At 39.0% G+C, this 69653-nt stretch overlaps 1 protein-coding gene across 2 annotated transcripts; it reads right to left on the bottom strand.

Moving 5' to 3' along the window:
- Positions 1–52336: 52336 nt before the first annotated feature.
- On the bottom strand, positions 52337–55918 carry LOC107803338 (APETALA2-like protein 3). Of its 2 annotated transcripts, XM_016627031.2 has the most exons (10): positions 55133–55918; positions 54751–54776; positions 54594–54624; positions 54397–54484; positions 54147–54292; positions 53955–53999; positions 53760–53860; positions 53513–53652; positions 53292–53402; positions 52337–52840 (listed from the first exon to the last, which is right to left on the bottom strand). In XM_016627031.2, the coding sequence occupies exons 1-10, from the start codon at positions 55627–55629 to the stop codon at positions 52601–52603; spliced, it is 1425 nt and encodes a 474-aa protein (XP_016482517.1). In that variant the 5' UTR covers positions 55630–55918; the 3' UTR covers positions 52337–52600. The 2 variants fall into 2 exon arrangements, with proteins under 2 accessions (XP_016482517.1, XP_016482518.1); XM_016627032.2 differs by lacking the exon at positions 53955–53999 and having other exon boundaries at positions 52424–52840.
- Positions 55919–69653: the final 13735 nt, after the last annotated feature.

The raw sequence follows: 69653 nt of genomic DNA on the forward strand, positions 1-69653 counted from the left end.
GATAATTAAAGTAATAATTGTTGCTAATTGTGGGGGTTATGTATGCACGAGGTGACGAGAGTCCGTGGGTAGCTACTATTAATGCTAAAGTTCGGGTTGTTTAGGACTCAAAGCATGAATTACTTATGCAAATTATATTCTTTGTTTAATATATATATATATATATATATATATATATATATTGCGAATTGTTAGGTAAAAATATTAAAAGATTAAAATCTCATATGTTTAATTTTTTGTTAAATTAATTAATTGATAAAAGAAATTGTTCATCCTCCCGAATTTATCTTATAATAAATACACTCTCCCTCCGGAGGTACATAAGAAAAATGTCCTCCTTTCTTGTAGAGCGGGCCAAACGCCTCGGCAGGATAGATGCATCTATGGATCGCGCCGCACGTCCCTCGACAGTGTACACGACACTGTGGATCGGGTCGTACGACCTCGGCAGAAATCGTGCCTAATAATAATAATTACACGATACTTTGATAGTTTATTGTAGCTTGTGAAGCTAATTGATAAATTAAAAATCTTTGAAATTTAAAGAATTAATTATCTCTGTTTGTTAAGGAATTTATGTTATTCTTGTAAATGAGGCTAATTGATAAATTGAAAATTTATTGAAATTGATGGAATTTAATTAATATATTGAGAATTGTTGCATTTGAAAGAATTTAATTATTTCTGCTGGTTAAAGAAAATCATTATAAATTCTATAAATCATGTTGATCTAGATATTGCTATTTTTATTTTATTTATTATTATTGACTCTTAGTGACTGTCAAAGTTGGCCATCTCGTCTCTACCACTTCGAGATTAGGCTTGATACTTACTGGGTACACGTTGTTTACTTACTCATGCTACACTTGCTGCACTTTTAGTGCAAGATCTGAGGCAGGTACTAGTGGAGGACCTATCATCGTACATCCACGTTATCCAGAGGCGTAGTTGTCACGACCCGAAATTCCCACCTTCAGGACCGTGATGGCGCCTAACATTTCACTTGCTAGGCAAGCCAACGTTAGAATAATATAATTCATTTTAAAATAATTTTTAAATTTATTAATAACAAAGAAATAATTTGCGGAAGTAAAGTCTGAAATGTAGTGAATAATCCATAAAAATAATGAAGTCTAAATACTATCCCAGAATTGGTGTCACAAGTGCACGAGCTTCTAGAATAATACAAATAAAGGTGTGAATAAATTAAAGCTGTCTGGAAGCAAACGCATAACTAAAGTAAAGTAGACGGGGACTTCAGAACTGCGGACGTCGTGCAGTTATACCTTTAGTCTACTCTGAGTAGCTGCAATCCGAGCAAGTCTATGGTACGTCACTCTGACCAACTCCGAAAGCTGCACAAGAAGTGCAGAGTGTAGTATCAGTACAACCGACCCCATGTACTGGTAAGTGCTGAGCCTAACCTCGACGAAGTAGTGACAAGGCTAAGGTGGATCACTTACATTAACCTGTACACAATTATTAGTAACAACAACAAATAATAGAAATAAATCAGGTAACTCATTTATAATAATTGAAGCCAACTCAGTAGTCATAACCCATTATTATTTCAACCATTTTCCGTTGCAGCGTGCAAACCGCTCTCACAATATATTCATTTTCAATCCTCTCATATAATGATTTTAATCAAATATATATATAGACTTTTAAATAAGTCTGATGCGGCATGCAATCCGATCCCCCAATATTGACTTTTAAATAAGTCTATTGTGGCGTGCAATCCGATCCCCCAATATTGACTTTTAAATAAGTCTATTGCGGCGTGCAATCCGATCCCCCAATATTAATATATACTTTCTTTTACGTATCACTCTCGGGGTACTCGGGACCCCATACGAATATACCAACAAGTCCAATAATATAATACGGACTTACGGCGTGCAACCCGATCCCCCAATATTCATTTCAATCAATTCTGTTGTGGCGTGCAACCCGCTCCTCCACTATATCCATTTGCCAATTCTCATAGAAGAAATTGCCCCAATAAATGCAACAATTAAAATAAAATCTTTAAGACAACAAGCATACAATAATTATGATTTAATTATGAAACAGACAATGACAAATAGCAATTTATTATGGAAATCAGGGAGAAATTAGGCAGTTTAATGTTTAATATGCTAAATGTTAAGTAACAGTTAAGACACTTAAATCAAATAGCATGTAACGATTATTGCAGAAATTTAAGAAATAATATTTGACAAAGAATAGGAGAGAAACAATTATTATAACAATTAATTCGTGTCTTAGAACAATTTATGATTTTCAACTAATTATGCAAACAATTAATTTGATGACGTACAGATGCTCGTCACCTCGCCTATACGTCTTTCACATGCATTTCACATAACAAATAATTTAAGGGTTCTATTCCCTCAAGTCAAGGTTAACCACGACACTTACCTCGCTTTGCAAATTCCAATCAATTACTCGACCAAAACTTTTCCTTTTAAATTTGTCTCCAAAAGCTTCAAATCTATTCACAAATAATTCGATATACTCAATACGAATCATAGGAATTAATTCCATATGAATTTAGTATTTTTCCGGGTAAAAATTCAAAATTCACTTTAAAAATTGATAGTGGGGCCCACGTATCGAATCTCATAAAAACATACGAAATCCGAACACCCGTTCCCATACTAGTTCAACCATACAAAATTTATCCAATTCCAATGTCAAATGGACCTTCAAATCTTAAATTTTTGTTTTTGGAAGATTTTATAAAAATCTAATGTTTCTCCCAATATTTCACGGATTCATGATATAAAGGAGTATGGAATCATGAAATATAATCAATATAGGATAAGGAACACTTACCCCAATATTTTTCCGTGAAAATCGCCCAAGAATCGCCTTACCCGAGCTCAGAAATGAAAAATGGTTGAAAATGGGACGAATCCCATTTTCTAGAACTTAAGTTCTGTTTCTCGGACTTTTACCCTTCGCGAACGCGGTCAGTGCCTCGCGTTCGCGAAGCACAAATTTGTGCTGTCCAATTTTACTCTTCGCGAACGCGAGGGCTACCTCGCGAACGCGATTCTTGCCTGGCTTGGCCTTCGTGAACGCGAGATGCCCTTCGCGAATGCGAAGGAAAATTTTCCTAGACAGCCTCTTTCCCTTCGCGAACGCGAGGCTTCGATTGCAAATGCGAAACTTTGCACCTCGATCCTTCGCGAACGCGTTCCCTCTATCATGAACGAGAAGCACAAAACATGACAGCCCAATTTGCTCTTCGCGTTCGCGAGAGTACCTTCGTGAAAAGCGAAGAAGAACACACCAGAAGCCTGAAGTCTGCAGCAAACTAGATTTTTTTAAGTCTGAAATCATCTTGTAGCCTATCCGAAACTCACCCGAGCCCTCGGGGCTCCAAACCAAACATGCGCCCAAGTCCTAAAACATCATACGAACTTACTCGCGCGATCAAATTGCCAATAAAAACTTTCCATTTTAATCCATTTTTTACATAAAAACTTTTCGGAAAATTTTACGGACTGCGCACGCAAGTCGAGGTATGATAAATAGTGCTTTTCGAGGTCTTAGAATACAGAATTAATTACTAAATTTAAAGATGACATTTTGGGTCATCACATTCTCCACCTCTAAAACAAACGTTCGTCCTCGAACGAAGTTAGATAAAGTACTTGAGCTGGTGAATAAGTGTAGATATTTACTCTGTATGTCCGACTCGGACTCCCATGTAGATGCCTCTACCGGCTGATCTCTCCATTGCACTCAAACAGAAGGATAACTCTTAGACCTTAACTATCGGGCCTGCCGGGCTAGAATAGCCACCGGCTCCTCCTCGTAAGTCAAATCTTTGTCCAATTGGACTGAGCTGAAATCTAAAATATGGGACGGATTACCATGATATTTTCGGAGCATAGACACATGGAATACCGGATGAACCGCTGATAAACTAGGTGGTAATGCAAGCCTGTAGGCTACTTCACCCACCCTTTCAAGAATTTCAAAGGGTCCAATATACCTAGGGCTCAACTTGCCCTTCTTTCCGAACCTCATTACACCTTTCATAGGTAAAACCTGGAGTAATATTCTTTCAATATACATAGGGCCCAACCATGAATGCAATATCACGAACTTTACTGTCGGCATAACTCTTTTTCCTAGACTGAGCTGTGCGAAGTCAATCCTGAATAATCTTGACCTTATCCAAGGCATCTTGTACTAAATCGGTACCCAACAATCGAGCCTCTCCCGATTTAAACCAACCAATTGGTGATCGGCATCACCTTCCATATAATGCCTCATATGGAGCCATATGAATGCTCGACTGTTAGCTATTATTATAAGCAAACTCAACAAGTGGCAAGAATTGATCCCAAGAACCTCCAAAGTCTATAACACGAGCGCGAAGAACATATTCCAATATCTGAATAGTGCGCTCTAACTGTCCGTCTGTCTGTGGATGAAATATTGTACTCAACTCAACTCGCGTGCCTAATTAACGCTGTACAACCCTCCAGAAGTGTGAGGTAAACTGCGTACCTCGATCTGAAATAATAGAAACGAGGACACCGTGACGGCGGACAATTTCACGAATGTAAATTTCAGCTAACCTCTCTGAAGAATAGGTAACTGCCACTGGAATGAAATATTCTGCCTTGGTCAACCTGTCCACAATGACCCAAACTGCGTCAAATTTTCTCTGAGTCCGTGGGAGTCCAACAACAAAATCCATAGTGATACGCTCCAACTTCCACTCAGGAATTTCTAACTTCTGAAGCAAACCACCAGGTCTCTGATGCTCATACTTAACTTGCTGACAGTTCAGATATCGAGCTACGTATGCAACTATATCCTTTTTCATTCTCCTCCACCAATAATGTTGCCGCAAATCTTGATATATTTTGGCGGTACCTAGATGAATAGAATACCGGAAACTATGTGCCTCTTCAAGAATTAATTCACGAAGCCCGTCAACATTAGGCACACAAATACGACCCTGCATTCGCAGAACTCCATCTTCTCCCACAGCAACCTGCTTGGCATCACTGTGCCGCACTGTGTCCTTAAGGACTAGTAAATGAGGATCATCATACTGCCTCTCTCTGATGCACTCATATAAAGAAGATCGAGCGACTGTGCAAGCTAGAACCCGATTGGTTCTAAAACATCTAACCTCAAGAATTGATTAGCCAAAGTCTCAACATCTGCAGCTAATGGCCTCTCACCAATCGGAATATATGCAAGACTGCCCATACTCACAGCCTTTCTACTCAAAGCATCGGCCATGGTGATATCATAGTCTTTCAACAACTCCAACCATCTTCTCTGCCTCAAATTAAGATCTTTTTGTTTGAACAGATACTGAAGGCTACGATGATCGGTAAATACCTCACACGAGACACCATAGAGGTAATGTCTCCAAATCTTCAGTGCGTGAACAATGGCTGCCAATTCTAAGTCATGAACAGGATAATTCTTCTCGTGAACTATCAACTTCCGCGACGCATATGCAATCACCTTGCCATCTTACATTAATACTGCACCAAGCCCAATTTGAGATGCGTCACAATATACCGTATACGATCCTGAACTTGTGGGTAATACCAACACTGGCGTCGTAGTCAAAGCAGTCTTGAGCTTCTGAAAGCTCAACTCACACTCGTTTGATCATCTGAATGGGACACATTTCTGGGTCAGTCTGGTCAATGGGCTTGCTATTGATGAAAAACCTTCCACGAACCGACGATAATAACCTGCCAAACATAGGAAACTCCGAATCTATGTAACTAAAGTAGGTCTAGGCCAATTCTGAACCGCCTCAATCTTCTTAGGATCCACCTTTATGCCTTCTTCCAATACAACATACCCCAAAAAGGCAACTGAGTCTAACCAAAACTCACATTTTGAAAATTTGGCATATAATTGATTATTCTTCAAAGTATGAAGCACACTCCGAAGATGTTGCTCATGCTCCTCTCGACTGCTGGAGTAAATCAAGATATCATCAATGAATACAACTACAAAAGAATCCAAATAGGGCTTGAACACCCGATTCATCAAATCCATAAATGCTGCTGGGGCATTTGTCAACCCAAATGACATCACTAGAATTCGTAATGCCCATACCGAGTACGAAAAGCTGTTTTAGGGACATCAGATGCCCTAATCTTCAACTGATGGTAACCAGACCTCAAATCGATCTTCGAAAATACCTTGGAACCCTGAAGCTGATCAAATAAGCCATCAATTCTTGGCAGCGGATATTTGTTTTTAATAGTAGCTTTGTTCAACTGCTGATAATCTATACACATCTGCATAGAGCCATCTTTCTTCTTTACAAATAATACTGGTGCACCCCAGGGCGAGACATTGGGTCTAATGAATCCCTGATCAAGCAAGTCTTGTAATTGCTCCTTCAATTCCTTCAACTCCGACGGGGCCATACGGTATGGTGGAATAGAAATGGGCTGAGTGCCCGAAGCCAAATCAATACAAAAGTCAATATCTCTGTCGGTTGGCATCCCCAACAAATCTGCAGGAAATACTTCTGGAAATTCACGAACAACTGGTACTGAGTCCATAGAAGGAACATCCGCACTGGGATCGCGAATATAAGCCAAATAGGCTAGACACCCTTTCTCTACCATACACCGAGCTTTCATATAAGAAATAACCCTGCTGGTAGAATTACTCGGAGTTCCTTTCCACTCTAACAGAGGTAATCCCGGTATGGCTAGGGTCACTATCTTGGCATGACAATCCAATATAGCATGATAAGGGGATAGCCAATCCATACCCAAGATGACATCAAAATCTACCATATCAAGAAGTAGAAGATCCACACTAGTCTCAAGACAACCAATAGTAACCACACATGAACGATAGACATGATCTACTACAACAGAGTCTCCCACCGGTGTAGATACACACAGAAGCACACAGAGAATCACAAGGCACAACCAAATATGAAGCAAAATAGGAGGACATATAGGAATAAGTAGATCCTGGATCAAATAGAACTGAAGCATCTCTATGGCAAACTGGAATAATACATGTGATCACAGCATCAGATGACTCGGCCTCAGGCCTAGCTGGAAAAGCATAAAATTGTGGTTGGGCCCCACAACTCTGAACTGCTTCTCTAGGAATGCTTCTAACTGGCTGGCCTCCACCTCTAACGGTCTGACCTTCACTTCTAATGGACTGACCTCCACCTCTAACTGCCTGACCCTTACCTCTAGCTGGCTGAGCAGGCAGTGAAGCAACCAGTGCAGGTAAGATGGCACGAGAATCTTGCCGAGATCTGTTACTCGCCAACCTAGGGCAATACCTCCTGATGTGACTAATGTTCCCACACTCATAACACCCATCCTAATGCCGTGGCTGCTGAAATTGAAGCTGACCCGAATGGGCCGGATAACTATTGTATTAACTCTGGAGTGGTGGTACACTGATAGGAGCTGAATGTGCACTAAATGCTGGCTGCCCAGAGTAAGGCATAATAGGACTGTGACACCCTGAAGTACCGTGAGATACATGAAGTGCTGAATGAAAAGGTCTGGGAGGATGACCCCTACCAAAATTACCCCTGCCTCCAGACGAGGCACCACCGAAACCAACGAACTGACGAGACCTCTTATCAGACCTCTTCCCTCTCTCGTGTGCAAGAACCATCTCGATCCTCCTCGCAACATTAGCAGCTGCGTGAAAAGAAATCTCACTTTCGGTATCCTTGGCCATCTGAAGCCTGATAGGATGAGTGAGTCCTTCAATAAACCTTTTCACTCTCTCTCTCCCTCAGTAGGTAGTAAGAGGAGTGCATGACGAGCCAAATCTACAGAACAGTACTCATACTGAGTAACAGATATACTGCCCAGCTGTAGATGCTCAAATTGCTTGCGGTAATCCTCTCTCCGTGTGATAGGAAGGAACTTCTCCAGAAATAGCTGAGAGAACTGCTCCCAGGTAAGTGCAGGCGATCCAACTGGTCTGGACAATGTATAATCTCTCCACCACCTCTTGTCGGAACCCGTCATCTGAAATACAGCAAAATCAACCCCATTGGTCTCAACTATACCCTTGTTCCATAGCACCTTATGGTAGCGGTGAAGATAATCCTATGGGTCCTCAGTAGGTGTACCACTAAAGTGAAATGGAAAGAGCTTAGTAAACTTATCCAGTCTCAATAAGGCCTCAAAAGACATGGCGGGCCTATCACCGGTCTGTACCGCGACAACTGGCTGAACTACCCCAACTAGCGAGGCTGCTGGAGACTTATTCTGGGGAGCCATCTGTTTTGGAGCGGGAGTAGTTGGAGTTTGTGCTCCTCCCCCAGCCTGTGAGATGGCTGGTGCCACTAGAAATGTACCATTCTGGGCTACGCCCTCCATAAGACTTACCAAACGGACTAGAGCGTCCTGAAGTACTAGAGTGGCTATGAATCCTTCCGGGACCTGAACTGGTCCAACTGGTACATTCTAAGCTGGAACCTCCTCCTGAAGGTCCACCTGAGGTTCTACAACAGGTGCAGTTACTCGAGCTCTGGACTGAGCTCTACCTCGACCTCTAGCACGACCTCGGCCTCGACCTCCCCTGGCCATAGTTGCCACCGGGGTTGCTGGTCCCTGTCCATCGGTAGATGTATTACTTGTTCTCACCATCTGCGAGAGAATAAGAGTAGAATGGTTCAATCATCGATGATAGAATAAAATCGCACGATAGAATAAGAAAGAAGTGATATTGTTCGTAAACTTCATAGCCTATGAGATATAAGTACAGACGTCTCTGTACCGATCCTTCAGACTCTACTAAGCTTGCTCGTGACTCTTGAGACCTATGTAACCTAGATCTCTGATACCAACTGTCACGACCCGAAATTCCCACCTTCGGGACCGTGATGGCGCCTAACATTTCACTTGCTAGGCAAGCCAATGTTAGAATAATATAATTCATTTTAAAATAATTTTTAAATTTATTAATAACAAAGAAATAATTTTCGAAAGTAAAGTCTGAAATGTAGTGAATAATCCATAAAAATAATGAAGTCTAATCACCATCTCAGAATTGATGTCACAAGTGTACGAACTTCTAGAATAATATAAATAAAGGTCTGAATAAATTAAAGTTGTGTGGAAGCAAACGGACAACTAAAGTAAAGTAGACGGGGACTTCAGAACTGCGGAGGCCGTGCAGTTACACCTCAATTCTCCTCTGAGTAGCTGAAATCCGAGCAAGTCTATGGTACGCCGCTGGGACCAACTCCGAAAGCTGCACAAGAAGTGCAGAATGTAGTATTAGTACAACCGACCCCATGTACTGGTAAGTGCTGAGCCTAACCTCGACGAAGTAGTGACGAGGCTAAGGCGGGTCACCTACATTAACATGTACGCAATTATTAGTAACAACAACAAATAATAAAAATAAATCAGGTAACTTATTTATAATAATTAAAACCAACTCAGCAGTCATAACCCATTATTCTTTCAACCAATTTCCGTTGCAGCGTGCAAACCGCTCCCACAATATATTCATTTTCAATCCTCTCATATAATGATTTTAATCAAATATATATATATTTTTAAATAACTCTGTTGCGGCATGCAATACGATCTCCCAATATTGACTTTTAAATAAGTCTATTGCGGCATGCAATCCGATCACCCAATTTTGACTTTTAAATAAGTCTATTTGCGGCGTACAATCCGATCCCCTAATATATATATATATATATATATATATATATATATATATATATCCGTTGCGACGTGCAATCCGATCCCTCAATATTCATTTCAATCAATTCTGTTGCGGCGTGCAATCCGCTCCTCGAATATACTCATAGAAGAAATTACCCCAATAAATACAACAATTAATATAAAATCTTTAAGACAACAAGCATACAATAATTATGAAACAAACAATGACAAATAGCAATTTATTATGGAAATCAGGGAGAAAATAGGCAGTTTAATATTTAATATGCTAAATGTCAAATAACAGTTAAGACACATAAATCAAATAGCATGTAATAATTATTGCAGGAATTTAAGAATTAATATTTGATAAAGAATAGGAGAGAAACAATTATTATAACAATTAATTCGTGTCTTAGAACAATTTATGATTTTCAATTAATTATGCAAACAATTAATTTGACGACGTATAGACGCTCGTCACCTTGCTTATATGTCGTTCACATGCATTTCACATAACAAATAATTTAAGGGTTCTATTCCCTCAAGTCAAGGTTAACCACGACACTTACCTCGCTTTGCAAATTCCAATCAATTACTCGACCACAACTTTTCCTTTTAAATTTATCTCCAAAAGCTTCAAATCTATTTACAAATAATTCGATATACTCAATACGAATCATATGAATTAATTCCATATGAATTTACTATTTTTTCGGATAAAAATCCGAAATACACTTTAAAAATTGACAGTGGAGCCCACGTCTCGAATCTCGAAAAAACTTACGAAATCCAAACACCCGTTCCGATACGAGTTTAATCATACAAAATTTATCCAATTCCGATGTCAAATGGACCTTCAAATCTTAAATTTTCGTTTTTGAAAGATTTTATAAAAATCTGATTTTTCTCCCAAAATTTCACGGATTCAAGATATAAATGAGCATGGAAACATGAAATATAATCAATATAGGATAAGGAACACTTACCCCAATGTTTTTCCGTGAAAATCGCCCAAGAATCGCCTTACCCGAGCTCAAAAATGAAAAATGGTTGAAAATGGGACGAATCCCATTTTCGAGAACTTAAGTTTTGTTTCTTGGACTTTTACCCTTCGCGAACACGGTCAGTGCCTCGCGTTCACGAAGCACAAATTTGTGCTGTCCAATTTTACTCTTCGCGAACGCGAGGGCTACCTCGCAAACGCGATGCTTGCCTGGCTTGGCCTTCGCGAATGCGAGATGCTCTTCACGAACGCGAAGGCAAATTTTCCTGGCCAGCCTCTTTCCCTTCGCGAACGCGAGGCTTCGATCGCGAACGCGAAGCTTTGCACCTCGACCCTTCGCGAACGCATTTCCTCTGTCGCGAATACGAATCATAAAACGTGCCAACCCAATTTGCTCTTCGCGTTCGCGAGAGTACCTTCGCGAACGCGAAGAAGAACACACCAGAAGCCTGAAGTCTGCAGCAAACCAGATTTTTTTAAGTCTAAAATCATCTTGTAGCCTATCCGAAACTCACCCGAGCCCTCGAGGCTCCAAACCAACCATGCACCCAAGTCCTAAAATATCGTACGAACTTGCTCTCGTGATCAAATCGCCAAAAAAAATACCTAGAAATACGAATCAGACACCAAATCAAAGGAGATTTTCAAGAAAACTTCAAAACTTATATTTTCACAACCGGACGTCCGAATCATGTCATATCAACTCCGATTCTCACCAAATTCGGCAGACAAGTCATAAATATTATAGTGGACCTATACTGTATTCCGAAACCAAAATACGAACCCGTTGTCAATAAATCCAACATCAGTAAATTCTTAAAAATCATTAAGCTTTCAAAGTTTTAATGTTTCATAAAAATTCCATATCCCTGGCTAGGGACCTCGGAATTCGATTCCGGGCATACGCCCAAGTCCCAAATTATAATACGGACCTACCAGAATTATTAAAACACTGATCCGAGTCCTTTTGCTCAAAATATTGACCAAAGTCAACTCAGTTGAGTTTTAAAACTCTATTTCATATTTTAATCCATTTTTCACATAAAAAATTTTTGAAAAATTTTACGGACTGTGCACGCAAGTTGAGGAGTGATAAATAGTGCTTTTCGAGGTCTTAGAATACATAATTAATTATTAAATTGAAAGATGACATTTTGGGTCATCACAGTAGTGATGAGTTGCCTTGCTGGGCCGTTCTGTAGCTACCAGTGCCTCTCCTTGTATTTTTATTCTGTCTATGTTTATTTCAGACAATATTTAGGGTTTTGTATAATCTACTAGATATCCATACACTTGTGACACAAGGTCTTGGCACATACATTGGTAGAATTTAGAATTAGTATTATTTTCTTGAATTTAAACTAATCGGTATCTTTTATATTCTCTTTAATATTGCTAGTAAAAGAATAAAATTACTTAGAAAATTATTCTAAAAATAATTGATATATGTTTAATTTAATTGTTGGCTTGCCTAGCTATAGTGCTGGGCGTCATCACGACCTATAACTGAAATTGGGTCGTGACAATAGGAGTATTAACTAATCATAGTGAAGTGATAGAAGTAAATTTACAAAAATATGTTATGCATTTATTGGTTAGACTAGTGAGTTTATCCGCGCTCGCGTTGTCATAAAAATTAGTAGTAAATGTACAAAATATTTCTTTTGTGTTAGTTTAATGAAGATAGAAGCGATTAGAAAATTTATATATATGCATATAAAATTAAATTTATCAATCATTTAAAGCACAAATATAAAACCTTCATTGTAAATGCCTTCTCGCTAAAACATTCAAGCATCGTTTCTTTACTATATTTTTATATATTGTCAAACCCAACTTTTTTATGTACATGTCAAACATAAAATCTTCAATTTCAGGTCGTACACCAATAACTATTATACTTATATCAATAATTATTCTCCCATGTTAAGAAAAATTCTTAGTACCATACAATTCATTTTCCATACTTGACTACTTATTGTACGAATTCATTAAATAGAACACATAGAAAAGCTTCATCTCTTTAGTTTTCTAGTGGGAATGATCTTCTCAATGTATTCTCACGATTGCTATTTTCATCTTCATGTTCATCACCAGCTATCTTTTGAATTTATTGTATGTTATACTCACTGCCATTGCTAACTGAATCATAGCCCCACTATTAAAAATCGGAATTTCTTAAAAGGAGATAAGGGAGACGGAAGGAAGTGAACCTTTATTATTACCAAAAACCAAGCAAACCAAAATAAATACTATGTAATAAATAAGAGAAACGGAAAAGTTTTTAATTCTCTTCACCTGCATAATTAACTTGCCTAAATGAAATAAATAAGAGCATATAAAAGTCATTTACTCACAGAGTACAACGAAGAAAAAAGATAAATGAGTTATTGGCCAAAGAAATTTACTCATGTCTCCTTTAGACGTAAAAATCTCATAAAATTTATGAAGTGATACATTATTCATGGGGACTGTAAGGTTGTGGCCGAAACTAGCCAGATGATAGTATGTGTTATGATTCAGTCATTGTGAATTTTCTGAGGGTTATTTATCTACTGTGGGTGACCAGAGTCGATTTGGGGGTCCATTGGTAGGCCCAATTATGATGTGTATTCTACACCGAGCCAGATTGGTTGGCTCCATACTGCTATTATTGAGGGATGTGCCATTCGGTTGTTGTTGAGCTTATTCGTGTTATGAAATGATCGGTGAGTTACTTTTATATGCTACGAGGAGTTGTGATTCGTTGGTTATATGCACATATGGTTCGGTTCTATTGGGACTTTATGGAGGAATTTGCACGAGATGGGTATTTGGGGGATGCATGATTGATTGCGCATTGGTTATGTTCTTTCGGGTTTGTGTGGCATTGTGTCATTTGCATCTCTATAGTTATGGTAGTGCATTTTGAGTACTTGATGTCGAATTGTGCATGGTTATTGATTTAAGCAGGGTGGCTTGAGGTATTTCGTATGGACCAATATTTGGATAGGGTCACACATTGCAACAGAGTTATATTAAGATCCGATCTTTTGTGTTAGATTCATGTGTTTTGGTTCTACGGCGTGTGATAGTTTTTTAGCATTGCGTTGTGGTGGTACTTGTGGAGCTTGCGGGATAGTTCTCCCGTCTGAATCAGTTTTTCATGATTTGAGTATATTTGGAAGGTTGCTTATTGGTGCACAGATTGCACGGGTTATGGCGTCAGATTGTATTGATGTGGCATGTCACTAGAGTAGTCGTGTTGGATGAGATGACATCATTGGACCTAGGATGGATACTATCGGAATTGATTACAGCATGTTTGGAAGGATAATATCGAAAGTCGGCTTAGAATTTGCTATAGTTATGTCGAATGAGAGGGAATTCCATGACTAGTTGATCTGATGAATAGTTATGAGTTCTGCGTGTTTCTTTCATCATCGGCAGTGTACGAAGGTTTTAGAACGAGGTTTTATTTGATATGAGGTTTATTATCGGCATCGGGTTGATTTGAGCAGCTGTTGTGATTAGAAATCAGTGCTTCGAGCATTTGAGCTATGTGGTATTTGAATTTGAGTATTTGAGTTATGGTTACAGCTTTTGGTACATTTTGTTCAGACTTATACGACATGTAGATGCGAAATTCTGATCTTATAAGAAATTTTGGATGTTGGGAATTTGATTCGAAGGCTTGTGGGCTAGGTTGAATTGAGAAATTTCAGTTATGTTGTGTTATCGGACCTGTATGGGATAGGGTGACGTGGGATCACCCCGGGTATGTGCATGGTAAGGTTATACGGTGGTTTGATGGCTTTGAGAACAACTCTGGACACGTTCGAGGACGGACATATGTTTAAGTGGGGGAGGATGTAACGACCCGACCAGTCGTTTTGCTCATTTGCACTTCGCTCGGTAGTTTACGGGCGTGAGTAGCTCCGTATGATGTATTTTGACTTGTGTGAATCGTCAGTTTTGATTTTCAGGTTATTCGGGACTGATTTGAAAGAATGATTCTCAACTAGGGAGTTTTAAATTCGAAAGAGTTGACTAAGTTTAACTTTTTAGCATTTGACCTCAGATTAGATTTTAATGGTTCTGTTAGCTCCATTGGGTAATTTTGGACTTAGGAGCGCATCCGGATTTCGATTTGGAGGTCCGTGGTTGATTTTAGGCTTGAAATGGTGAAAGTTAAAATTTTGGAAAGTTTGACCGGGAGTGAACTTTTTGATATCGGGTTCGGATTCCGATTCCTGAAGTTGGAGCATGTCTGTAATGTCAAATGTGACTTGTGTGCAAAATTTGAGGTCAATTGGACGTGATTTGATAGGTTTCGGCATCGGTTATGGAAGTTTGAAGTTTCAAAGTTCATAGATTTCGAATTGAGGTGTGATTCGTCGTTTTGATATTGTTTTGTGTGTTTTGGGGCCTCGAGTAGGTCCGTATTATGTTATGGGATTTATTGGTATATTTGGACGGAGTCCCGAGGGGCTCGGGTGAGTTTCGGACGTAGTTCAGATCATTTCAAATGGTTTTTGCATTGCTGGTTTTTCTGCTGTTACCTGTTGCTTCTGACGTTCTTCGCGATCGCGAAGGCTTGGCCGCGATCGCGAAAGGTGTTCGGTCAATGGAGCTATTTGTTCTTCGCATTCGCGCTTCTGAGGTCACGTTCGCATTGGATTGAAGATTGTAGTCTTCGCGTCCGCGTCTATGGCTATGCGTTCACGTAGTGTTGAGCGGGGGTTGGTCAGTCTATATGGATTCTTCATCGCATTCGCAGGGAGTTGTCCGCGATCGCGGAAGTCTGGTAGTATGTTTCATCGCGTTCGCGAGGGTTTTGCAGCGAACGCGTAGTGCAAAGTGAGGCAGTGTGGGTTTGTGCTTCGCGAACGCGAGGCTTCTACCGCGTTCGCGTAAGAGGATGCATGTGCACAAGTATAAAGTACTCTATTTCGAGGGTTTCGGTCATTTTATCATTTTGGGAGCTGTGGAGCTCGGATTGAGGCGATTCTTGAAGCAATTTTCACCATATGAATTCGGTAAGTGTTCTCTACTCGGTTTTGTTTATATTTTATGAATCTATCTTCATTTTTGGTAATTGGATTGTGAATTTTAAGGAGGAAATTTGGGGTTTTGACCTAAAGTTTCATAATATGAATTTTTGGAGTTTTGAACATCGAATTGGAGTCGGGTTTGAATGAAACTAATGTGGTTGGACTCATAATTGAATGGGTTATCGGATTTCATAAATTTTGTCTGGTTCCGAGGTGCGGGCACGGGTTGGGCTTTTGGCCGATTTTGGGCTTTTTGATTCAAGATTTGATATTTTCGATCGGGATTGGTTCCTTTAGCATTGTTTGATGCATTTGCGTTGTTTTTGTTTAGTTTCGAGCCGTTCGGAGGTTGGAACGTGCGGGATGGTATCTTTGGAGCATCGTTTAGCTTGCTCGGCATTGGTATTGGCTTATTCGAGGTAAGTAACTCTTCTAATATTAGTGCTGAGGGTATGAAACTCCGAAATACGTGTTATGTGATTGGAATTGAGGTGACGCACATGCTAGGTGACGGACGTGTGAGCGTGCACCATGTGAATTGGGACTCTGTTGTTTATATGGCACTATATAGTGGTCCTATTTTGTTGATATTTGTGTTTTCACCGTGTCATAAAGTAATTGAGCTGTCAATCATGCAAGAGATCATGTTTAGGCATTATGCCGATACTGTTTGGACTAATAGTGGTCGTTTCTTACTGTCATCGCACTGATTTCATTGATATTTCGTACTCAGTCATATTCATGTATTCATACCATATCCGAGTCTCATATATTATTTATTGATACATCATATCATTGTTGTCGGGCTAGTTTCATGACATTGTGAGTCCGTGAGTGAGACTCGAGAGATTGATGACTAACTGAGGCCGAGGGCCTGAGTGAGAGTGACATTTTGGGATCGGGCTGCACGCCGTAACATATTATATTGATTATATTTTATATGGATCGGGTTGCACGCCGCAACGATCTCTCTCTCTATATATATATATATATATATATATATATATATATATATATATATATATATATATATATATATATATATACACACACACACACACACACACACACACACACACAATAATATTGGATCGGGTTGCACGCCGTAATAATATTGGATCGGCCTGCACGCCGCAGCAATATAGCGCTTGAGCTGAAGGAGCCCCTCCGGAGTCTGCACAACTCCAGTAAGCGCAGTCGACTATAAACAGGGATCGGGCTGCACGCCGCAATAAGTATTGTACATCGCTGAGTGATTGAGTGTGCTGAGCCTTGAGCATAGTGAGAGAGAATGCGAGACAGTGAGATTGAGTACTCTGAGAGTGTGAGTTTATGATTCATCTCTGAGATACATGGCATTGGCATGCACACATGACATACATGCATATAGATGTATTTTTTCTCATGTTGTACGGTATCACGTCAGTCATGACTTTTTACACACATTGATATGTGGGAATAGAGAGGTATTTCATACTTGCTATCTAGAAAGAAAATGAAACATCTTATTTATTATGGAAAGGATATTTTGAAAAATTACAGTTTTCAAACTTACTCGTATTTTGTTTTGAAATTTTCGGTAAAAGATTGGATTTTCACTAAGATACTTGAAAAGCATGACTATTTTCTGGAACTGTGAACTAGCTGAGCATTTTACTCATGAGATACATCTTTTATTACTTGTATTATGCTGTTATGAATTGTTGTGGGATATTAGTATTTGACCCGACCTTGGTACAAGCTCGTCACTACTTTCAACTTGAGGTTAGGTTTGTTACTTATTGAGTACATGGGATCGGTTGTACTCATACTACACTTCTGCACCTTGCGTGCAGATGTTGGCGGCTGATGTTTCTGTGTTCGATGGGAGCTGGATTAAAGATGTACTTGCGTCCCGGCTGTAACTGCCTCTTATTCGTGGTAGTTTTAGATCTGTAAAACTCTGTTTATGTACTATTCAAACAGACTATGTATTTATTTTATTTACGCTTTGTAAACTCTATTCTTAGAAGCTCATGATTTGTACTACCAGTTTCTTGTGGAATGTATTAGATTCAGATATTTCTTTACTTAATTGCTTTATTAATTGTTATTGGAATTGGTTAGTGGTTAATTGACTTACCTAGCGGGTTGGGTTAGGTTCCATCACGAGTAGTCGGATTTTGGGTCGTGACAGTTTCGGTTTGGTATTTTTTAGTTAAAACCAAACCAAACCTATTATGGTCGGGTATTTTTTTTCCAACACCAAACCAAATCAAACCAAACCACAATCGAATTTTTTTTCTCGGTTTGACTCGGATTATCGGGTTGATACGCTTTATCGATTTTCTTTGTATACCCCTAGATGTAAGATAAGGAAAGAATATCCGAAAATGACAGTTGTACCAAAAGTGTTAAAAAGATGCTTTTTCCCACATTCATAGCTGACATATTTTTCCTACGCATTCTCTCATTTTTCTACATTTAACGGACACTCACACTCTCATTTTACAGACTAATTCCTGCATTTTTAGAGATATTCCCTTTGACTCATCTTTACTCACTTTTTCACACAAAAATTCTGGAATTCCAACCTTCAAATTTCAGTAAAAGATCAGAAAACTAAAAAAAAAATATCTTCTCAGTACTGATTTTACTCTCCTTTGATGTAACAGTACTTGAATGCGATAATATCATCAGACTTGCAACTATGGGTTGACTATATGTTTGAAAAATGTTCTTTGAAGTAGTTTAGTCATTTATGTGTTTGACTGAATGTTCTCTCCCATATTTGTTTGTGAGTAGAACTGGATCTGGAATTTCAGCATATAGAATTAGTATAAATCTGAACATAAATGTTCATGTTGTAGTAATCATGGAAGCATTTTAAATTACATTAGTTAACCAGTTAAAATGAAGTTAGAATTGAGATTTTCAGTGAAGCTGAAGAAATGTCCATATCCAGCAGTAATGTATTGACCAGTGCTATATACACTTGGAATTTTGAAGAAGAAATATAGAAGAGTTCATTTGTATAATGATGTGATCTCAATTATGTCTATGATTAGTTTAGGATTTGAACCCTGTTTTTTCTGGATAACTTGTGTAAAACGAGTTTTAAAACAAGTCTGTAATAATTCCCTTCATATCAGATTGCAAATAAGCAGTAGGCCAACAAATGCTGCTCATATTATGATCTTTCTCGATTTGTTTGAACCTCTGTATAATTGAAATACTCGTCTATCGTGTGGGCTCATGAGGGAGCAATTCCCCTCATTTATCATTTGGGCTTTATTCGGAGCCCAGTTCCGCAATAACTGCATTTTTTTTAAAGGAATTTTTGTGAGCCTGGCCTTTGTTAAAGCAAATGCTTATAATTATTTGAAAATTGTATGATTGGATTATTGGGCTGCTGCCCATATTGAGTAAAAATGGCGTGGGATAGCCACTTTTTAATATGGTATCTAGTTTCTATCCAGTATTTTTAATGTTAAAGTAAAAACAGCCATTACTTTATTAAAATTAATATGAATAGACATTTTTACCCTTTCTTCATGAGTGCTGTGTAAATATTAAGGACATGGTGTCCTTAATATTTACACTGCACTAATGAAGTTAAGGACGCCATGTCCTTAATATTTACAGTGCACATATGAAGTTAATGACATGATGTCCTAAAGATTAACAACGGAAGGTGTAAATACAGGATACTTTGTCCTTAATATTTACACAACATTCATAAAGTTAAGGACATCATGTCCTTAATATTTACACAACACTCATAAAGTTAAGGACACCATGTCCTTGACATTTACACTGCACACATGAAGTTAAGGACACCATGTCCTTAACATTTAAATTACACATATAAAGTTAAGGATATGAGGTCCTAAAGTTTAACAACAAAAGGTGCAAATACAAGTCAAGGACATTATGTCCTTAACATTTACACTGCACGAATGAAGTTAAGGACGCCATGTCCTTAACATTTACACTGCACATTTGAAGTTAAGGACATAATATCCTAAAGTTTAACAACGAAAGGTGCAAATACGGGACACTTTATCCTTAATATTTACACAACATTCATAAAGTTAAGGACATCATGTCCTTATTATTTACACAGCACCCATGTCTAGCACATGAGTATTTTCGTCCGGGCGGGTAAAAATTTAATAAGCACTGGCTAAAAATAAATATATTTTAAACAGTGGCTAAAGAGTAAATACATCTCTAATTAGTGGCTAATTGTGCACTTCCCTCGATTAGGCCCATTTGAAGCTATGCTGCTTGTTTGGAGTCTCAAAGACTCTGAATTTAGATACATTTTTGGGCTCAACTTCAGGCCCATGTTACACTTTACAAAGGCCTGCCTCTTTCAGAAGGGCCTAGTTTTTTTGGGGGTCACTTTCAATAGTCTAGTCAATTCAAATACTGATTGAGCATAATTTTACATAATATATGTGTTGTGTTCTATCGTAAGTCTTATTCTCTGGGCATTTGGATGTAATTTGCTTTAATTGAGTGGAAATAATTTGAGAACTTTTCTGAAGCATTAAGAACTTTGTATGCCCGTTGGTACTAATAAAAACCCGCAAAATTATTTTCAAAAGGAGTCATGCGACAAAAAAAGAGGAGTCATGCGCAAACCTGATAATTACATTCTTCTATACCATTTGGCCTCACATCAATCTCATTTCTTAGGAAAAAAATATTTAATTCGTGAATATTGTAGAATGCTTTAGGCGCATTTTAAATTTATCATCGTGATTATGTACACGTTCGCGTGATATAATTATGATTTCAAAAATAAATCAAAGTACGCGTTCGCGCGACTTTGACCAAACAATTTTAATAATTAATAAAGTGTTATTAATCGTGTACATGTACGCGCGACATGATTTTGGTATAATAAACACAACAGATATACACACACGTAGTCCATTTCAATGATAAATTCATAACGCCATAATTAAAAGCGGTAAAAGGTAAAATACACATAGGTTCTAAAATACGTAATTAAAAAATTAATTAAGCCAGGTATGATTAAAGCGACCGTGCGAAAATTACGAAATTCGGGAATGCCTAATACATTCTCCTAAGTTAATAGAATTCCTTACCCGATCTTCTGTGTTTGCAGACCATAAATAGAGTCAAACTTCCTTGAATTGGGATTCCAAATTTGGTGACTCAGAACACCGTTAATTAAATAATTCAGAGTGATGACTTTAAAAAGAATAATAAATAATCTCATTTCAAATAATGTCACTTTAACTGAAAAAAATTCCTTATCTTTGGAAATAGGAGGTATGACAATGGGTTCTGAATTTTAGAACGGCGCCTATAAATATTAATAATTGTATTTTAAATTTAATATTTGTACATGTTTAATGAATTTCTTAATATAAATACACTATTAAGCAAAAACTACTGGTTCTGCCTAACCTACATCTCCACTTGTGTCTCCGCTCCTGCTTAGATGAACGATTCATGAATGTTAAGTCGGTCTTCCACTCCAAATTTCCATCTGTTAGAAAACATAGAGAATTTAAGAGAATCGAAGGATCTCTTTTTGCAGTAAAAAGACATCAGTTTCCCATATACACATATTAAAAACAAAAAAGTTGTCAAAAGACAACAGAACTATCAAGTCAAGATTCAAGAATGAAGACACTGTACCAAACCTAAGAAATGACACTTCAAAAAGATAGTATACTCCATTTATACAAAATACAAATCTCCTAAAAGCAGTTGAGAGAATGTTTCTATATTGATTTCCGTTTTGGACTGGTGGAGAAAAGAGAAGCCCATTTTGTCAGATTTAAGCAGCCCAAAGAAGATAAAAAGCCCAATTACCCAAGCTACAAGGGTAAAACTAACAGATCTTAAACAAGTCTCTTATGGCGTGGGAAAAGAAACAATTCACGTGTACTGTTAACAATTATAGAAAAAAAGACAGAAGAAAAAGAGGAAAATAAAAAGGACTGAAATGACAGGACCTAAATTGATGTTTATACACGGCCCAGCCCATTAAGGTATATTGTGTATTCATGGGCTTTCCATTTACGGGTACTACAAAACCTTACTCTCCACTTCCCTTTATAGTACTTGTCTTTTGCTTTTAACCTTTTACAACCCCACGCGCTTCATTTGAATTCGTGAAATGCCTCAAACTGATTTTAAAAAACAAAAAACTAACTAATTTAAGTACCTCATGTTTTTGCTGTAGTACTTAGGTATATAAACTCACGATCTTAAGTTATATTTCATTTGTTTCAATTTATATGATATACTAGCTCGATCCTGCATCAAGTTTAAGAGAAAAGAATAATTTTTAAAGTTTTATAGTATTAACTATGTTATAATGTTTGTTGGTAGTATCTTTTCCGCACCTAGTATTTAAATATGTTATAATGTTTGTTGGTAGTAGCTTTTTCGCACCTAGTATTTATACGAAACCATATTACTTCACTGTGGTTAAGTTAAAAATTATGGTTAAAATATAATTAACTATGACCTAGTAATAAGAATGTATGTTAAAACATGTGGGAGGTATTCGTTGAATTGATATAAAATCAGGTGCGAATAAGTTTTTATTATATTTAGGTAACTATAAATTTTTGAAACTTGTTACTTTAAATATGTCATAATATTTGTGTGAAAATAATTTTTTTAATAAAAGTAAGATTATAAGTATATAGTTAAACTATCTCCAAAAATAAAATTACATTAATCATTTAGAAATAGAACAATAAAGAAATATTTTCGTATAAAATGGAACAGAGAGATTGAAAAGTAAAAAAAATCTACTAATAATCTTTTGAGGTAGTAATTGGAACCGCACCTTCAACCAAAAGGTATCATGCAAAAAGTTTCAGAGGAAAAATTTATTTAAATGAATATACGTAAAAACATGTATAAAAAAATAGTAAGTGTATATATAATAGATCGATAGCACTTAAAAAATAATGTAAATAAACATCAAAATAAAAATATGAAGTAAATCATAATAAAGCAAAGTCACTTCTTATTAGATACTTATTGAAATAAATTTATACATGAAACCAATAAAGCATTGTAAATAATTTTTAAAAAATCTTATCCTCAAAGAAATTTGTCTGTCTATTTAAATAATTACTAATACTCCAACACTATATAATAAGACCAAAGATAATAGTAATATGCAAATTGAAATAGCCCTTTTTGATTTCAACTCGGATATTATACAAACACCTACTACCTCCTTGGCTTACGGCTTACCTACTCATGAATTGTCAATCACTTGTCCAATTGACATTGAGTTTTCAAGATAACCCTCTTTCTTTTAGAATTTCTATTCAAAATGTGTTGGATTCGTTTTCCCTTGTATGTGAAGCGGATCTTTTCCGCAATAGTTTTACGCTTAGTTGGAATTTTTGGATTTGGTTGCTGTATTATTTAACCCCTAAATACTAGTTAGAAGATTTATGGGTTTCTTCGTAGTAAAAACGGATTTGCAGGAATCACGACTTGTGTTATGGTATCCTAACAACATGGATGAAATCCCTTTTCCCACACTCTAAGACCCATCAATAATGCATATATATCTAATCCTAGCCATTCTCTAGACGATTTAGAATGTATCTTTCAACACTCATAGTCGTATTTATATAGACAATATTAGGGTTAGGGTGGACTAACTAATGAGCCTTATAATAAGCTAGAACTCCTTACGAGTGTACAAGGCACAAAAAATATAATTTCCAACAGTAACAAATTGCTAAATCTTTAGTAGGGAGCTTTTCCACTTCAATGCGACTAATAATGTGAATTCGAAATAATTGAAACTTCAATATGAATATTGAATGCTAATACAATAATAACATATCCAGTATTATCCCACACCAGTGGGGTCTGGGGAGGATTGTATGTACGCAGACCTTACCCTTACCTTGTGAGGATAGAGGCTATTTTCAATAGACCCTCGGCTCAGGAAAGTATAAGCACCACGTTAATGAAAATATAGACAAGAAGGGATAGCATCAAAAAGCCATATAAAAACAGAATAAAAACAACAAGATAGTAATTATAAGGTGATCAACAATGAAAGAAAATAACGATTAATCATAAAAACCTACTACCAACAGAAGGCGAGACTGCGTGTCAATACTACTGTTATGAACACACTAGACTACCTACTCTACTACCTTAATCCTCGACCTCCATATTTTCCTATCAAGGGTTATATCCTCAATCAGCTGAAGCTGCGCCATGTCTTGCCTAATCACCTCTCCCCACCTCTTCTTTGGCCTACCTCTACCTCTCCGTAGGCCCTCCAATGTCAACCTCTCACACTTCCTCACCGGGGCGTCTGTGCTCCTACTCCTCACATGAACAAACCACCTAAGTCGCACTTTGCGCATTTTATCCTCGACGGGGGACACACCCACCTTATTACGAATAACCTCATTTTTAATGCTATCAAATACTAATAATTAAAAAAAAAAAAAAAAGTAGTGCAGACGTATACCAAAGAGAAATGAGAATTGAGTAGTAACAGGAATGTAGGCATTGGAGGTAGGCAGGCAAACAGTTGAAAAAAAGTGGATTACTGTGAATTAGTGAGTACAGTAATTGCATCAATCTCAATGAGTTTGAGGAACCTGTAGAATATGCTCAGTAACAAAGTTTTCTTGTGGCAATAACTACACAGTATAATATGTCTCTATTTAGACTTGCAAACAGCATTCATCTTGGGGTTTTCGACCTGCTTTTGACTAATACCAAGACGAGATGTGATAGTACCAGACGTACTCGAAGTTTAGATCCTAGATTAGAGAACACATTGGGCCGTTTGGTACGATGATATTCCTTTGTTTGATTACTAATCCCTGCATAAGTTATCTTAGAATTAAAAATAGTATCAGAATAATTTATACTTGCTAGAGGATGGAATAGTAATTCAAAAATACGTTATTCATGGATAAAGCAGTAAAATTAATAATTCTAGAATTAATCCAATATATACCAAATTATCAATAAAAAATAATACCATGATAACTAATTGCAGCGTAACTTGTCTTCAAATCAAACGACCTTATATAGTATTAATCTTTTCCTTTCTAATTTGTACGCATCTCAGTCGAACATTCAGATGGTGCCATACGAGGCTTTGTATGGTAGATGGTGCCGGTCTCCGGTGAATTGGTTCGAGCCGGGCGAGGCTAGCCTATTTGGTACAAACTTGGTTCAAGATGCCTTGGAGAAAGTTAAATTGATTCAGGATCGACTTCGTACAGCCCAGTCCAGGCAGAAGAGTTATGCGAATCGGAAGGTTCGCGATATTGCATTCATGGTTGGGGAGCGGGTCTTGCTCCGGGTTTCGCCCATGAAGGATGTTATGAAGTTCGGAAAGAAGGGCAAGTTGAGTCGTAGGTATATCGGGCCTTTTGAAATTCTTGAGAAGGTTGGAGAGGTGGCTTACAGACTAGCACTACCACCTAGTTCTTCTGCAGTTCATCCAGTATTCCATGTTTCCATGTTCCAGAAGTATCACGGCGATCCGTCTCATGTGTTAGACTTCAGCTCAGTCTAGTTGTACAAGGATCTATCCTATGTTGAGGAGCTAGTGGCCATTTTGGACAGGTAGGTTCGAAAGTTGAGGTCAAAGAACATCGCGTCTGTGAAGGTTCAGTGGAGGGGTCATTCAGTCGAGGAAGCGACTTGGGAGACCGAGCATGATATGCGCATCAGTTACCCTCATCTTTTCACCACTTCAATTATGTCTCTATACTCGTTTGAGGACGAATGTTTGTTTTAAGAGGGGGAGGATGTAACGATCCGGCCGGTTATTTTGAGAGTAGTAGCCCCGAACCCCTATTTATTTCTCCCTCTATTTTATTTTTGGATTTTGTGACTTGCCGGGAGGATTTATTTTTGGTTTCAGAGTGAAATGGGACACATAGTCCCTAAAATGGAAGTTAAAGTCGTATGAATCGACCGTAGTTCGAACTATGTGAATACGGCTTCGCAATAAAGTTTCGACGATTCCAATAGCTCTGTAGGGTGATTTTGGTCTTAGGAGCATGTTCGGATGTTGAATTGAAGGTCCGTGGGTCATTTTAGCTTCAATTGGCAAAAGTTGGAAAATTGGATGATTTTTGAAAAGTTTGACCGGCAATGAACTTTTTGATATCGGGGTCGGATTCAGATTCCGGAAGTTGGAGTAGGTCCGTAATGTCAATTATGACTTGTGTGTAAAATTGGAGTCAATCAGACTTTATTTGATAGGTTTTGGCATTGGATGTAGAAGTTTGAAGTTTTAAAATTCATTAGGCTTGAGTAGATATGCAATTCGTATTTTTAGCGTTGTTTGATGTGATCTAAAGGCTCGTCTAAGTACGTATGATGTTTTAGAACTTGTTGGTAAGTTTGGTTGAGGTCCCGGGGGTCTCGGGTGGATTCCGGATGGTTAATAGAGCAAATTTAGACTTGTGAGAATGGCTGAAGGCACCGGCTCTGGTGTAATCGCACATGCACAAGATTGACCACAGGTGCGAGCTCGCAGAAGCGGCACGTTGATCGCAGAAACGGGCTGGAGCAGTGTAGGCAGAGGTCGCAGATGCGAGGAAAATTCCGCATTTGCGAGACCGTAGATGCGGACAAGGAGGTCGCAGGTGCACTGGAGCCGCAGAAGCGGGCTGCTTCTTGCAGAAGCGAGTCCGTAGAAGCAGATAGGAGATCGAAGAAGCGGACGCAAGGCAGTCTGGGCAAAACCGTAGAAGCGGCATTTTTTCTGCAAAAATGGGACCGCAAATGCAGTCAAGTGTCCGCAGAAGCAGAAGTGCTGGACAGAAAGTTAAATACAAGGGTTCGCGATTTTGGCTTCATTTCAAACACTTTGAGCTCGGGTTTGGCGATTTTTGAGAGCATTTTCGAGGAATTTCTTGAGGTAAGTTTCTTGTACTCATTTTTGATCAATAATCGTATTTCCCCATTTATTTCCCACCTAGATTGTGTATGTTTAAGGTGGAATTTTAGCGTTTTAGGCTAGAAATTTGGAGAGTTTAATTTGGGGATTTGAGTAGCGACTTGGTGTCGGATTTTGGTAATTTTGATATGGGTGAACTCGATATCGAATGGGTGTTCGTATTTTGTGATTTTACCCGATTCCGAGATGTGGGCCCGGGTTGACCTTTTGGGGCGATTTTTCGATTCTTTGCTAAAGTCATAGATTTATGATTTAAATTAGTTTCTTTTAGTTGTAGTCATGTTATGTAATTGCTTTTGGCTATATTTGGGCCATTTGGAGTCGAAAAATTGAGGAAAAGGCATCATTATCAATTGATTGAGCAAGATTTGAGGTAAGTGACTTGTGTAACCTTATGTGGGGGGAAATCCCTTTAGGATTTGGTACTGTTGTAATAATATGTGATATGTGAACTCCGTGTACGCGAGGTGACGAGTGTGTACACGGGCTAATGGTGGGAATTTCGGTTCTTGCTGAGTTGTCTTCTTTTAAATTCCTTAACTAAGTTGCCTTAGCATATGTAGTGATCATTATTAGCCTAGTATCGCATGTCTACGTGCCTCAACTCTTACTTGTAATTTGTGCAACATGCTTAGTTGAATTACCTGCTTCCCTTGATTTGAATTAAATCTTTAACCGTAAGATTTCTTGCTGAAAATTCGTGTCCTTCGGTTATATGATGCATATTTACTTTGGGACTACGAAGCGGTTTCTCGGGAGATCCATATATACTGCATATTTACTTTGAGACTACGAGGTGGTTCCTCGGGAGATCCCCATGTACTGCATATTTACTTTGGGTCCACGAGGTGTTTGCTCGGGAGATCCCCCTATCTTGCATATTTAATTTGGGACTACGAGGCGTTTACTCGGGAGATCCCCTCTCTTGCGTATTTACTTTGAAAATACGAGGCGGTACCTCGGGAGATCCCCCTTGTCGTGCATATTTACATTTGGGACTACCAGGCGGTACCTCGGGAGTGCCCCTATTGTTTACCTCTATTTGTTGTACTGTTATTTTCTGAAACTTTTCGTTGTTTAAATTCTCAGTCATTTCAAAATATTATTATATCTTCTGCCTTACTTTTCTTTTAAACCAATATGGCCGTGACATGACCTCGTCACTACTCTACCGAGGTTAGGCTTGACATTTACTGGGTACCGTTGTGGTGTACTCATACTATACTTCTGCACATCTTTTTGTGTAGATCCACGTTCGTCCCACCAGACAAGATACCAGTGAGTTGGACCGCACGTGGAGACTTCAAGGTATATCTGCCAGCGTCCGCAGACCTCGAAGTCCCCCTCTATCCTTACTATGTTATTTTCCTTATTCCCTTTAGACTCTTGATGTATAGAGACACTTAGTATTTGCTCTTAGAAGCTTGTGACTTATTTCCATCAGGTTTTGGGAGTTATAATTATTGATTTGCAGTTTTATATTTATATATCATGTGTTGAGATTGAAGTTCAGTTTTACTTTATGTTATTCCGCAAATTATTAGGCTTACCTAGTCTTAGAGACTAGGTGCCATCACGACATCCTACGAAGGGTGAATTAGGTCGTGAAAAGTTAGTATCAGAGAACTAGGTTCATAGGTGTTATGAGTCACAAGCAGGTTTAGTAGAGTCTCGCGGATCGGTACAGAGACGTCTGTACTTATCTTCGGGAGGCTATGGAACTGTTAGGAAAAGCTTCACTTCTTTGATTCCTTATCGTGCGAGATTTTGACTTCGGATTCTAAATTTTTGTCTTTCTATTTTCTCACAGATGGAAAGGACACGTACAGCTGGATCAGATAATTAGACACCCGCGCCTCCTACTAGAGCCGCGAGAGGCCCGGGCTGGGGTAGAGGCCGAGGATGTCCACGTGGTGCAGCCAGAGCACCCGCATGAGCTGCTACAGAGGAGCCACCAGTAGCTCAAGTTGGAGGGTAGGCACCTGAGACGCATGTTACTGCACCAGCCCTCCAGTAGACTCTAGCCTAGTTTCTGAGCATGTTCAACACCTTGGCTCAGGAAGGATTGATACAACTTGCTCCTGCCACATCTCAGGCTGGGTAAGGAGCACAAACTCCCGTCGCTGGTACCCCAGAGCAGCGGGTTCAGGTCGACCAGGTTCCAGAGATCATACCGATACAACCGGTAGTTCCAGTTCAGCCCGAGGTTAGGGCAACAACTTCTGAGGCGTAGCAGCTCAGGCTCGAGAGGTACAAGAAGTACCACCCTCCTACTTTCAGTGGCTTGGCATCAGAAGATGCCCAGGGTTTTCTTGAGGAGTGCCACCGTATCCTCCGTACTATGGGTGTTGCGGAGACTAGTAGGGTTTCTTTCACTATGTTCCATCTTACAGGAGCGACGCGCATACGAGTTGGATAGTCCGGCTGAGGCAGCTTCACTCACTTGGACTCAGTTCTCAGATATGTTCTTAAGGGAGTATATTCCCCAGAGTCTCAGAGATGTTTGGCGCGCAGAGTTTGAGCAGTTGCGCCAGGGTGCTATGATCGTGTCAGAGTATGCAGTCCGATTCAGTGATTTGTCCAGGCATGCACCAATCTTGGTTGCTACTGTTCGAGAGCGGGTTCATCGGTTTATTGAGGGGTTCAACGCCAGTATCAGATTGAGCATGACCCGGGAGTTGGAGATGGATATTGCATACCAGCAGGTAATAGGGATTGCTAGGAGGTTAGAAGGTATGCTGACTCGGGATAGAGAGGAGAGAGAGGCCAAGAGGCCAAGAGGTCTCGAGATTCTGGCACTTATAGTGGTACTCGTGCCCCAGCTGCAGCTCATCAGGGCAGGGGTTATATAGGCCATCCTGTTCATTCAGCACTTCCAGCCGCCAGCAGTGCTCCAGCCACTACTAGGCCCCAGGATCCTTATTATGCACCACCAGTGTCTAATGTGCCTCTTGTACGGGGTGCTTTCTGTGGTCAGTCCAGTCAATAAGGCCTGAGCAAGTCATAGTATCCATGTCCTCCGAGAGCTTGTTTTGAGTGTGGTGACACTCGCCATGCGGTGAGGGATTGCCCCAGATTTAGGAGGGGTGCACCTCCACAGATTTCTAAGGCACCGCGTGCTCCACCAAGTCCTCAGGCTATGGTTACAGCACCAGCTACCACCCCACCTACACAACCAGCTAGAGGTGGAGGTCAGTCAGGTAGAGGTCGCCCTAGAGGGGGAGGCTAGGCCAGATATTATACCATTCCTTCTCCGGCAGAGGCAGTTGCATCAGATTCTGTTATCACACGTATTATTCCGGTCTGTCATAGAGATGTATCAGTATTATTTGATCCAGGCTCCACTTATTCCTATGTGTCATCTTATTTTTCCCCGTATTTGGGTGTATTCTGTAATTCTATTGTTGTTGACTATGTGTATCGGTCGTGTTTGATTGTTATTAGTGGTTTTGAGACTAGAGCTGATTTATTATTGCTCTGTATGGTGGATTTCGATGTTAGTTTGGGCATGGACTGGTTGTCACCTTATCACACTATCCTTGATTGTCATTCCAAGATGGTGATATTGGCTATGCCAGTTCTACCGCGGCTAGAGTGGAGAGGTACCTTAGATCGTATTCCTAGCAGGGTTGTCTTATTTCTTAAAGCTTAGCGAATGGTTGGGAAGGGGTGTGATGTGTATCTGGCCTATGTGAGGGATGTTAGTGTCGATACTCCTACCGTCGAGTCTGTTCCTATAGTGAGGGACTATTCAGATATATTCCCGACGGATCTTCCGGGCATGCCGCCCGACAGGGATATTGACTTTGGCATTGATTTGTTACCGGGCACTTAGCCCATTTCTATTCCACCTTATCGGATGACCCCAACATAGTTGAAAGAATTAAAGGAACAGTTGCAAGAGTTGCTCGATAAGGGATTCATTCATCCAATGTGTCGCCCTAGGGTGCTCCTGTCTTGTTTGTGAAGAAGGATGGTTCTATGCAAATGTGTATCGATTATCGCCAGTTGAAAAAGGTTATAGTGAAGAATATGTATCCATTTCCATCTATTTATGATCTATTTGATTAGCTTCAGGGTGCCAGAGTGTTATATAAGATTGACTTGCGTTTAGGCTATCATCAATTGAACATTCGGGAGCCAGATATCCTGAAGACTACTTTCAGGACTCGGTATGGTCATTACGAGTTCCTTGTGATGTCTTTTGGGCTGACTAATGCCCCAACAACAGTCATGCACTTGATGAACAGCGTATTCCCGCCCTATCTTAACTCTTTCGTCATTGTGTTTATTGACAACATTCTGATTTACTCCCGGAGTCGGGAAGATCATGAGCAGCACCTGAGGACTGTGCTTTAGACCTTGAAAGAAAAGAAGTTGTATGCAAAAATTTTGAAGTATGAATTTTAGCTAGATTCAGTGGCATTTTTGGGTCATGTGGTATCGAGTGAGGGGATCAAGGTAGACCCGAAGAAGATTGAAGCAGCGCAGAGTTGGCCCAGACCATCCTCAGCTATGGAGATCCGGAGTTTTCTTGGCTTGGCGGGGTATTGTCGTCGATTTGTAGAAGGTTTCTCGTCTATTGCATCACCTATGACCAGATTGACCCAGAAGGGTGCTCCATTTAGGTGGACCGAGGATTGTGATGAGATCTTTCAAAAGCTCAAGACTGCTTTGACTACAACCCCAGTGTTAGTATTGCCTACTAGATCGGGGTCCTATACGGTGTATTGTGATGCGTCACACATTGGTCTCAGTGCAGTGATGATGTAGGACAGTAGGGTGATTACCTACGCGTCTAGGAAGCTAAAGGTATATGAGAAAAACTATCTCGTCCTCGACCTTGAGTTAGCAGCTATTGTTCATGCCCTGAAGATCTGGCGGCACTATTTGTATGGTGTTCCTTGTGAGGTTTTCACCAATCCTTGGAGTCTACAACATCTGTTTAAACAGAAGGATCTTAACTTATGACAGCGGATATTGTTGGAGTTGCTTAAGGATTATGACATCACCATTCTCTATCATCCCGGGAATGCCAATGTGGTGCCCGCTGCTTTGAGTCACAAGGCAGAGATTTTGGGCAGTTTAGCATATTTACCAGTAGTAGAGAGGCCTTTAGGCTTGGATGTTCAGGGCTTGGCCAACCAGTTTGTTAGATTGGATGTTTTCGAGTTGAGCTGAGCTTTGACTTTTATGGTTTCTCAGTCTTATCTTTATGATCGTATCAGAGAGCGTCAGTATGATGACCCCCATCTACTTGTCCTTAAGGACACGGTTCAACACGGTGATGCAAAGGAAGTCACTATTGGAGATTATGATGTATTACAAATGCAGGGCAAGATATGTGTGCCTAATGTAGATGGTTTGTGTGAGTTGATCCTCCAGGAGGCTCACCGTTCACGGTATTCCATTCACCCAGGTGCCGCGAAGATGTATCAGGATTTTAGGCAGCACTATTGGTGGAGGCGGATGAAGAAGGACATGGTGGAATATATAGCTTGTTGCCTAAATGGTCAGCAGGTGAAATATGAGCATCAACGACCAGGTGGATTGCTTCAGAGATTCCAGAGTGGAAATGGGAGCGGATCACTATGGATTTCGTTGTTGGGCTCCCACGGACTCAGAGAAAGTTTGATGCAGTTTGGGTGATTGTGTTTCCCTTATCAATTTCTTCCGCATTATTCCTATTCATCGCAAGGTTTTCCTTAAAATTCATAACTCACACGTTTAATCGTGAGTGGGGTTAGGGATCCGTTAAAGCTTCTTATTCTAATGGTATAGGTATGTTCGCCTCGGCAGGATTATGTCCTATACTCTTATGGGAGCAGGTCGTTCGCCTCAGCAGTATAATAGATGCATCTATGGTTCGTTCCATTTGACCCTCGGCAGTGCACACATTATGATGGGATCAGGCCGTTCGCCGCGGCATTTCTATAAAACACTCTTATGGACCGGGCCATTCGCAGAGGTGCAGCTATTGCAGGGACTTTGCGGTGAGTTGCATTCTATATTATGATCCGTCGCATATAGAGTCTCCTTCAGCATTATTTATATTCTCCTGTCTAATTTGTATTCCAGACAGAAGTTGTATTTTATTATATTTCCTAGTTGATGCTAATACACTGGTGACACCGGGTTTTTGGGATTCCTACTTGATGTTTAGTATGGTAGCTCACGTAATTATTATTATTTTACCCTGGAATCTTCATTTTATACTATTTAATTAATGGGAGTTATGATTTCAAGTAATAAAAATGAGTAATTAAGTTGATCAATTATCGTTGGCTTGCCTGACGGCGACGTTAGGCGACATCACAACCTATAGTGGAATTTGGGTCGTGACAGCTTGGTATCATAACCCTAGGTTCACTTAGGTATCACGAGTCATGAGCGAGTCTAGTATAGTCTAGCGGATCGGTACGGAGACGTCTGTACTTATTTACTAGAAGCTACAGGGCTGTTAGGAGCACTTCCCTTCTTGATTCCTCATCGTGCGATTTGATTCCATTAAAGCTTATGCTTTCATTTCCTACCTACTAAATCTTACACGGTGTGGAGCGCTTGTTACCAATTGGGCACCGAGGAGTTGTAGTGGTACTGCAGTCATGGTGCAGGATGTTTCTCTGCGTATTCGGGCAGGCTGTTATCATCGCTTTGCGGAAGGGTATTCTGTCGTTTCAGCCCAGTACTTGTATTTCCTATGGTTTTGGGGCTATGCACAGATTATTATGATATTCATGCGTTATATCGCACAGTGTTGATATAATGGTAGGGTGTTTGTTCATGTGTCAAGGCAGTGAATGACTCAAAATGAGGATTTTTCAGTGCATGGTTTAGAGGTTCAACATTTAATTCCAGCGGAGGAAAGGCAATTTGACTATTGATGTTCGAGCTCTCGTTGATGGATTAACGAGACTTGATATTTCTGAGTGTGGTAGAATTCTCATTTGTGGTGTGGTGTCATCGTCCTTATTGGAATGCAATAAGGCCTATCGGTGTTAGGGCCTCCTTTGATTTGCCTTCGGGGCAGGGTATTGTAGAACGGTGCCTAAGAAGTGGTTATCAGATATGGTGGTGTATGTTGGCTTCAGAATCAAATCAGTGCTTCTAATGTTGATGACTCGAGGGAAATGATCTTTGATGAGGCTTAGAGTCGGTAGCAATTTATTAGTTCAGGTGCTATAGAGAAGGATTTTGATTTGAGGTAGCATTTGGGAAACAAAAGATGAGGAAGGACATGGTGGGAGGTGTCTCGCGGTGGTTGAATTGCTAGCAGGTTAATCATAAAAAGCAGAGGTCGAGAAGTTTCTTAAAGAAGACGGTTTAACCGAAGTGGGAGTGGCAAAGTAGCATAAGAGTTCTGTGGTAGGATAGCCACTTGCCTTGAGAAAAGTTTAGAGTGATATGGGAATCGTGGTGGACAGTGACTAGATGCACGGATTCTATTTAGGATGTCGGTTATTGTGTTGAGGAAGGTTGGATATGATAGAAATAAGTTTGCTTGGAATGAAGAGGGGTGTAAAAGCTTGATTTCCGTTATGGGATACGACGTGACTTCGAGTTTGGAAATGTATTGTCAGACTTTCAGTTGATATCAATGGGGGATGAACAGACTTTTATAGCTAGTGGGCGAGCATGGGCTCAGGAGGGTTTACTGATTTCGTGGTAGTTGTAGCCAGTGCAGCGTTGTTGGAAGATGTCGGTATGGAATTCCACGGGTGAGCTATCTCCTGTGAGTAAGTTAGCGGTTGCGTGATTTTGATAAAGTTCCTACGAGGAGTTCTAATTACTACCTGACAGAAGGTCAAATATGCGATCGTGGCTGATAATTTGAAATGTTCATGAGAAGTTTAACAAGAGATTACGAGAAATGTAGCGGTTTAACGGTGCGAGATCATGGTAATTGAGAAGGAGAAATCTTTGTAGGCTCTAGATTTTTGTGATTGTAGCTTAAAGCTAAGTGGGGGAGCCCACCGCCAACGATTGGATAACGTAGTTATCTGCTTTTGTGGTTTCTCGTTATCGGTGCATTATTAGTTATAACTAAGAAAAGAAAATATCAGGGGTAATTCGAGCAAAGAACTTGAAGAATGTGTGCTATATTTCGCCTTATCGATTCATGTGCAGGTTTTGGGAAGACTCAAAGTTTATGCTTCTTGTGGATGTGATGTGCAAGGAAAAGAATTCATCCGGTTGCTTCTTTAGGAGTGTTCATGTGCTAACATAGCATTGGAGTTTGATTATTCTCGGGACCAGGTCAGAGTGTGTGACTCCCAATAGTGGTTCTAATGGGTTCAAGGATGTAGGCGCGGTGTCTAGGGATTTTGGGTCCGTTGTGTGGTTAAGGATCGAGTTTTTACAGTGGGTATTGAGACAATGTGATCTCGTGATTTGAGTCAATTGGGATGAGTATTGATCGAGTTTCGTTATGTTTTTGAATGGACCTATTATTATTTCTAAGGCAGGTCAAGAGTAAATTGGAGGAAGTTGGGTCGGTTAGTAATGGTTTGAATCAGCATGATTGTGACAATGATCAGTTCCTTCGGCGCGTTAAGTTATACAGGTGGTTGGTGGTTGTACGTGTGGGCTTGACAACCACCATAATTTGATTGATTTGGGAGGTATTTGATTATAATGGCCTTGTTATGTGTAAATGGATCCCGTAAGAGTTATGACGGTTTAGACCACGACTAGAGGTTTGTATTTTTGGCGGTTATGGGAATTCCGTTACGTGTTGCAATGGTTCTTCTGAAATAAGTTGAGTGATAGGGATTCTAGCCAATGAAGTGTTTATTCTACTACTAGTTCAGGGGTTATGATGAATTCTTATACTCTCACGTAGCGGCGCGATAGGTGCAGTGAGCGACATGGGAATTGGAAGTTAAGGATCAAGGTTGCGGTTCGATGTTGAAAAGAATGTCACGAGCTCGGATGAGCAAGAAAGAATTCAGATGTTCAGAGTAAGCTGGCATTTTCTTTAGTGTCACCTGAGAACGATGTCATATATAAGAGGCTTTGTGTATTGATTTGCGGACTCTTGGTTGGCTTTACAGAATTAGTACGGTTAATGATGTGGAGGTGTAGACTTTGCTACCTGGTGCGGAAGGTCATGGGAGCGTATCCCACGAGAAAATTGTATAAGTGTGAAATATTAGTCACTTGATTGTTAAAGATTGAAACCAAGCATGGAGATTATGGTACTATCGTTAATATGAGAATTTATGCCTGGAAGGCGCTCTATTCCTTTGGTTGTGAACTGTGAGAGTTTGTTCCGGATTGGGACGACTGCTTATGTGTTTCATGAATAGGGCCATTATGGATCCTTGAAATATTGTTGGCCTAGTATGGGATGATCGGAATTGGCTTGGGTTCCGTTGGTGGGTCTGATGTGAATGTGTGCTCTACATCAGGTCGAATGTGTTCGTTTGGCATAACATTTCTTATGGAGGAGTCTTCGGGCGTTGGATGTTAACCCCATCATCAACTATTCCATGTAATACTCTATTGTGCCATGTGGGTTGTGAGACAACTTGATTATTCGCACATGTGTTGTGGTCCCGTGTAGCTTGTGGTATTATATGAGCAGAATAACTCTCAAGATGCAGGTCATTTATTGCACCTTAGTTGTGCTTGGGTTTTGTAGCGTATGGCTGTAATGACCCGGCCGGTCATTTTGAGAGTAATAGCCATGATCCCCTATTAACTGCTTTTCCCGTATCTATTTCTGCTATTGTTACTTGCCGGGAGGTTTAGTTTTGGTTTTTGGAGTGTTTTGGGACACTTAGTCCCTAAAACGGAAGTTTAAGTCTTAGGATTTTGACTGTAGTCAAAACTATGTGAAGACGACTCCGGAATGGAGTTTCTTCGGTTCTGTTAGCTCCGTTGGGTGATTTTGGACCTAGGGGCGTGTCCGGATTGTGTTTTGGAGGTCTGTAGCTCATTTAGGCTTGAAATAGCGAAAGTCAATTTTTTAGAGATTTTGACCGGTAGTGGACTTTTTGATACCGGGGTCGGATTCTGATTCAGGAAGTTGGAGTAGGTCCTTAATGTTGAATATGACTTGTGTGCAAAATTTGGGGTCAATCGGACGTGGTTTGGTTGATTTCGACATTGGTTGTCGAATTTGGAAGTTTCAAGCTCTTAAGTTTGAATCGGAGGATGATTTGTGATTTTAGCGTTATTTGATATGGTTTGAGGGCTCGACTAAGTTCGTATGGTGTTTTTGGATTGGTTGGTATGTTTGGTCGAGGTCCTGGGTGCCTCGGGTGAGTTTCGGGTGCTTAACGAATTGAATTTGGGACTTATGCAATTGGTGGAGCTGCTGCACCTGGTGTAATCGCACCTGCGTACTTTGGGCCACAAGTGCGGCGCCACAGAAGCAGCCATGGAGCCGCAGAAGCGGTTTTGACCCTATCTAGCTGATACCACAGGTGCGGCCATAGATCCGCAGAAGCGGAAGTGGAGCGCAGATGCGGGTTCGCAGAAACGGCCCTTGTTCATAGATGCGGACTCAGTCCTCCTTAAGTTATTTCGCACCTGCGATGGAATTTCCACAGGTGCGGTTGAAGGCTCGCAAAAGCGAGATTTCTGGGCAGAAAAGAGGAAAAATCGATGGTTTGATTCATTTCTTCATTTTTGGACTTGGGAGCTCGGGAATTGGCGATTTTTTGAGGGATTTTCAGATAGAGCTTTGGGGTAACGATTCCTTATTCATTTTTGGTTGTATTTCATTAATCTATAGTTGTTTCCTGCATTTAATTTCGGATTTGGATTGAAAAGTTGGGAAAATGGGGAAAAAGTTCCCTAATCAAATTTTTGAGTTTTGATTGGGATTTAGACATCGGATTTGGTTAATTTTGGTACGAGTGAACTCGTGAGTGAATGGGTGTTCGTATTTTGTGACTTTTACCCGATTCCGAGATGTGGGCCCGAGTCGATTATTTAGGGTGAATTTTGGAATTTTTGTTAAAGTATTGATTTCACTAATTAGATGAGTCTATTATGGTTGTATTTATGATATATAATTTCTTTTGGCTAGATTTGAGCCATTCAGAGCCGGATATTCATGGGAAAGACATTGTGACCGATTGATTGAGCTTGGTTCGAGGTAAGTGGCTTGACTAACCTTGTGTGGGGGAAATCTCCTTAGGATTTGTACTGTTTTTGATATATGAGCGTCGTGTACGTGAGGTGACGAGTACGTACACGGGCTAATTGTGTAAAAACCTGATTTTTCTACCAAGTAATAACCTGATTTCTTTCTTATTTGAGTTTCATCAGCATGTAGTATCCTGCTAGATTAGAACAGCATGCCTACTTACCCTAAATTTTTTACTTGAACGACGTGCAACATGTTTAGTGAATTTACTTGTCTTTCCTTAACTAGTACTTAGGTTGAACTGTAGAATTTCGTGCCGTAACTATTGAATCCTGTTATTTAGCTGCATATTTACTTTGGGACTATGGAACGGTATTCCGTGAGATTCTCCTGTACTGCATAGTCACTTGGGGCCTACGGAACGGTATTCCGGGAGATCCCCGTGTACTGCATATTTACTTTGGGATGAATATTTACTTTGGGACTACGAAATGGTATTCTGGGAGATCCCCTTGTACTATATATTTACTTTGGCACTACGGAACGTTATTTCGGGAGATCCCCATGTATTGCATATTTACTTGGGACTACAGAACGGTATTCTGGGAGATCCCCCTGTCTTGCATATTTACTTTGGGGCTACGAAACGGTATTCCGGGAGATCCCCCTGCATATTTACGTTTTGGACTACGAGACGGTATCTGAGGAGATCCCCTGTTGTTATCTCTATGTACTGAGCTGTTGTCTTCTATGATTTCATTCCTGTTTAATTTCAGTCTTTATTTTACTGCAGTATTTTATTTTACCTTGTTTTTATTATATATATATACTAGTAGGGCCCTGACCTGACCTCGTAACTACCCAACCGAGGTTAGGCTTGGCACTTACTGGGTACCGATTGTGGTGTACTCATGCTACTCTCTGGACATGTTTTTCGTGTGCAGATCCAGGTACTCTTTATCAGCCGCACTATCAGTGAGCCAGGACAGCTTTGGAGACTTCAAGGTATATCTGCCGCGTTCGCAGACCTCGGAGTCCCCTTCTACTCTTTTCCATGTCCATTATCTTCTGTATTTTTCTTTTGTTAGACTCTGATGTATAGATACACTAGACTTTCCTTTTGTAGTTTGTGATTCACGATGTTCCAGATTTTGGGATTAGCGTGTATTTTTGAACAACTAGTTGTTAAATTTATGTTTTCATTTCATTATTCTGCAATGTTAGTCTTACCTAGTCGTAGAGACTAGGTGCCATCACGATGTCATATGGAGGGAAAATTTGGGTCGTGACAAGTTTGTATCAGATCTCTAGGTTCATAGGTGTCGTGTGTCACAAGCCAGTTTATTAGAGTCTTGCGGATTGGTATGGAGACGTCTGTACTTATCTTCGGGAGGCTATGGAACTGTTAGGAAAATTTCACTACTTTGATTCCTTGTCGTGCAAAAATTGTTGATTCAAAAATTCTGAACTGCTATATTTTATTCTCTCACAGATGGTGATGACACGTACAAGCGGATCTGATGACCAGGCACCCACGCCCCCTGCTAGGGCCGCGAGAGGTAAGGACCGGGGTAGAGGCCGAAGATGTCAACGCGGTGCAGCTAGAGCACCCGCACGAGCTGTTACAGAGGAGCCCCCAGTAGCTCCAGCTGGAGGGCAGACACCTGAGATACCTGTTGCTGCACCAGCCCTCCAGGAGACTCTAGCCCAGTTTCTGAGCATGTTCAGCACCTTAGCTCAGGCTGGATTGATCTCACTTGCTCCTGCCACATCTCAGGTCGGGGGAGGAGCACAGATTCCCGTCGCCGGTACTCCAGAGCAGCGGATTTAGGTCGACCAGGTTCTAGAGATTGTACCAATGCAGTCGGTAGCTCCAGCTCAGCCTGAGGTTAGGGCAACAGCTTCTGAGGTGGAGCAACTCAGACTTGAGAGGTACAAGAACTACCACCCACCTACCTTCAACGGATTGGCTACAGATGATGCTCAGGGTTTTTTGGAGGAGTGTCATCGTATTCTCCGTACTATGGGCATAGCAGAGACGAGCGGGGTTTCTTTTACTACATTCCAGCTTAGAGGAGCAGCCTATCAGTGGTGGCGTGCTTATGAGTTGGGGTAGTCCGGATGAGGCAGTTTCACTTATATGGACTCAGTTCTCGGACATGTTTTTGAGAGGGTATGTCCCTCAGACCTCAGGGACTCATGGTGTGCGAAGTTTGATCTGTGCCAGGGTGCTATAATTGTGTCAGAGTATGCAGTTCGCTTAAGTGATTTGGCCCGACATGCACTGCCTTGGTTACCACAGTTCGAAAGAGGGTTCGACGGTTTATTGAGGGACTCCACCCCAGAATCCGGATTAGTATGGCCAGGGAGTTAGAAATGGATATTTCTTATCAGCAGGTTATGAGTATCATCAGGAGATTGGCGGGCATGCTTGCCCAGGATAGAGAGGAGAGGGAGGCCAAGATGTCTCGAGAGACTAGTTCTTATTCTGGTGCTCATTCCCCAATAGCTCGCCATGGTAGTGGTTATGTGAGCCACCCCGTTCATTCAGCTCTTCCAGCCGCCAGCGGTGTTTCAGCTCCTTCTAGGCCCCATGAGCCTTATTATTCACCGTCCCGTATCTAGTGTTCCTCCTGCACAGGGTGTTCCTAGCGGCCATTCCAGCAAACCTGGCCTGAGCCAGTCACAGCAGTCGCGCCCTCCCATAGTTTGTTTTGAGTATGGCGACATTTACCATATAGTGAGGGATTGCCCTAGATTTAGGAGGGGTGCACCTCCACAGATTTCTCAGCCACAACGTGCTCCACCGGGTCCTCAGGCTATGATTATAGCACTAGCTACCACCCTACCTGCTCAGCCAGCTCGAGGCGGAGGTCGGGGAGGTAGAGGTCGGCCTAGAGGGGGAGGCCAGGCCAGATATTATGCCCTTCATGCTCGTACAGAGGCAGTCGCTTCTGATTCTGTCATTACAGGTATTGTTCCAGTCTGTCATAGAGATGTATCAGTATTATTTGACCCTGGCTCTACATATTCTTATGTGTCCTCTTATTTTGCCATGTATTTAGGCGTATCTCGGGATTCTTTGAGTTCCCCTATTTATGTGTCTACTCATGTGGGAGATTCTCTTGTTGTGGACCACGTGTATCGGTCGTGTTTGATTGCTCTTAGTGGTTTTGAAACCAAAGATGATTTACTATTGCTCAGCATGGTGGACTTTAATATTATTTTGGGCATGGACTGGTTGTCTCCCCATTATGCTATTCTTGATTGTCACGCTAAAACCGTGACGCTGGCTATGCCAGGTTTACCGCAATTAGAGTGGAGAGGTATCTTAGAGTATACTCCCAGCAGAATTATTTCTTTTCTTAAAGCTCAATGAATGGTTGAGAAGGGGTGTGACACGTATCTAGCTTATGTGAGAGATGTCAGTATTGATACCCCTACAGTTAAGTCAATCCCAGTAGTGAGGGATTTTCTAGATGTATTTCCAGCTGATCTTCCGGGCATGCCTCCCGACAGAGATATTGATTTTGGCATTGATTTGTTGCTGGGCACTCAACCCATCTCTATTCCTCCATATCGCATGGCTTCTCCTGAGTTAAAGGAGTTGAAGGAGCAGTTATAGGAATTGCTTGATAAGGGCTTCATTCGGCCCAGTGTGTCACATTGGGGTGCTCCTGTCTTATTTGTGAAAAAGAAGGATGGTTCTATGCGGATGTGTATTGATTACCGCCAATTGAACAAAGTTATAGTGAAGAACATGTATCCATTGCCTCGTATTGATGACTTATTTGATCAATTACATGGTGCCAGGGTGTTTTCCAAGATTGATTTACATTCTGGCTATCATCAATTGAAGATTTGGGATCCAGACATCCCGAAGACTGCTTTCAGGACTCGGTATGGTCACTACGAGTTCCTTGTGATGTCTTTTGGGCTGACCAATGCCCCAACATCTTTTATGCACTTGGTGCACAGTGTGTTCCGGCCTTATCTCGACTCATTCGTCATTGTGTTTATTGACGACATTCTAGTATACTCCCGGAGCTAGGAGGATCATGAGCAGCACCTGAGGACTGCGCTTCAGACCTTGAGAGAAAAGAAGTTATATGCAAAAATTTTAAAGTGTGAGTTTTGGCTAGACTCAATGGCATTCTTGGGTCATATAGTATCGAGTGAGGGGATCCATATGGATCCAAAGAAGATTGAAGCAGTGCAGAGTTGGCCCAGACCGTCCTCAGCTATAGAGATCCAGAGTTTCCTTGGTTTGGTGAGGTATTACCATCGGTTTGTTGAGGGATTTTCATCTATTGCAGTGCCTATGACCAGGCTGACCTAGAAGGGTGCTCCGTTCAGGTGGATATAGGAGTGTGAGGAGAGCTTTTAGAAACTCAAGACAGCTTTGACTACAACTCCAGTATTGGTATTGCCTTCAGGTTCAGGGCCTTATACAGTTTATTGTGATGCGTCACGAGTTGGCCTCGGCGCGGTGTTGATGCAGGACCGTAAGGTGATTGCCTACGCGTCTAGACAGCTGAAGGTGCATGAAAAGAACTATCTTGTCCACGACCTTGAGCTAGCAGCTATTGTTCATGCCTTAAAGATTTGGAGGCACTATTTGTACGGTGTCCCTTGTGAGATCTATACGGATCACCGGAGTTTGTAGAATCTGTTCAAGAAGAATGATCTTAATTTGCGTCAGATGAGGTGGTTAGAGCTTCTTAAGGATTATGACATCATAATTTTGTACCATCATAGGAAGGCCAATGTGGCGGCCGATGCTTTGAGTCGTCGGGCAGAGAGTTTGGGGAGTTTAGCATATCTACCAGCAACATAGAGGCCTATAGCATTGGATGTTCAGGAGTTAGCCAGCCAATTTGTGAGACTGGATATTTCTGAGCCGAGTCGAGTATTGGCTTGTGTGGTCTCTCGGTCTTCTCTTTATAATCGTATCAGGGAGCGTCAGTATGATGACCCCTATGTGCTTGTCCTTAAGGACACGGTCCAGCACGGTGATGCTAAGGAGGTCACTATTGGGGATGATGGTGCATTGAGGATGCAGGGCAGGCTATGTGTGCCTAATGTGGATGATTTGCATGAGTTGATTCTCTAGGAGGCTCACAGTTTGCGGTACTCTATTCATCCGGGTGCCGCAAAGATGTATCAGTACTTGAGACAACATTATTGGTGGAGGAGAATGAAGAAAGACATAGTAGAATATGTAGCTCGGTGCCTGAATTGCCAGGAGGTAAAGTATGAGCATCAGCGGCCAGGTGGATTGCTTCAGAAGTTAGAGATTCTGGAGTGGAAATGGGAGCGGATCACTATGGATTTCGTTGTTGGACCCCGCGAACTCAGCGAAAGTTTGATGCAGTTTGGGTGGTTGTAGATAGGCTGACCAAGTCAACTCATTTCATTCCTGTGATGACTACCTATTCTTCCGAGCAGCTAGCTCGAATCTACATCCGTGATATCGTCAGGCTTCATGGCGTACCTGTATCTATTATCTCTGACTGGGGACGCAGTTTACATCACGGGTTTGGAGAGCTGTACAGCATGAGTTGGGTACTCGGGTTGAGTTGAGCACACCATTTCACCCTCAGACGGATGGACAGTCCAAGCGTACTATTTAGATACTTGCGGAGTTTGCCTAACAATTATCAATCCAGCATTCAGATGGCACCGTATGAGGCTCTGTATGGTAGGCGGTGTCGGTCCCCAGTGGGATGGTTTGAGTCGGGCGAGGCTAGATTATTGGGTACGGACTTAGTTCAGGTTGCCTTAGAGAAGGCTAAGGTGATTTAGGATAGACTTCGCACAGCTCAGTCCGGACAAAAGAGTTATACGGATCGAAAGGTTTGCGATGTTGCATTCATGATTGGAGAGCGGGTCTTGCTCCAAGTTTTGCCTATGAAGGGTGTTATGAGGTTAGGAAAGAGGGTCAAGCTGAGCCCAAGATTTATTGGTCCCTTTGAGGTGTTGCGGCGAGTTGGGGAAGTTGCTTATGACCTTGCCTTACCTCCCAGCCTAGCAGGAATTCATCTGGTATTCCACGTTTCTATGCTTCGGAAGTATCACGGTGATCCGACTCATGTATTGGATTTTAGCTCAGTCAAATTGGACAAAGATCTATCTTATGTTTAGGAGCCAGTGGCTATTTTAGACAGGCAGATCAGAAAGTTAAGGTCAAAGAACATTTCTTCTGTGAAGGTTCAATAGAGAGGACATCCGGTCGAGGAGGCGACTTGGGAGACCGAGTAGGATATGCGCATCCGTTATCCTCATCTCTTTCACCATTTCAGGTATGTCTCTATGCTCGTTCGAGGACGAGCGATTGTTTTAAGAGGGGGAGGACGTAACGACCCGTCCGGTCGTTTTGAGAGTAATTACCCTGATCCCCTATTAACTGCTTTCCCCGTATCTATTTTTGCCATTGTGACTTGCCGGGAGGTTTCGTTTTATTTTTTGGTGTGTTTTGGGATACCTAGTCCCTAAAACGGAAGCTTAATCTTAGGATTTTGACCGTAGTCGGAACAGTGTGAAAATGACTCTGAAATGGAGTTTCGTCAGTTTTCGTTAGCTCCGTTGGGTGATTTTGGATTTAGGGGCGTGTCTGTATTGTGTTTTGGAGGTCTGTAGCTCATTTAGGCTTGAAATAGCGAAAGTCGAATTTTTGGAGATTTTGACCGGTAGTGGACTTTTTGATACCGGGGTCGGATTCCGATTCCGGAAGTTGGAGTAGGTCTGTAATGTTGAATATGACTTGTGTGCAAAATTTAGAGTCAATCGGACGTAGTTTGGTTGATTTCGGCATCGGTTGACGAATTTGGAAGTTTCAAGTTCTTAAGTTTGAATCGGAGGATGATTTGTGAATTTAGCGTTATTTTATATGGTTTGAGGGCTCGACTAAGTTCGTATGGTGTTTTAGGATTGGTTGGTATGTTTGGTCGAGGTCCCGGGGGTCTCGGGTGAGTTTCAGGTGCTTAACGGATTGAGTTTGGGACTTATATAATTGCTGGAGCTGCTGCACCTAGTGTAATCGCACCTGCACACATTGGGCCACAAGTGCGGCGCCGCAGAAGCGGTTTTGACCCTGTCCAGCTGGGACTGCAGGTGCGGCCATAGATCCGCAGAAGCGGACGCGCAGAAGCGACCTTTGTTCGTAGATGCGGACTCAGTCCCCCTTAAGTGATTTCGCACCTGCGATGGAATTTCCGCAGGTGCGGTTGAAGGCTCGCAAAAGCGAGATTTCTGGGCAGAAAAGAGGAAAAATCGAGGGTTTGATTCATTTCTTCATTTTTTGACTTGGGAGCTCGGGAATTGGTGATTTTTTGAGGGATTTTCAGAGAGAGCTTTGGGGTAACGATTCCTAACTCGTTTTTGGTTGTATTTCATTAATCTATAGTTGTTTCCTGCATTTAATTTCGGATTTGGGTTGAAAAGTTGGGAAAATGGGGGAAAAGTTCCCTAACCGAATTTTTGAGTTCTGATTGGGATTTAGACATCAGATTTGGTTAATTTTGGTACGAGTGAACTCATGAGTAAATGGGTGTTCGTATTTTATGATTTTTACCCGATTCCGAGATGTGGGCTCGGGTCGACCTTTTAGGGCGAATTTTGGAATTTTTGTTAAAGTATTGATTTCATTAATTAGATGAGTCTATTATAGTTGTATTTATTATATGTAATTGCTTTTGGCTAGATTTGGAACATTCATGGCCGGTTATTCGTGGGAAAGGCATTGTGACCGAGTAATTGAGCTTGGTTCGAGGTAAGTGGCTTGCTTAACCTTGTGTGGGGAAATTCCCTTAGGATTTGTACCTTTTTTGATATATGAGCGCTGTGTACGTGAGGTGACGAGTACGTACACGGGCTAATTGCGTAAAAACCCAATTTTTCTACTAAGTAATAACCTGATTTCTTTCTTATTTGAGTTTCATCAGCATGTGTAGTATCCTGCTAGATTAGAATAGCATGCCTAATTGCCCTAACTGTTTACTTGAACTACGTGCAACATGTTTAGTGAATTTACTTGTCTTTCCTTAACTGGTACTTAGGTTGAACTGTAGAATTCCGTGCCGTAACTATTGAATCCTATTGTTTAGCTGCATATTTACTTTGGGACTACGGAAAGGTATTCCGGGAGATCCCCCTATACTGCATATTTACTTTGGGACTACGGAACGGTATTCCGGAAGATACCCTATACTGCATATTTACTTTGGGACTACGGAACAGTATTCCGGGATATCCCCATGTACTGCATATTTACTTTGGGACTACGGAACGGTATTTCGAGAGATCCCCCTGTATTGCATATTTACTTTGGGACTACGGAACGGTATTCCGGTAAATTCCCATGTACTGCCTATTTACTTGGGACTACGGAACGGTATTCCGGGAGATCCTCCTATTTTGCATATTTACTTTGGGACTACGGAACGGTATTCCGGGAGATCCCCCTGCACATTTACGTTTGGGACTACGAGACGGTATCTCGGGAGATCCCCTGTTGTTATCTCTGTGTACTGAGCTGTTGTCTTCTATGATTTCATTCCTGTTAAATTTCAGTCTTTATTTTAATGTGGTATTTCATTTTACCTTATTTTTATTATATATATACTAGTAGGGCCCTGACCTGACCTCGTCACTACTCGACCGAGGTTAGGCTTGGCACTTACGGGGTACCGATTGTGGTATACTCATGCTACTCTCTGCACATGTTTTTCATGTGCAGATCCAGGTGCTCCTTATCAACCACACTATCAGTGAGCCGGGACAGATTTGGAGACTTCAAGGTATATCTGCCGCGTCCGCAGACCTCAGAGCCCCCTTCTACTCCTTCCCATGTCCATTATCTTCTGTATTTTTCTTTTGTTAGACTCTGGTGTATATAGACACTAGACTTTCCTTCTGTAGTTTGTGATTCATGATGTTCCGGATTTTGGGATTACTGTGTATTTTTGAACAACTAGTTGTTAAATTTATGTTTTTTCATTTCATTATTCCGCAATGTTAGTCTTACCTAGTCGTAGAGACTAGGTGCCGTCACGACGTCATATGGAGGGGAAATTTGGGTCGTGACAAGTTGGTATCAGAGCTCCCTAGGGTTGTATTTTCGCACTTGGCGTGCTTGTGGTCGTTATTCGGGTATTTTGTAGGTATAAGCATTTTGTCTTGATGGGTATTTCCTTAATTATTGTTATGTGTGGATCGAGTGGTACGCTGCCACGGGTACATTGTTCGGATCGGGTGGCACGCAACCATGGGTATGTTGTTTGGATCGGGTTGCACGCCCAACGGTATCATTTTGGATCGGGTTGCACTCCGCAACAATGACATGTTGAGTACGATTCCCTATATCTATTCTTATGCGTTTTGTTTCTCATTCTCTGAGAAGGGTTCATAGCATATGTGACCGTTTTATTCGTTACGCGGGCTGGGTAATTCTTTTCCAGAGTTCGTTTTTTCTTATGTATCACATTCGAGTTTGTAGCTTGTTGGTGCATTATTGGTGTCATATAAGATTTTTGGCAGTGTTTGAAATTACTTATTGCCTGAGCAACTTGTACTGGGTGAGACGAGGTTATTGGACCTGAGATCAGTGCAATCGGACTTATGTAGGGTATATTAAAGAGCAAATATCGTTATTCAGTTCAGAATGAGGTAATGGTCCTTGTCAGGAGGAGAGACTCCATGATTTGTTGATTCGGTAAGTGGTTATTAGTTTCTACACAAATCTTCCGTCGTGGCAGTAGTGCGAGAGTTGGAACAAGACTTATATGCGTCATGAGGTGTATTGCGGGCATCCGATTCATGAAATTCCAGCTATTGTGGTCGGAGGATGTTGTTATGGGCAACCGACTTATGTGGTGCATGGTGTGACTTCAGCATAGGTGTATGATCGTGTTTTGGTACAATGTGTAGTGATTGATATGGTGTTCATATGTTAGAATTAGGTCTTGTAGAGAAATTCAGAGGTTGGAATTTGGTTCTAAGGCTTATTGACTAAATAAAAGGCAGGATCTTCAGTCTCGCTCGAGCTAATGTCATCAATTGGGTTGTGGTGGCACGGGTAGGTGCACAAGGTGTTGAACAGAGATTATGGGGCAACTCCGGAGCATTTCTCAATATGTTCGAGGATAAACGAACGTATGTTTAAGTGGGGGAGAATGTAACGATCCGACCAGTCATTTTAAACTTTAGCATGTCGTTCGGCGGTTTGAGGCCTCGAGTAGCTTCACTTAAGGTATTATGACTCGTACGTGTGGTCGGAATTGAATTTCGGTAAATGCAGAGTTGATTTGGAAAGAAAATTCTAAATTCGGAAGCTTTAAGTTGGAAGAGGTAAACGACCTCGGAATCGGGATTTAAAGGTTCCAATAGGTTCGTATGATAATTTTGGACTTGAACGAATGTTCAGGTTGAATATCGGGTGGTCTGAGAGCACTTCAGCACTTATTATGGAAAGTCTGCATTTTGAATATTTAAAATTTTGTTATGTTTAGTTTGAAGTGGACTTGGGTAATATCGATGTTCATTTGAGGTTCCGAGTCTTGGAATAGGTTCGTATTGTGATTTATGACTTGTGCGTAAAGTTTGGTGTTATTCCGGAATGTTTAAGTATGACTCAGACGCGTTCGTCGAAGTTTAAAAGTTTGAAGTTTATAGAAAGGTTTTGATCATCGATTCATAGCTTTGATGTTGTTTAGCTTGATTTAAGGTTTAGACTAAGTATGTGTTGTGTTTTAGAACTTGTTGGTATGGCTGGATAGGGTCCCGGGGGCCTCGAGTGCGAATCGGATTGGAATCGGATTGAGATTTGGACTTAAGGAATGGCTGAAGCTTAAGGCTTCTGGTGTGATCGCACCTGCGAGGTTATGGCCGCAGGTGCGAGACCGCAGAAGCGGCCCAAGAGTCTCATAAGCGGTTGGGTTTGAGGTTGGTTGGATTCGCAGGTGCGAGAAATTTACCGCACCTGCGGGCTCGCAGATGCGGGCGGAGGAGCGCAGAAGTGGAAGTGGTATGGGGCTGGAAGATCGCAAGTGCGAGTGTTGTAGAACACCTGCGGAGCCGCAGATACGATCATGGGCGCGCAGGTACGGGGGCTGCTCGAGCTGGGGGGTCCGCAGTTGCGAGTGGTTTCCGCATAAGCGGATGCACATCTGCGATTGAGTGTCTGCAGAAGCGGAAAGCTTGCATGCATCTGCAAGATAGCTTCCGCATAAGCGGAGCCGCAGAAGAGCAAGGAGTTCCGCATATGCGAAAAATCGACTGGGCAGAATATATATGCTAGCCAATGCGGGATTTGCTCATTTCATCTCATTTTTCTCTCTTGGTGCAGACTTTAGGGCGATTTTGGAGAGCTATTTCATCCACCTCTTGGAGGTAAGTGTTTCTAAATCACTTTTGATTAATATTTCATGAACACATATGGAATTTTAACATGAAAATTAGTAGAAATTGGGGGATTTTGAAAGAAACCTAAAATTTAGTATTTTGGATTTTTATCCACGAAATTGGACATGGAATTGGGGAATAAATTATATATTCTAGTTCGTAATGTGATGGATAATATTTATCTTTGTAAATTTTCAGAATCCGGACATGTGGGTCCGAGGGTTGACTTTATTGACTTTTCGAGCTGAGTTGGGAAGTGTTATGAAGTAAGTAATTATAATGTTGGAGTGTATATTTATTGGTTTGCACATTATTTGACTAGTTTTGGATCGACGGGCATCGGTTTGAGATGTTAGAGAGGCTTTGGAACCGGTTATGAAACTTCGGAGCGAGGTAAGTCTCCTGTCTAACTTTGTGAGGGAAAAACTACCCCTGGATGATGTAATTGTTATGTGCTAATAGTTTTGGGTGATACGTATACACGAGGTGACGAGAGTCCGTACATAGCTAAAGCATATTTATGTCCGGGTAGACTTAGGACTTTACCATGCATTACTTGAAATATTTGAATTCATTCTGCTGGCTTAATTAATTGAAAATATAATTGAACTTGATTTAGAAATACATGCATATATATTAGGCCGAGCCTTATCACCTTGAGTTGTTGGCTAGCTATTTAAGAAACGGTAAAGATTATATTCACTTTGTGCTCATGTACAGTATTGTAAGCACGTGTCTCGTAATTCGGTAACTTTCTTCATTTCTTGTGGAGCGGGCCGAACGCCTCGGCAGTATAATAGATGCATCTATGGTTCGTGTCGCTCGACCCTCGGCAGTGTACATATTATTCTGGATCGGGCCGAACGACTTCGGCATAATCGTGCGTTATATAGCTGGCAGTCCGAACATTCACGAGATTATCTTTCCACTGATGCCCCGTGTTTTATATGGTACTTCTTATCCATTTGTTACTCGTACTTGATACATCTGAGTTGTTGAGGTAGAATACAAGAATGAGGAATTCATACTTTAAAAGGAATATTTGGAAGATTAGGTAACTTACAAAATTACCCCATTATTGTTGTGTGCTTCACATCTGCTTATGATTTACTATATTATTTTTTTGGACCACTAGTAAGTGTCGATGTCGACCCCTCATCACTACTTATCCGGGGTTAGGCTAGATACTTACTGCGTACCCGTTGATTTACGTACTAATATTGCACTTCTGCACTAAATGTGCAGGATCTGACAGGTTCATTTGGTGATCATCTTGGTGCATAGGCGCAGCTATTGAGGAAACTTTATGTGAGCTGCATACCAGGCTACGCATCGCAGTCCACAGAGTCTCCATCGTACTATTTATTTTATCCTGTCTCATTTATATTCTAGACAAATATTGTATTATTTTTGTACTCCTTAGAAAATGTTTATGCACTTGTGACACCAGGTTTTGAGATATACTAGTTGATGCTTATGGTTCCGTATATTTTTATCGCCATTCATTTCTCTTATAAACTACAAATTTTGCATGTTCCCATGGATTTAAAGTATAAATTTCTTTCCTTATTAAGATTCATGATTTCGAAAGTAATAAAATGGGTAATCAAATTGATCAATCGCCGTTGGCTTGACGGCGTTAGGCGTTATCACAACCAATAGTGGATTTTGGATCGTGATAAAAAAGAAGGGTTTTAAACCTAGAAGTAAAATGGATTACTTTCAGTATCAAATGATGCAAGACTGTTCGAATTAAGTAAGAATTGATTTGTTTAAGTTTTCAAAATTATGTTGCTTAATTTTAGGTTTTAGCAGCTTAACCAGAACATCACTTAAGCCCAGAGCTAACTAGTAATCCTCCAAATATTTTAAGCACGACAAAGCATAGTATTTTGTGCGGGCCATATAAATCAAAGTTGAAGTATATGATAAGTTTGAGTACTTATATCTTATTGGCTTTTGTTCCGCATAAGTGATGCTATTACTATCTAATACTTTTTCCATTATTTATTTTAAAATATTTACTTAATTAATAAAAACTAAATTCACATCGAAAAATTAAATGAGTTATTCTCAAATTCTCCTTGAACCGAGCTTCTATCGGAAATAATCCCTCTATTTCTATAAGATAGGGGTAAAACCTCCTTACACACTACCCTCCCCAAATTCTATTTATGGGATTACATTTAATTTTTTTTTTTTTTGTTGTTGTTATTATTTTATTCACAAATCATATTGAATATGAGGTAGAATAGAAAATACTAAAATATCTTACCAATAAAAAAGGTCAGGATCTTGATTCTTGAACACCTAATCCTGGCTCCTGAGGTTGACAAAGAGTCACACTTAAGTAAGGCAAATAATTAGTCCAACAGGAAGGGAGTACAAAAAGTAGGGGTTGGCATTTTCTTTTGAAGTTGGTTTCCTGGTTCCTTACGTATACAAATCCGTACAAACCTATTTTTAATATGTTTAGTACTCTGATTCTTAAAAGCAAAGCCAAGGATTGCGCAATTTTAGTACTTGTTGGTCAGAACCTAAGTAACAGGACCTAACTTTCACTATTCAACGTGGCATACCAAAAAGTCAATCCAATCTTTGATGCCCCACTCATTTTTGATTGTTTGGCCTTTGCAAGCCTACAAGCGAATGGTAATCCGGTGTGTGAGACATCATGTATTCTAAAAGGGTTTGAAAAAGAGTCGTACCCCCAATGAAGTATGATATAAATATACTATTCTAATGCCAGTAACGAATTTCACGGCTCAACCTATTACTTATAAGTCACATACAGACAACCAAATCGTTGCCCCAAGGCTCCCCTTCAAACATAAAATGTATTCCTTTTTAAACCGAAGATATCTTTGACGGGCAGGAATTTATCCCTCTACTCTTTTCTACTTAGATAAAGATTGTGACAAACATAAGACAACGGATTATTGTAAAGGTAAATTCACAAGTCTACTTAGCATCAAATTGAACACAAACAAATTTGTAGCTTGGTGGAATATACACCAAAGACTCGACTCATTTTGTAACAGTAGGGAGTGCGCACTCAAATGGTTCAGCAAAACAATGGGGATTCAAATTCTTTAATCTTTCCAAATACTATGTACCGAATCAATGCCTCCGTTACAAGTTTTGCTAGCAAAATATGAAAGAACATGATTGACCATGGAGCTCAAATGGAATATACTCAATAATAGTCAAGAATTGTCAAAGCAATGTAAAAATGCTGTCCTGCTAAAAGATGTGTAGCTTTTTGAAACTTTATACAGCAAATTTAACAAGTTTCACACTGCCTCATTCCTAAGAAAACTAGAATTCAATTAGTTCTACGTCACATTTTTTTTGTCCTTCGAGCATCTTTCCCAGAGCAGAGGAAGAAAAGATATGGGGTGGTTGTTTTTTTTAATCAAATAGCAAACTACTTCAACTCCTGCAGTAATAATGAGCAAAGTTCATATTGGCAAGTGATGGCGAATGATGATAAGGTAATGGCCCAGTAGAAAAGTGGTGCTGATGAGCAGCAGCTGAGGTTGAATTAGCGAATCCTGATGATGCTGCAGTAGAGAAGAGTGGCATTGAAGGACTCCCACCATAAGGATGTTGGTCTTGCCGAGTCCAATTTGGTGAAGAATCAACTTCCATACCTTTCCCTATTGCTGTTCCCTGTAAGGAGCATAATAGTATTTTGTTCAATGCTTAAATCAAAAATCAAATTGACAAAATGTATAAATTTTTCAGCCAGTAAGAACAGTAATTACATAAGACAACAACAAATTTGTGTTTTCTTAAAGCTACTCCTATCAATATCAGATAAGAAAACTGGATATTAAGACCTAAGACAGAAGTTGATCTATCCCTTTTGATTATATGCTACATATATGCTAGTGAAACTCTTTAAATGTCATGAATACTATACGAAGATGATGCGGTTCAAGCCGATAAAGAAACGAGGTTACATAGAAATACCAGTAGCTTCCTATCTAGTTATCTAAGGAACATTATACTAAAATAAGCATCAAGTAACTGGGACTTCTACCTGGCAGTGAATGCTACAGTTACCACTCGAATAAGTGGAATAACTCGAAATGGTTCAATCAATTTTGACAAAGAGTACCTTAAATGTGGGAAAGACACTGGTGTTCACTCCATTCCAGAGCAGAGGGCGATCAGTCAGCGGTTGACGGCCATGAGGCAGTTTACTTCCCATTGTGGTAGAAGGAGAGCGCTGCAAAAAGATGCTCAACTATGAATGTAACTACCAATCTTCCTTCGTGAGACATCTCATAAGTAGATGACTCAAAAGAATCAGAATGAAGATCATGGAGTCAAAATTACCATGGCTCCTCTATATTCAGTCAAACCATTTGAGGCAAGAAGGAATTCAGTGTTTCCCATTTGGCATGTGTTGCCATGCTGTTCATCAGCTTGTGAAGAGGAGGCTATTCCCAGGTTCAGATCTAGATTATGGCTTGCACCTACATAAGGATGGAAAAATAGGTCGTTTAACATGCTAGGTACAAGAGTAAAGACGCAACTATCATAATGGAGTTCAAATATGTGGAAACGCCTAAAACAATAGTACCTCCATTATCCTCAGCACTTAATTCCCCTTCATACGTGCTCAGCTCAAAATTGGTGACTGCCTCCCTTCCGCTGCATTTTATAACAGCCTTGTCATACGCCCTGCGCAAGAGCAAAAGACCAAGTCTATTCAATGTTGAAAGGGAAAGCAACATAATGTAAAAGGGAGGGGAGAGTCAAGTTATGATCATTGGACCTTGCCGCTTCTATCTCACTGTCAAACAGTCCAAGATAGATATACCTGCAGGCATATATACAATGAGACAATATTCCCTCTAGTTTATAAAATCACTATATTGATATGATAAGGGACCAAGAAAGCTTTTAAACATTTATATCACTAATAATATGATATGCCTAAGCTATGGTGAGATAAGTGGTAACTCACTTCTTTCCAAGAAACTGTCCCATCCGAGCTTCCCATCGTCCACATTTGTGCAGTGTGACCCCCCTGTATTTCGAACTTCCTCTAGAGAAACCAGTGCTCTGACGTCTAAGTATGTGCACAAACTCTTCCTTTGTAAAATTCGACATCTGTATACCAGTCACAAGACAATTAAAACGAACCAAAATCAGTTTCCTAATTGAGAAAAAGGATTTCAAACTTAGGTGGTTCAACAATTAGCTATCCAACTGACCTGCTTTAGATCATCGTGATAATCAGCGACATTGAAATTGATATCTGCATCAAGTCCTCTAAATTTAATGGCAGCACGATCATATGCCCTGAAATTAGCAGGGAAATTAAATTTAATACAATAACAATCCGATTTCTCCATTTAAACACAATCAAAAAATTACTTCACTAATAAAATTCATTCTAACATTAACTTACCTAGCAGCAGCATGTGCAGTGTCAAAGCCGCCTGTAACATTTATTTAAAAAGTTCAAAAATGTCCAAATGAAGCTTGCAGTTTAAAACAACTCAAGAACAGAGTAACAAAAAACTATAAATCAACAACAGTATTGTATAACAAACACATTTGCTTACCCAAGTAAACCTGTTTCCCGCAATCCCTGCATAATACCATCATAGAAACTTTGTTAAATTTCTAGCTTTAACTACATACTCCATATTTTATCCGCATTACATCAGCACACCGCAATAGAATAATTATGAGTCCCTCTGTAAACTTATCATTATACGCACCCTATTTGCAATTTTGCATACACGCAATTGGAAACAAAAGGATTTGAGTTATATACATTGATAGTTTAACTTTGTTATCTTTTTTTTTACAAAATATCAGTGTAATTTAACCGTTAATTACCATTATTATCAGATTAATAATTAATGTAATGGAAATATTTATCTGTAAGTATCTTATAAGTTAAAGTAAAAATTCACAAAAAAAAATGAAAGAAGAACAGACCAGATGTGAGATTCCCATCGACCAGTGCGGCGATAGAAAGTGACACCACGGTATTGAGAACTCTTCGACCTGGGTCCTCTTCTACTCTTCTTCACTTGTTGCCTCTGCTGCGGAATAACAACTATCCTCTGCTCCGCCGGACCACCGTAATTAGCCGAGAGATCCAACCACTGCTGCCGCGACAACAACTCCGTCGCCGCCTCTCCGCCAGTCAACGGGAACAACTCCTTGGTAACAAACTCACTCTCCTCGTAATCATTCCCTTTAAGAATATCAAATGCGTAACCATCATTACGGCGACGATCATCGGAACACGAAAAAAACTCATCATCGCCGGCAGTACTGGAAGTTTCAATATTCACAATGGATGAATTCGATGTTCCAGAATTCTCCATTTGAAGTTCTTGCAGCTTCTCCGACGTCGTCGTTTCGTATGAAAGATGAACAGTGTCATCATCCATGGCAAATTCTTCGAAACCGAGATTGAGGTCAAACATCTCGAAAGTACCACAGTTTGTTTAGCAGAAAGTACAGAAAAAAGAAGAAGAATCAAAACAATGGGGAAGGAAGGAATGTGTGATACAATTACGTGAATAGTTAGTTAACAGTGTACACACATTGATATTTATAGTGAGAGGTACGGCGAAGAAGTAGGGGGGGGGGGGAATCAAATGGAGGCAGAGGCCGGCGATTGGGTATAGAGAGAGAGAGAGAGAGTTTTAGGAGAGAGTGGCAATGGCGAAACGTTATGTGCGTGGGAGTGTGAGTATTATACTGCCTCCGTCCAAAAATATACACTCCTTAGTAGTAATATAATAGTAGTAAATAATATAATAGAATTAAAAGTAATAGTAGGTGTACTATATATATTTAAGTAGTCACATTAGAGTTTTTGTTACTAGTACTTCTTTTTCCAACAGCTTGGAGGTTATTAACTTGTATCATATTGTTACTTTAAATACAATGTTTGTTTCGATTATTACCTAAATTTTATTGTATTGTATCGTTAAATCCGCTATTATATAACAACAAAAAGTACTTTTTTTGTGAAATGACGGATTTAGTGTGGTGGCGTCGTTACCTTACTTTTTCTCTCGTCTTGACCTTCTTTATTACTTAAATAATCATATTTTATTATTTATCTTACTTTTATTATATAATAATTCTACTATGTATCCTATTTTTTCTTAGTAATGTTACAAGTTTATTCTTCATATTGTTGGTGTCCGATATCATGAAACATCGGCAAACGATATAATCTATCCAAATGTTGTATACATCAAAACGATACAATACAATATTATACGATACATTATGAAAAGATACATAACAACCATCCAAACAAGCTATAAATGAATACAAAGAGTTTGGAGTATTAAATCAACATTATTATGGGTTGTTTAGGGTGTATAATAATAGTATTGAGATTAGTTATGTTGTGATTATCTCTTATCGACTATTCAGTTTGATGTATTAAAAGTTTTGAAATGACAATTATGTCTTTATACATACTTATTCATGTATTTAAAAATCGTGATACTGCTAATATCATGGTTTGCTATGTATAAGAATGGTACTCAATATGGTGTATAACTAATAAGTAATAGTTATATATAGGTAGAAAAATACTACTACCAAACAAGGAATTAATAGTACCAAAGTTAACACATTTTATTATTTAGCCTAATACATTTCTACCAAACGAGCCTATAATTGTGTAGATTACATGTATATGTTAAGTTTTATAATATGTATACATATTTGAGTTATTTTATATAGTTAATAATATTTAAAAGTATGTAACATAATTGTATTCGAAGAAAGATTTTTTAATTTTTAAAATAGTAATAATGTCACATAAAATATAATAAATAGGGACAAAATTTTCAAGAATTATTATCCTTTATTCTGAATACTGATATTCTTTTTGAAATTTAGATTGGTTGATGCTGGTGCTTTTTCATATTACCGCTGCCAGAAAAAAACAACAGCAGACTTTTTTCATTTCTATTTCCTCTGCGGAAGCGGGTGTGTGGGTGATTTGGGGGGTGGGGGTGGGGTGGGGGGAGAGGGGTGGGTGGGTGGGTAGAAATGTAAAATTTGTTGGGTGTCGGAGGAAGTTATGTGTGAGCTGTGACTTCCAAAAGAAGGGGGGCTGTTACTGATTCGTTTTGCCTTCAAATCTACTCATCGGCGGCGCGTGCTCTTTACTCGCAGATTAAATTTAGCTAAAGACAAGTTGATTATATTTCTCTCTTTTCCTTTCCCCCCTCTCTCTCTCTCTATCTTTCACATTTCACTGTATCATAGGTCGTTTGGTAGGATGCATAACAATAATATTAAATATGTTGTATTAATAATACTGTTATTAGTTATGTCTGCAGTAGTTATATTGGTATTAGTTATACTGACATATATCTTGTTCATTGTTTGGTTTGATATATTAAAGAATTCCACAATTTCTAAAAGAATCGTTTGTTTACAAAAATACCCTCATATTCAGCCATCACGTTATCTTTTTAAAAGAAACATATGTTGATGAAAGTTTTTATATGAAAAAAGTTTTTAAAAAATTATTTGATTTGTTTACCTATATTATAGTATAGAATTGAATATTTATTTATAAAAAAGAAAACATGCTAAGTATTTATTTATTTACTAGGGATATAATTTTATTTTTTACTTTCTTAGATTATTTCAAACTTGCATTAATATAATAGTATATTTTAATCAAGCATAGATTTTGAAGGATAATTTTATCTTTAACTAAACTAATGCATGCATTAAAACCTATTGCATTGTTAATGCCATGGTTTCCTGTGCATTAGTTATGCATATGATAATGCCAAATAGAGTGTATAACTAATGCTTGCATAACTAATGAATAAGTTCAAAAGGTGTACCAAACAAAATATTATTAATACACAAAGCTAATGCATGCATTGTTTTGTCTAATGCATCCTAGCAAACGACCTCTTAGTCTCTTGATTTGTGATATTTTTTTTAACAATGTTAGGATTAGGTGAATGTGAAATTATAATTCTTTTCCTAACTATAACATGGGTCTATGTGGTGATAGGATCGGCTAATATGCACCTCGACTTTTTAATAAAGATTTATTTGGTATTGTTTTTCAATCTATGTATAACTAATTATACCATATTGAGTACTTTTTATACATACTAAACCATGGCACTAGTAATACTATAATTTTTAATACATGGATAAATATGTATAGAGACAAAAATATCCTTTCAAAACCTTTAATACACTAAACCAAACTATCGATAAGAAATAATTCCAGCATAACTAGTCCTACCATTATTAATCAACATTACTAACACACCGTATTCAGTACTATTTTTATACACCCTATCAAACGACCCCTAAGTATTTGTCACTTCATACTAGCATGTGTATTAGATAATTTTATTTGTCAAGCACCTACAAATTTTTATTTATATTGAAATTCAAACCCTGATGCAATTTTTAAAACTAAAATATGGTCTCACCTTAAAAGTTTCATAAAAAATAAACAGTTCTAACTTTTTCTTTGGTATAATCAGTACCATTGTAATTTTGGTTTCTAGCAAAATTATGGCAAATCAAACAACTCTCACCTTGTTACCAAATGGTGCATATTTTTATTCAATAATAATTGTCCTGTAGATGATGGGGTAGTACGACATAGGTGAAGTGACAAGACAATAGTGATATTATACTAAAATAGAAAATATTAGAAAAAGAAAAAAATGACTAGACAACAAAAAACCACTAATATGCCCTTTGGACAGAGAGAGGTTAACAGGTAGCCAAATACAAGAACGTGCACACGCGCCTAATTCTAGCGTGTTAGTTACCAGATATTGACCTGCAATTCACTGAAAGGTTCCCATGGATGAAACGCGGTGCCTTGTGTAACAAATTTAACTAACCGGTGGTTATATTCTTGTTTCCTCGTCCAACCTTTTTTTTAATTTATTTTTTTCTTTTTCCCCCTCTTTTTGGAAAAATTATTAAATTGTTAATTGTAAATTTTGACAACTTAAAAATTTAAGGTATAAAGTGAAAATGGGGGTTGAATATGGTACAAATTACAAACAAAGTAATGACCACTTACAGGAGAAAAATTTAAGTATCAAGATATATATGCAAATTTTCATCGCAATTATTTTATAAAATAATTATTACGTATATATTATATAATTATTTTGTATATAGTTGCAACGCAAAATATAGCAAATGACTTACACACAACTTATTAGGCTCATGTGATTCATTTACAACTTGTTTGATGGTTGTTATGTATCGTTTCATAATGTATCGGATAATATTATATTGTATTGTAATGTATTGTTTTGATATATATATAATGTTTGGATAGATTGTATTGTTTTGCCCTCGTTTCATGATGTCATACACCAATTATATGAAAAATAAACTTACAATATTATATAAAAAAAATAAGGAACGAGGTAATATTATTATATAAAAAGGTAGAGTAAATGATAAATTAGGATTATTTAATAATAAAAAAGGGCAAGATGAGAGGAAAAAATAAGGTAACGATGCGATCACACTAAATCGATTGTTCCATAAAGTGACACTTTTCGTCGTTATGTAACGACGAATTTAACGTCACGATACAATAAAATTTAAGTAACAATAATCAAAACAAACATTATATTTAAAGTAACAATACGATACAATACAATATGTTACAATCCTCCAAACAAGCTGTTAATTAAATCCATATTCTTTAGCTTAAATTTTTTTAAGTTGTAAAAAGAAATAGTTTTTTACCACATCAATATTAATCAAAACTCTATCATTTACAGGAGTTAAATTCTTGTGTTGACAACAAACCATGTGTCTGTTGTATTTTGTTCGAAAATACAATGGTAACGATATATACATTCGAATACTCAAATGGGGATTAGATATGAATATTTTTTAAAAGTAAAAGGCCAAATGTAACTTCACATCATTGATTTACTTTACAAAAATCGAACCAATCCTATGTTACAAGGATATCAAGCCAAGGATGCCAAGTTTAACTATAAGATTGCTTAAGAAATAATTAATTCTAAATTAGTGTAAACAATGATGTAATAAAAAAAGTTCCCTCTTAAAAAAGCAAACAAATGAATATTACGAGATACTATTATTTACTCTTTTGATTTGTCGGCTTTTGTAACTGCCTATCAAATTAGTACAAGAAAATCCTATGTTTGCTTACATTTGATAGTTACTTAATTTAATGTCAAACAAGAATGAACTTTAGTTGTAATAAAATAATATTGGCCGTATTAAGCTAGATATAGAATTTTACTAGATCCAAAAGAAGAATAAGATTGACAGACGTATTAATAACGCTAGCGTAAACAAAGATGTAATCAATTTTTTCCTTTTTCCTCTTAACGAAAACAGTGCTTAATTATAGCTTGGAAATATATTTACGATATATGCAAAGAATTTTTCTCTTCCGATTTGGCGGCTCTTGTATACGAGAAAATTTGTTACAGGGAATTATGGAGGTCGAGCATTAAGGTTGTAGGTTAGAGATATATATATATATATATCGCTTTAGGCCCCATATTTGGTATGTCTGCATGATTTTTAAAGAAAGATATATAAAGAATAGTTTAGTCAAATACTTTTGTATTGAGATTATTGAATATACTTTTTTAAGGATCGTTTAATAAAGTGTATACGAATAATACTGAATATGGTGTATTAGTAATGCTTAAATGGCGTAAATAATAATTTAATCAGTGTGTTCCTTTTTCCTTTTTCCTCTTAATGATATATTTACGATGTGGAAAAGAATTTTTCTCTACCGATTTGGCGGCTCTTGTATACGAAGAAAAATGTTTTTTTATTAGTCCTATGTTATCTTAACTTAGGGCAATTAAATACCAAATAAGAATGAACTTTGTTGTAATAAAAAAAAAATTAATTTCCGTATGAAGCCAGATATAGAATTTTACTAGATCTAAAAGAGAAATGAGATTATGGTCTAATCTTAGGTCTTTTCTTCAAATTGACTATTTCATGGGATACCTAGTTAAGGTTGTTTGCATCGTCTATATTCTATGCACCTTCCAAATTAGGTTAGCCATGAGATATTTAATTATAGATTATGACACAGGTTTTAATTAAAAAAACATGGGTAGATATTTTGATTTCACAATATCGGCAATGTGAGATCAATAGTCTTATGGCCATTATACATGAATTAAAATATTAATGTTGAAGTGCATTTAGCAGTCCTTAAAATTTTTGGCTGAATATTTTTACGAGTGAAAATGACATTGAGCTCTTAAACATGATAATTGGTGATACATTTCGTGTCTTGTTTTAAGAATATGAGCACTGTATTAATTATTTGCAGGTTTTGGAGTTCAAAGCGAGAAATCATACGAAATGATTCCAGAATAGAAAAAAGTTGTTTCAAAACTCTATTTCTTAAAGTTTGTTAATTAAGCCTTTTTTGTAATAAAAATAATAATAATTGCCGTATGAAGCTAGATAGAACAACACTAGCCCCAAAAGTGGAATGAGATTCTTTTCTAACCTTTTGGTTTTTCTCTTCCAATTGACAATTTCATTGGATACTCATAAGATTATTTATTCCTCATTAAACCTATGCTTTTCTACATATTTGTCATAACTTAGGTGATTTCTTGTATGGTGCACCAAATCATGTCGTTTGAGATTTCACGGGGAATTTGGTGTCACTTGCCGGTTTGAGTAGCTTGTACCGGATGAGACAAAGTTGACGGACTTGGAATTAGCGATCGAGTTTGGATATGGTATGTTTGGAAGAAGAATGCTATTAGGTAGCTTATAATATGCAATGGTTCTTATCGGACGAGAGAAATCTATAACTTTTTGATGCGATGGGTGGCTATGAGTATTTACAGATTTCATTCATCATTAGCAGCTTTATGAAGGCTTGAAATAAGGATCTATATTGTTTTTGTTGGGAATAAACCCCCTACAGAAATAATATTTACGGTAATAAAAGAGGAATAATAACGTAGCACCGAGATACGGTAATTAACAAGAAAAAGGAGTGACAGCGACACCAAGATTTTTATGTGAAAAACCCTTTGAATAAGGGAAAAAATCACAGCCCCGAGACGAGCAACTGATATCACTATAGCAAGGAATTTTACACTTTGTAGGTCCGAGTAAAATACTCCAAAGACTACTACAACACTCAAAAGAAATAACCCTCTTTTGATATTCTCACCTCACTACAATATCGTTCACTCTTAATTTTTCTCACAGACTATTTTCTTGTACCTTGTCTGTGAAACCTTACTCTTTCTTTCTCTCTTTGTTGGTGTGTGGAAATGAGAGTTGAAGCTCTCCTTTTATAGCTGAAGCCTCACTCTCTAAAGCCTACTATATTTGACATTTTGCACACACTTTTCTTTCTTTTTCTTCAATGTTGACAATTCAACAAAGTTGGCTACCAACCCAAAGAAATTTAACAAAGTTGGCTACCAAACCAAAGAAATTCAACAAAGTTGACTACCAAACCAAAGAAATTTTCCTTAGGCACATGCCTATTATTTTGGCTATTGAATGAGATGGAACCTATCAATTTCCCCCTCCAGTCTCATTCATCTAGAGGAGGTAGCATTGTCTTCTAGTTTGAGTGCATGCCGACAAGTTCTTTGCATAGCTCGAACTTGTCTCTTGGTACCATCTTGGTCAGCATATCAGCAGGATTTTCACTCGTGTGAATCTTTTTGACCTGTAAAGATTCATTCTCCGCCTGCTCACGAATCCAATGATATCTCACATCTATATGCTTTGTTCTTGCACGGTACATGGAGTTCTTGCTCAAGTTTATTGCACTTTGACTGTCACAATAGACGACATACTACTTTTGATGCAATTCCAGTTCTTGAAGAAACCGCTTGAGCCATACCATTTCCTTGCCAGCTTCTGTAGCGGCAATGTACTCTGCTTCAGTTGTTGAAAGTGCAACACATTTCTCCAATTTAGACTGTCATGATATAGCTCCCCCTGAAAATGTAAATAAATATCGAGTAGTGAATTTTCTGTTATCAATGTCACCTGACATATCAGCATCTGTATAGCCCTTCAAGATTGGATGAGATCCTCCAAAGCACAAACAATCTCCCGTGGTACCTCTCAGGTACCTGAGTATCCACTTGACTGATTCCTAATGTTCTTTTAGGAATCTGCTAACAACACCAACTGCATGGGAAATATCAGGTCTGGTACATACTATTGCATACATCAAGCTTCCGACTGCTGAAGAATAAGGAACTCTAGCCATTTCCCTTTCTCCTCCATATTTGTAGGACACATCTTCTTACTCAACTTTAGATGACTAGCAAGAGGTATGCTGACTGGCTTAGCATTCTTCATGTTGAAGCGTTCCAGTACACGTTCAATGTACTTCTCCTGAGACAACACAACTTTCTGCTTGTTCGCTCTCGAACTATCTTCATACCCAGAATTTGTTGTGTTGGGCCCAAGTCCTTCATATCAAATGACTTGGACAAATCTCCCTTCAACTTTGCGATCAATCCCTTGTCTTTTCCTATAATTAACATGTCATCCATATACAACAACAATATAATAAAGTTATTTTCAGAAAAGCTTTTGAAGTATACACATGGATCAGAATATGTATTTGTATAAGTTTGACTTTTCATGAATGAGTCAAATTTCTTGTACCACTACCTTGGTGCCTGCTTCAACCCGTAAAGACTCTTATTCAGTTTGCACAACATGTGTTTCCTTTCAGCTACTTCAAATCCTTATGGCTGCTCCATATAGATCTCCTCTTCCAAATCTCCGTGAAGAAATGCAGTTTTCACGTCCAACTGCTCCACTTCAAGATCTAGGCTAGCTGCTAAGCTCAAGAATGTTCGAATAGAAGTTATTTTGACAATATGTGAGAAAATTTTGTCAAAATCAATACCTTTCTTCTGCTCGAAGCCTTTTACCACCAATAGAGCTTTGTATCTGACCAGCTTGCCATTTTCATCTTTCTTGAGTTTAAATACCCGCTTACATTTGAGTGGTCTTTTACCCTTTGAAAGTTTAACCAGCTTGTACGTGCTATTTTTCTGCAAAGATTCCATCTCCTCTTGCATGGCTTTCATCCACCGGTTCTTTTCTGGATGGGACATCACCTCCTTAAGAATTTCTGGCTCCCACTCATCACTGATGAGGACATACTCCGTGGAAGGGTACCTGTATGACTCTACCCTTGGCCTTTCTGATCTCCTCAGAGGTTGAGGTTGTTCTTCTCCCTGAGTGGGGTGATCCACTTGCTCGACATCATCATCAAGTTGCTCCCCCTGCTCAATAACCTCACTAGGTTGCTCCTCCTGCTCGGCAACCTCGTCGGTCGTACTTTCTGCACTTGTGGGATTGTTAGAAGTAGAAGGAATAGTAACAAGGTTAGGAATAATACCATTCTTGGCCTTCTCTAGCATATCATCAGCAGTTCCAACTTCACTTTCTCGGAAGACTACATCTCTGCTTCTGATGACCTTTTTCTTTACGGGATCTCACAATCTGTATCTGAATTCTTCATCTCCATATCCGATGAATATGTAAGGAACAGATTTATCATCCAGCTTTGTGCTCTGCTCCTTTGGTACATGTGCAAAAGCTTTGCAACCGAACACCTTCAGATGCGAGTAGGACACCTCCTTGTTGGTCCAAAATTTCTCTGGGATGTCAAACGCCAACGGAACTGATGGACTCATATTGATCAGGTAACAGGCTGTCTAAACTGTTTCACCCCCAAAATGACTTAGGCAGTTTAGCCATTATGAGCATGCTTCTCACCTTCTCCACTATGGTGCAGTTCATCCTTTCGGCTATGCCATTGTGTTGTGGGGTTCCAGGAACTGTCTTTTCATGTCTGATCACATGGCTCGAATAGTACTCTTCAAATTCCATTGAAGTGTACTCACCTCTATTGTCACTTCAGAGACGCTTTAAATTTTGGCATGTCTCCCTTTCCACCAGAGCATGAAACTTCTGGAAAACTTGAAGCACATGATCTTTGATTTTTAAAATATAAATCCATAATTTTCGTGAAGCATTATCAATAAAAGTAACAAAATATTTGTTACCTCCCATCGATTTAATTTCCATTGGACCACAAACATCAGAATATACCAAATCAAGTATATTCAAGTTTCTTTAATGAGACTCTATGTTTCTTACCAAATAAATAGTAGTCATAGGGTTTTACCGTTGTATCTTTGGCATAAGAAATGAGTGATTTCTTGGCAAGAATCTGCAATCCCTTCTCGCTCATATGACCCATTCTTTTGTGCCACAAAGCTGCAGAAATCTCATCTTGTGCCGCGTTCAATTCACCTTGGCATATTTCTGCATTTGTTCTGTATAATGTGCCACGAGCAACTCCCTTTGCAATCACCAATGATCCCTTGGTGAGTATCCACTTTTGATTTGCCAAATAGTTCTTGTATCCATCTCGGTCTAAAGCAATTTCCGAGATCAAGTTCATCCGCAAATCAGGTACATGTCGCACATCCTATAGAACCAATGTGCATCCGACATTTATCTTGATACAAATGTCACCAATCCCCGTAATCTTTGAGTAACTTGTGTTACCCATTCTCACAAGGCCGAAATCACCTGCTACATATCTGCAAAAAAAATCTCTTACCGGTGTGGCATGGTAAGATGCTGCTGTATCAACCACCCATTCCGACTCTGGACCTGATAAGTGAATGCATTCCTCTTCCTCGTTTATACAGAGGACAACATTATCATTGTTTTGCACCATGGCAGTTGTGTTGTCGCCATTCTTCTGGCCACTAGTTTCACCTTTGCCCTTCCTTGAATTTGGGCAATCTCTTTTGAAGTGACCTAGTTGATCACAATTGTAGCAATTTATAGCTCTTGATTTGGATCGGTTCTTAGATTTCCCACGAGGTCCGGATCTACCATAGTTGCTCGGACTCCTTTGATAACTCCTGCCTCTACCTTCTGTAATGAGAGTATGTCCTTGATTTTTAGGCTTCTTTCTCATCTTCTCATTGAGTAAAAGAGCCGATGTGACATCTTTCAACTCAACGGTAATCTTACCGTGCAGGATGGTTGTTGCCAGATTATCGTACGAAGATGGCAACGAGTTCAACAACAAGATGGCTTTATCTTCTTCCTCGATTTTCACTCCGAGATTAGCCAACTTTGTTGAATTTCTTTGGGTTGGTAGCCAACTTTGTTGAATTGTCAACATTGAAGAAAAAGAAAGAAAAGTGTGTGCAAAATGTCAAATATAGTAGGCTTTAGAGAGTGAGGCTTCAGCTATAAAAGGAGAGCTTCAACTCTCATTTTCATACACCAACAAAGAGAGAAAGAAAGAGTAAGGTTTCACAGACAAGGTACAAGAAAATAGTCTGTGAGAAAAATTAAGAGTGAACGATATTGTAGTGAGGTGAGAATATCAAAAGAGGGTTATTTCTTTTGAGTGTTGTAGTAGTCTTTGGAGTATTTTACTCGGACCTACAAAGTGTAAAATTCCTTGCTATAGTGATATCAGTTGCTCGTCTCGGGGCTGTGATTTTTTCCCTTATTCAAAGGGTTTTTCACATAAAAATCTTGGTGTCGCTGTCACTCCTTTTTCTTGTTAATTACCGTATCTCGGTGCTACGTTATTATTCCTCTTTTATTACCGTAAATATTATTTCTGTAGGAGGTTTATTCCCAACAACTGGTATCAGAGCACATGTTCTGCTCGTTCACAAGAATACTATTCACTGTCGGTAGTACTATACTTGGTGAAAAGCAAAAATATCCGGAGTAAAGTACGAGGTAGCAAAATTTAATGGAGATAACAGTTTCTCAACATAGCAAAGAAGGATGAGAGATCTGCTCATCCAACAAGGATTACACAAGGTACTAGATGCTGATGCCAAAATGTCTGATACCATGAAAACTGAGGATTGGGCTGACTTGGATGAAAGGCCGCTAGTGCAATCAGGTTGCACTTATCAGATGATGTGGTAAATAACGTCATTAATGAAGACACCGCGCATGGCCTTTGGGCAAGTTTGGAAAGCCTATACATGTCCAAAACGCTAACAAATAAATTGTACATGAAGAAGCAGCTATACGCCCTACACATGGGTAAAGGTACGAATTTTTTATCACATTTAAATGTGTTTATCGGACTAATCACACAGCTCGCCATATCAAACCAAAGAAATTTAACAAAGTTGACTAAGCCAAATTCGTTCTGTGTAATTAATCCTATATATTCAGAGGTCACTCTTTGAACCAAAAATGGGAAGAAAAAAAAAAGAAGTGATTCCTCTAAAGGCTATTATGAATAAAATCGTCTGAACATTCTTGTAACGTAGGAATATTTTCAATTTTAATTTGTAGGAAATGATACTGAATGTCCTCTCATCAAGTTCTATTCTTCCCTTGAAATTTACTATTGTCTGATTCGAATATTGTTCATAATTGTGTCTCATCATTTCTTGTCTTTTTTTGACATGAAAAGAGATGAAAAAGAAGAAACAAGACAAGCATAAGTAAAAGTTGACAACTCAATAATAGAATAGAACTTCCTTTACTATTTGTTTAATTAAATTTAACAACTAATAAAGGTACTGAACTAATTTACTTAGTAAAAATATAAGCGACTCCCTCTGTCCTATTTTATGTGAGAGGATTCGAAATATGAAGGTCAAATTATTTATTTTTTTGGTGTGAATTAAGACATAGAATTTCCAGAAATCTCAAATAAAATTTGAATATTTAGAAACTACATAAAAAATACTATAAACTCACAATAATTAAATATTAAAAAAATATAAAAGACATATGAAAAAATTGCAATCAAAGTAAAGTTTCTTTTAATTCCTTAAAAGTAATTATGTCGCATAAAGTGGAATAACGGTAGTAGATATTTTGGAAATTATGTAAAAATACGACATAGTTAAGGAATTTCTGTAAAAGACTATTTTAATCTGACCCTCATTTAGTGGGTAGTGGCTTTCGAATTGGAAGTGTGTAAAAAGTTCACAAAAGAATTTCAAAGCAAACTTTCTAGAGAGGGGTATTTCATTTTCTTGAAAAATTGGAAAACACCGAGAAAGATGTTTTTCAGATTTTCCAAAAATTAAAACATTTCTCTCTAATATTGGAGAAATTTCTTTTGTTTGAACAATTTATTTTAATTATAAATTTCATGGATCGCCAACTTATTGGACCAATGAACCTTAATTAGAAAATGGACAAAAATCACTTTTAGCAAAACTATTTATATCTAGTAGGCTCAAAAGTATATAACATTTATATCTTTTTTGTATATAACACACATATATGTATATATATACAAAAAATTTATATATTTTTAATTATTATTTTAAAAACAGCTATAAATTATCATTTTTCGAAAATTTGTCTTTTGGATCTTCGCTAACCTCATTACATTTAAAAATGGGCCTTGAGGACCGATAGCCTCAAAAGTTGCATCACTGTTCATAATTTAAAAGAGATATTTAACCTGCATCATCACGAGAAGGTAATAATTAGGGGTTGTAATGGGATAGCTAAATCCTCATCTTTAATTAAAAGCCTTAAGTTCAAACCTTCGATATGAAAAACATCCAGATAGAAAATGCTAATCGAAACTCCAATATTCTGTCTCAATGAGTATAATTGTTTTTAAAAAAATAATATTAAATTATAAAATAAAAGTGTAAGTTCCTAAAGATGACTGTGAATATCGATGTGTATAACTAACTCAATAATTAAAGAAACTATGTTAGAAGTTGCCACTGCCCAAAATCTCACCCGTCGTGATGGTGCCTATCTCGATACAAGGCAAGCCGACAACATCAATAACCCACAAATTCTTTTAAATACTGAAAACATAATAATTAGGTTTAAGAGTAAATCCCACAAATATTAAAAATTAACACACACCCAAAACCTGATGTCACTGAGTACATGAGTATCTATACATTACAAGTCTAGGAAAAATTTGGTCTATAATAATAATCCGAGACCAAATACAATAACAAAAAGATAGGGAAGGAGAGATAAGGTCTGCAAAACATGGCAGCTACCTCTGAATCTCCGGAAAATCGACTGTGCGAAAGAATCAACACTCACTGTATCCGGGATCACCTGAATTTGCACACGAAGTGCAGGGTGTAGTATGATTATAACCAACTTAGTAAGTAACAATAATAAATAAAGAACTGAAAGTAGTGACGAGCTTCTCAGCTAAGTCCAAATACAATACTTTCCAATATAAAAGAGTAGGCATGCTCTCAGTTCAACATTTAAGATTTCACTGAAATTTTCATATCAAGGTTGACCGGAACAGAAAATAATATTTTCTGAAATTTCCAAAATAGTGATATATGACAGTTGAAATACAGCAAATAATGAAATCAATGCATCCTCTAAGAGTAACAGTCACTCAGTCCTCCCATTCACTCCAACCTCACAGTCACTCTTTCCT

The sequence above is a fragment of the Nicotiana tabacum genome, chromosome 2 (genome assembly GCF_000715075.1).
Source record: "Nicotiana tabacum cultivar K326 chromosome 2, ASM71507v2, whole genome shotgun sequence".
NCBI classification, from domain to species: domain Eukaryota; kingdom Viridiplantae; phylum Streptophyta; class Magnoliopsida; order Solanales; family Solanaceae; genus Nicotiana; species Nicotiana tabacum.

Excerpts from the sequence above, each read along its gene's own strand:
- LOC107803338 (XM_016627031.2), bottom strand. The coding sequence starts at position 55,629 with ATGTTTGACCTCAATCTCGGTTTCGAAGAATTTGCCATGGATGATGAC. Across the intron at positions 54,777-55,132 it reads CGATGGGAATCTCACATCTG|GGATTGCGGGAAACAGGTTT; the intron begins GTCTGTTCTTCT and ends GGTATTATGCAG. Across the intron at positions 53,403-53,512 it reads CTGAATATAGAGGAGCCATG|CGCTCTCCTTCTACCACAAT; the intron begins GTAATTTTGACT and ends ATCTTTTTGCAG.